At 42.4% G+C, this 72,089-nt stretch overlaps 1 protein-coding gene across 3 annotated transcripts; it reads left to right on the top strand.

Annotated features, from left to right (window-relative positions):
- The first annotated feature begins 22,048 nt into the window (after nucleotides 1-22,048).
- LOC128783021 (5'-AMP-activated protein kinase catalytic subunit alpha-1-like) lies at nucleotides 22,049-69,731 on the top strand. Of its 3 annotated transcripts, XM_053933594.1 has the most exons (10): nucleotides 28,052-28,069; nucleotides 45,921-46,056; nucleotides 46,261-46,402; nucleotides 49,904-49,997; nucleotides 50,824-50,968; nucleotides 55,084-55,171; nucleotides 56,074-56,298; nucleotides 60,428-60,914; nucleotides 61,321-61,447; nucleotides 64,211-69,731. In XM_053933594.1, the coding sequence occupies exons 1-10, from the start codon at nucleotides 28,067-28,069 to the stop codon at nucleotides 64,453-64,455; spliced, it is 1,692 nt and encodes a 563-aa protein (XP_053789569.1). In that variant the 5' UTR covers nucleotides 28,052-28,066; the 3' UTR covers nucleotides 64,456-69,731. The 3 variants fall into 3 exon arrangements, with proteins under 3 accessions (XP_053789571.1, XP_053789569.1, XP_053789570.1); XM_053933596.1 differs by lacking the exons at nucleotides 28,052-28,069; nucleotides 45,921-46,056 and adding an exon at nucleotides 22,049-22,199; XM_053933595.1 differs by lacking the exon at nucleotides 28,052-28,069 and having other exon boundaries at nucleotides 45,884-46,056.
- Nucleotides 69,732-72,089: the final 2,358 nt, after the last annotated feature.

Genomic DNA, 72,089 nt, shown 5'->3' with positions numbered 1-72,089 from the left:
TTAATACCAGTCACGTCATTGCTGGGGGGAGTAGTTCCGGTAGCGAAAAATGCCACAGCCGGAAACAAATGTGGCAATTTTTGACTGGCTCACTTCAGCTAAGAGGCCTGTGGACCCCGGCACCCTGCACCCTGCCGTTTCTCCCCTCTCTTCCCGTCCTTCCAGGATGTTTTTGCAGGATAAGGGGCTGAGGAGAGACAGCAGCGCCGATATCAGCTGAGTCTAGCCGAGCCGAAAAAGGAGTCCAGCGGGGTATTAGGAAGAGGCAGCGAAGCGGCAGAACTGACCCACATACACCCCCAGCACAGTGGACCAGCGGTAGAGGTGGTGCAGGAACCTGGTGCCGAACTGAACAGTGGAAGGAGAGTCAAACCGGTTTGGACAACCAAGCTTCTGGGGGGTTTGTTTAGTCATTGTATTTTTGGTTCATTTGTTATTTTTGTTTGTTTGTTTGAGGTTTTTTTTTGTTTTCTTTGGTGGAGGAGGGGGGTGTTTGGTTACTTTTTTTATTTTGGGATTGGTTTGGTTTTTTCTGGCAGCGGTGGGGGGGAGGGTGTTAAACCGCAGAACTCTTGGCCATATTGCCTTTGTTCTCAGGGCCTACCTGGTGGTCTAGTGCAGGAACAGCAGCTATCTTGTTTTTTCCTGGAGGGTCAGGCTTCAAATCGCCTTTGTTGGTTATACCATTTTCTTTTTGTACAATTGTTTATTATTATTGCTGTGTTTATTGCAAGCCTCTTTAGTAAATTGCGACTCCAATTTCAGTCTTCTTTAGTATTTACTTCAACATTATAGAAAAGGAGGCGGCTCGAGTGGCCTTAATTTCCCCAATGAGTTTTTAAAACCAGGACAAGGGGCAGGATGTGCTCCAGCTGCTGGAGCTGAGATTCCCCTGCAGCCCATGGTGAAGCAGCTGTGCCCCTGCAGCCCACGAAGGTCCACAGGGATGCAGAGATCCACCTGCAGCTGGTGGAGGAGCCCCACGCTGGAGAGTAGCTCATGCTGGAGCAGGTTTCCTGGTAGGACTTGTGACCCCATGGGGGACCCATGCTGGAGCACGCTGTGCCTGAAGGACTGCATCCCATGGAGAGGGACCCACGTGGGAGCAATCTGGGGAGGATTGTTGCCTGTGGAAAGGACTCATGCTAGAGAAGTTTGTGGAGAACTGTCTCCTGTAGGAAGGACCCACCGGGAGGGACCCAGGAGGGACCCACCCCACATTAGACCAGGGGAAGGACTCCTCTCCCTGAGCAGCAGCAGGAACCACGTGTGATGAACTAGTCATAACCCCTATTACCCATATCCATGTGGTTTTAAAGTCGTATTTTACTTCTCATTATCCTGCTCTGATTTTGTTAATAATAAATTAAATTAATTTCTCTAATTTTAGTCTGTTTTGCCCATGATGGTATTTGGTGGGTGATCTCTCTGTCCTTATCTCAACCCATGAATCCTTTGTTATATTTTCTCTCCCATGTCCAGCTGTGGACGGGAGTGATTGAGAGGCTTTGATGGGTGTCTGGCATCCAGCCATGGTCAACCCACTACAGTCTTTTTGGTGCCATCACTCGGATCATGAGGATTTTGAGATAAGGATAGTAATTGGGAGAGGTAATGGACAAAACAAGTACTGAACAATGTTAGAGAGTAGAATGATCATGGGGAATTCCTGTAATTGTGGCAAAGGGAAAAGGGGTGGATTTTGTGTAAGTTGTTCATTTTTGTTCTGTGTTATGATTATGCTATTTTGGTTTTTGTGGGGGGAATTTTTGTCCATGGTCTTCACCATGGGCTGCAAGGAAATCTCAGCTCCAACACCTGGAGCACCTCCTGTCCCTCCTTCTCCACTGACCTTGGTGTCTGCAGGGCTGTTACTCTCACATTCTCACTCTACTCTTCTCTGGCCACAGTTATATCTGCACAAGAACTTTTTTTTTTCTTCTTAAATATGTTATCACAGAGGTGTTACCACCATTTCTAATTGGCCCAGCCTTGGCCAGCTGCCCATTCATCCTGGAGCCAGCTGGCATTGTCTCTGATGGACATGGAGGAAGCTTCCAGCAGCTTCTCACAGAAACCACCCCTGTAGCCCCCCTGCTACCAAAACCTAGCCATGCAAACCCACTACACATTGGGATTCCTGAAAACGCATGTATTTACACATACAAATTCTTGACGGTATGCACTGAAGCAATTAATTAAAAATAATCCCTTAATTGACTTTTCATTGGATAGCACCTCCACCTTGAAAAGGGCCATCATCTCTGTGCTGAATTTAAAAAGAGGGTTGTATGTTACTCACCTTGCCTGCAAGAGAAATGGAATATTGGCACTATGGACTGTGTTTCGTTGTGTCCTAGCACTTAGAGTCAGAATTTATCACAAAGATGGTCACTTGAATAATGGCTCTAAGTGCTGTTCTGGGAGGGAATAGTTTAAGAAGGATTCCCAGGCTGAGACATTGTTCACTGTTTTGTGGCTCTGAAAGGCCTGCAAAAGTATTGCCTATTCAGTGGGTCATTGCTTGTGTAAAAAGAAATTGTCAAGTCTGGAGCACACATACTGCCATACATGAAGGGACTGGAGATTTGTTATTGTTGAGACAGAAGTTACTCAAATGGTCTGGGAAGGTCCATGTGGAAAGCTGACACACAAATAGATCAGAGTTAATTAGTGAAAGGACTGGAGCACAAGTCTTATGAGGAGCAGTTAAGGGAACTGGGGTTGTTTAGCCTGGAGAAAAGGAGGCTCTTTGGGACCTTATAGCTCTCTACAACTACCTGAAAGGAAGTTATAGCTGAGTGGGGGGTTGGGCTCTTCTCCCAGGTAGCAAGTGACAGGATGAGAGAAAATGGGCTCAAGATCCATCAGGGTAGGTTTAGGTTGGATATTAGGGAAAATTTCTTCACTGAAAGGGTGGTCAGGCATTGAAACAAGCTGTCCAGGGCAGTGGTAGAGTCACCATCACTGGAAGTGTTCAAAAAATATGTGAATGTGGTACTTGGGGACATGGTTTAGTGGTGGACTTGGTAGTGCTGGGTTAAGTGTGACTCGATCTTAAAAGTCTTTTCCAAGCTAAATGATTCTAGGATTTTATGCTGGGTGAAAACATTAAATGGTAGGTAGTATGATACAGAAGTCCGTGACTTGGGGGTTGTCCTGGTTTAGGGCAAATTAGGGAGAAAACCTCCAAAAGGGGGCCCCCCCAGAAAGCCAACCCACATGGCCCCTCGCCCCAACCAGTTCGGGAAAAATTTCCTCAGAGAGAAGTGGAAAAACCTGTTTATTTAAACAGGTAAAGCACTCCCCAGCACAAAAAATGAACAATACCAGATGACAAAACTCATTCACCGCTCTGAAGAGATGACAAATTCAGAAAATCTCTCCGGTGGGTGGTCACTCTGTTATCAGTCCCTCCGGCGCTGGGAAAGGCTGCTGCCCAGAGTAGGCCCTGGTAGGCCACAAAGTGTGAGCTCTTGGTGTTTCCCCGGGTCCCAGTCCAGAGCAGGTTTGAACAGTTCCAAGAAAAGGGAAAGAAAACCAGTCCAGGGAAAACTTGGACTGCCTCAGCTCGCTAAATTAAGGAGCATGGTGTTCTGCCCCATCCGTGCCCAGACAACACAGTGGAGTTCTGTGTTCCAGCAGACTGTGGAGGAGTGAGTGCAGGCTGATAACAAAACTCCATGTTTCTTCTTCGCCCCGCCTGAAGCGATATGTGTAATAAATAAATAGACTCCACAACCTGGGGTAGTTATGAAGTGGGTATGTATGTCAGCGCCTGGCACAAGTGAGATAGCTCTCCAAAACTTGTGCCCTGAGCCTCAGTCTGACTCACACCTTTATTCCCAAAGGTGTTCCATATGCAATACATTGCACAACTTTTCCATGCATATACAACTCCTGGCTCCGCCTGTCCTCGCCTCTCACACTAAATAGGTCCACGTCCTTCTGGGCACGCGTGGTTTGCTGTGGTGGTCATATGGGGGGGTCTCTCGGTGGTCCTGAGGCTGAAGATTGTGGTCTTCCTCATGATTGAACTTTTGAACTTTTCTCCTCTGCGCGTGCACTTTCGGTCCTTTGGTGCTTATCTGAGCATGTCTGTCAGTCTTGATAGGCTTGGAGACAGAGGAGCTTCTTTATCTGGGTTCTTTGCCTCCTCTGGTATTGTTCTTTATGCAAGAAGCTTCAGAAATTTGCATTTTCTTATGCTCTTTGTACCAGGCAGAGGTTTCTTAAGTAAAAGGTTAAAATTCAGTACATAACTCTACAAGCTGAAATATAAATGCTTCATTCATTTTGTTAACTTAAGTAAACTCCAAAAATCTCAATTTCACGCCTTTGCTCTCAGAGCCAGTCTTGAAGGCACAGAATATAATATCCAGCATAAACAGAACACACGATTGGGGATAAAAGCATCATAACGTCACCCTAGGACAGGGGTACATTTGAATTATGGATTGGTACCTGATAAACTTGCACCCTACATGGTGTGTTAATGGATCATTCAGCTAGCTTTCAAACTCAGCTTTAAAAAACTGATTGTAAGGTAAAAATTTTAGAAATTTAGAAGGTGGTAATCCCTGCAAGGCTTTAGAGGATTTCAGATGCTTTGGAGAGAAAATACATAACACACACACCCCTCTATTCCTGCCCCCCCCCCAAAAAAAAAACCAAACAACCAACAAACCACCAAAAACTTCTAATTTTTTAAGCTTTGGAGTCTGTTCTATTATTCCTTTGGTTTCATCATGAATTTATAGAAGTAGCATACTGCTTTGTCAATACTGAAGTATTATCAGTCAACAAATGTATCAGCTTGTGCAGATCACTGAAGAAATTTTCAGCCAGGTTTGAAATTGGAGTGCCCTTGACTGCACTTTCTTATATTTTAAATGAAGTATAATTAGTACTTTTGGATAATTGAGTGTATCTACTTAGGCTTTTTCTAAACAAAAAGAAAAATCTTGCCCTGCTGTTCTCTTAGCATGTAACAAATATATTGTACTCACTCTGCTTTTAATTGGTCCTGAGAGTTTGAAAGTAAGTGGTGTCAAAGCTGTTAACTTAAAAATACATTTTGTACATATTGCACATCTATGTATTCACAGGGCTCAGGAGTGCATCTAAAATGTGTTTTTTGATTATATACTGGGAAACAAATGTAAGAGGAAGTAATAATAAATGTCTTTTTGTTACTCTCAGAGTGAGAATAACCCCTCAGAGCACCTTAGAACAGGTCAGCAAGGCACTAAAGGCTTTTTGAACAATAGTACTGTTGGATGGCAGGTGTTCTGACTATGGGTGAGAATGAAAACCTTTGCTTTGCAAAGTCTTATATGATGTTCTTTGTGTAACATGAGATTTTTGTTTTGAGCAGCCTGTGTTGCATTAAGAGTAAGAAATTTGGCAGAAAATAACTCCACTTGCGTTCTAGCTGGTCACAGAGATCAGAGGGGCTGGGTGCAGCTGGGCTTAATTTCTGATTAGAACCAATTTGGTTCTATAGGTCTGGTCCTGTTCAATAGGAACTTCCACAAGCACAGATTTATAAATAGTGCAGTTTACCAGTCTGATGCTATAGGTCTGGTTGCATTCAATAAGAATCTTGTGATTGATCACAGATTCACAAATAGTGGAGTTTATTGAAGCAACAGAAATACAGATTTGGAATAATAATATTGTGTATTGTGTTAACCTGAGTAATAATAATCGTACACAAAATCTTATCAAGAAGGCGTCCCTGCTTGGGAGGAAGGAGGACAGAGGAGAGTAGCCCATCGACTATCTTCAAAGTCTTTTTGGGTCTTCCTCACTAGGTGAAATTTCTACCCTCCTTATATATAGCCCTATCTTATCTTCCTCCTCCTATGTAATGTATAGCATGATCAAAGTTGACAGTTGAGTAGTATTGTCATATATGTGGTACCATGTACTTCATTAAGCTTATTAACATATGCAGGGATGTGTATTTTAATATTTTAATGACCCTTAATCAGGCAAAAGTTACTTTTTTGGCCATGGTGTCAAGTTCCAGTCATATGACTTTGTTCTGTCCTGTGCTGTTAGTTGGAGCCAAAACAGGAGCATCCTATCTCCACAGGACCTTCTTGAGCCAACTCATCCTTTCTTGATGTCAGCTATACAGATATCCATCCACAAAGATAACATATAGGGAATGCAGTGTGGGCTGTAGATAGTACGTCTTATCCCTTGCCTGGATTCTTGGTCATCATCCTACAGCCTGTTATGCTGACCCACAAACATAATATTGCAAAGGCGAGTGATTAATGATTTGCTGCTGCTATGTTAGCTCTTCAGACTAAATTATATTATGCTGTACCACACTGCTGAAAAATGAGCATTTATATAATATACAACATATCAAGGTAATAGTGATTGAAACTTGCAATGGCTTGCAGTCACTTTGAAAACTTACAAACTTCCTTTCAGGGGGAATTTTACCTATACCAAGAATGAATTTTATTAACAGTTTGACAGCTGCTGCATTTTCATCTCCTTTAAAATTCTTGGTGAGGGGCAGGAGATCCGTTAATTTGGGTTACATTAAACCTATTCAAAAGAGCTTAGGTAGCTCACTATTACATGCCAGTCATTGTTGGACTAAAAGCTTTACTAGATACAGATTCTGAAGTGCTTCAGTTCTTTGTAGTATTTTGTTAAATGTTGAAAACTTAACTGCCTCAATGATTTTTCAGTATATAAATGATCTTTTGAGATCTTGTTATAATAATCTTAACTTGAGGATTATGAGTTAGAATTTAACCTCTGCATAGTGTTCACTGGTACTTTAGATCAGCCCCGTTTATGTCCAGGGTCCTATACCTGGGTCACGGCAATCCCAGGCACACCTACAGGTTGGGGGGAAAAGTGATTAAGAGCATCCCTGCAGAGAAGGACTTGGGGGTGATGGGTGATGAAAAACCATGAGCCAGCAGAGTGCTCGCAGCCCAGAAACCAACAGAATCCTGGGCTGGATCCAAAGGAGCATGGCCAGCAGAATGAAGGAGGTGATTCCACCCCTCTGTTCTGCTCCTGTGACACCCCATCTGGAGTACTGAGTACAGTTCTGGTGCCCCTAACATAAGAAGGACATGGAACTGTTGGAGCAAGTCCAGAGATTGACCAACAATGTTGATAAGGGGACTGGAGCACCTCCCTTACAAAGACAGGCTAAGAAAGTTGGAGCTGTTCAGTCTGGAGAAGAAAAGGTTCTGTGGAGACCTCACAGCAACTTCCAGTAGCTAAAAGGGGCTGCAGGGAACTGGAGAGGGACTCTTCATCAGGAACTGCAGTGATAGGACAAGGAGTAATGGGTACAAATTGAAAGAGGGGAATTTGAGTTAGGTATTAGGAAAAAAAATTTTAATGTGTGGCTGGTGAGGCACTGGAACAGGTTGCCCAGAGAAGCTGTGGATGCCCCATCCCTGGAAGTGTTCAAGGCCAGGTTGAATGGGGCTTGCAGCAACCTGGTCCAAGGGAAGGTATCCCTGCCCATGGCAGGGGGATGGAAGTAGATGATCTTTAAGGTCCATTCCAACCCCTTAAAATTCTGTGATTCTGTACAGAACTATTACCACACACAATCTGTAATATGTTTTATGAAATGTTTTTTCATACCATATTTCTTATTAAAGCTTTCATATTTTTTCTTCCATAGTAATGAACAGATGGGTTTTAATTTTTTGTCCCATTAGGTTAGGGAGATGCTTTAACACAAAGACTTTTCAGGTATCCGAATTTGTTTTCCAACTTTCTGTTAAATTCATGACTGTAACAACTAATACTGAATGTTCTCTGAATCATATTTAAGACTATTACTAGAAAAAAATGCTTTTTCAACCATATGCAACACACTGCATTATTAGTGCCTTGAAACCCTGTCTGTATGTGGGTGTTCAGCCATGTCGTGTTTTGACACTGGTCCAATGCCAGGCACCCACAAGAATCGCTCGCTCACCCTCTGTCTAGGTTTGAAAGACAGGTGTCTGCTAGGGACCCCAGGAACCTCACTTGGAATGGAAAATGTAAACCTCCTCCCTCCGAATTATTATAATTTTGAAATTAAGGGGCTCTCAGAAAAAGATATGGGAATAGGAATAACAGTTCTTTATTAGTATGTATAACAAGGCAAATCAACAACAACTATGGCATTAACAACAACCAGGAACCACAAACCCAGTAACAGCCTTCTCGGCCACAGGCATTTTCCCCTTTGGTGCAGTTACTGTCACAGACGGCAGGGGCGCTGGTAACTCCCGGTGGGCAGTCGATCCCGATGCCCCAGCAGGACTGAGGAGCACCAAGCTGGAACGGCAGGAATGAGCAAAAATGTCGGGGTGGTGGACGAGATGTATCAGAAGCTCCGCAGCGGTAGCTGGAACTGCGGGACGTCCCGGCAGGGGAGGAGGTGCGGGGCTACAGCGTGGAGAAACCCAGAGCAGTGCCGAAGAAGCGGCGGGCGGGGCAGCGGCAGCAGGGCAGGGAGAGGCGAGCTCAGGATTCCCGGGCACCCGAGCAGATGGTGATAGGTCCTGTGATAAGTTAGAGAAGACTCTTTGTTCATCAAGACAGAAAGGAGAAGCCTTGTGTAGATAACAGAAAATCAAAGGAGAAGCCTTGTGTAAGATAACAGAGAGCCAAAGGAGAAGCCCTGTGTAGATAACAGAAAACTGCCAGACAGAAACTAGCTAGTATGTTGATTACTTAAGCTGGTTGTGTAATTAGAACTTAGGTGCATATAACATATAACCTTATATGGAAAAGACCATTACAGGGCCGTGGACTTTCGCCGGGGAAGAAGAGAGGAGCTTCCCTTGGGCGACCACCAGAGAGTAGAAGACGACCCCCTAGCAACAGAGGGCGCAAGCGCAGAGTACACACAGAGATACAGCAGACACGGAAGAAAGAGAGTATAAAAAGACTGCGGGAAGGGGGAAACGGGGTGAGCGGTAGGCGGAGCAGGGACTCCCCAGCTGCACCCAGCGCTGTTTCCTTGCCATCGCTTGCTGTAATCAATAAATTTCTGACTGACTCTTGAAAGGCTGAACAAATTATTCGCCTCTATTTATAACAATCTGGTGCCGTGACTCAGATAAGGGCTATCCGTTGGAAGCTCCTCACGGGGAGGCGCCCTCGCTGCCTTGGCAGCGAGCCCCGTTCAGGAGACCTCCTCCTGGGACCCTTACCGACGAACCCAAATTCGGTGGCAAGCAAAGAATAGCCGGCAACCCCTTAATCTTTGTGCACAAAGTCCCGGGCGAAGACACAGGACTGTGTAAGTACCTTTCAGTGGTCCTTCGGGGCTACTGAGGTTGCCCCGTTCGGAGGCAGCGGGGCCCGCTCGGTCAGGGTTGGGATCCCGGAGTGTGATGAGTGAGACGTCTCTGTGAGACGACGTGAGTGTGGACCTCATAGTAGTGCGTTTCCCACACCCGGCGACGGGCTGGGCCACGAATTGAGGGAAGCGTAGAGGTGTGTGTGTAAGAAGGCGCTCCGGAAGATGGGACAGAGGTAAAGCAAGCCCTCTGGTCCCATGGGTAGGGGAAACCCTGTAAAGCTTCCCCAAATTCCTCCAGATAGTCCATAAGGACTAATGATTAAAAATTAGGATGTCTTCCCCTCCAGGAAAGGACGAGGTAAGATACAGACCTACCCGATTCCACCCCTCCACCCTACATACCTCCTCCCCCTCCACCCCTACTTCCACATTCACCACAACATCCCTCTGCCCCGGTTCGGAGGGGGATGAGGTGAGAATGAGGTGAATGTTGAGCTCCAGGGGAATAACCAGCGGGTAACTAGAAGCCAGACTAGGAAAAGGCGGGAGGACCTCCCCAGCTGATAGCGCGGCTCGGGGAGGGAGAAATCGCGATTTCAGTGTGTTGTGTGTTGTGTCCCAGTTGCAGTGTGGTGTGTCCCAGTTTCAGTGTGGTGTGTCTGTTACATCCGGACGTGCGTGCTTGTGTGTGTGTGTGAAGCGCGGTGCGGCTTTACTAAGATACGGAGACGCGTCGCGGCGGTGCCGGAGAACGCATGCGCGGGGCAGTTCAGCTACACTAGCTGATGGAGCGGGTGGTGCGCATGCGCAGCACGGGCTGTCTCTTGCGAGCGGGGGCAGCGCGGCGCGGGGCTTAAGTCGGGGCTTGCAAAGGTGCTTTAGGCGCGACCTAGCTGATAGCGCAGCGGGCGCGCGGGCACAAGCCGCGGTTTGAGGAGCTGCTTTGAATGCCGCTAGCTGATAGCGCAGCTAGTGGGAGCGTGGTACAAGCTAGGAGTTACAAGCACCGCTTACAAGCATCGCTAGTTGGTAAAAAGCTTGCAAAAGTAGCCAGCGAGCCCGGCTGGGCTAAGAGTTAAGTGTTTGTTATACAATAGCACTGCCCTTCAGTGTTAAAAGCTGTCACTGGGAGATCCTTTGCATTACAGGGCAGATAAAGGGGGGATGAATGTGTGTGAATGAGAGGCGGGCTGGTTACCCCAGACCTGCTAAGCGAGAGCGGTAGTCTCCCATGCTGCGTTTCCGTCTTTTTCGCGAGAAAAGCGGCCAGTAAAGAGATGAAGCGAGTGATAAAAAGAGTGAGAGAACCCGCCCTGGGTCTGAGTCTCAGAGAAAGAGTGGGACCCCTTAGTGGGGGGGGGGCGAATAAAAGGTAATTAATTAAAAAAAATTAATTAAAAGGTAAAAAGAGAGTTTTCTTGGCATAATCTATTGGGGAAAAATAAAAGGTAAAATGTGTAGGAGGGGCCCTTACAATTCTGCTGGATTGAGGGATTTATATTCCAAGAGCATCCAGGGTTGATTCAAACCTGCTGGATTGAGGGATTAATGTTCCAAGAGCATCCAGGGTTGATTCAAACCTGCTGGATTGAGGGATTAATGTTCCAAGAGCATCCAGGGTTGATTCAAACCTGCTGGATTGAGGGATTAATGTTCCAAGAACATCCAGGGTTGATTCAAACCTGCTGGATTGAGGGATTAATGTTCCAAGAGCATCCAGGGTTGATTCAAACCTGCTGGATTGAGGGATTAATGTTCCAAGAGCATCCAGGGTTGATTCAAACCTGCTGGATTGAGGGATTGTCATGGTTTGACACTGGCGCAATGCCAGCGCCCCCATGAAAATGCATCTTCCCCAAATAAATGCTGTGAGATGTTATCAGGAATAGAGCAGAGCAGGCCCAAGCTTAATAACAAAAGGAAAAAAAACTTTATTGAACTACTACTACTACAGAAAACACATAAACTAAATCCAGGATGAAGACCTCTTAAAACACCCCTCCTCCTCCCAATTCCTAAAACACTCACCATGAAACATCACCCGAGATTCCTGATCAAATTACCACCCTTCAGATAATCAATACACAAGCTATCAAGGGAGAGAGAAGTCTCTCTTGCACCACAGACACCCCAGGAAACACAGTTGCCACCTCCTGTGTTTCCCTGTCACACATGGCAACCGCCCGGAGAAAATCTGCCAGTGTGACACTCTCCATTCCATGTCACAGTGCTCTCACTACCGTGCATGGACAGACTGCTCATAGGGCTCCTTTAAGGATGCTTTGCCACGGACCCAAAGATACAACAGTTCAGCTTCTCATCCTCATCCTGGGACTACAGTCCCCCCCATTTTCCCCTGGGGCCAAGGGTCCAAGAACAGAAATCATCTTCTTTCCCGAAGACAGAGGGCATCACCATTCCCTCCTCAGCTTTCTTCTGTTCTTGCCATTCCTGTGCTGTTAGAAGCTGAAGCAGGCCTCCTTGGGTCACCACTGCATCCCCCTAAAATGCAGTCTCTGTTGCAGGAGATTTTGGTTCAGTCCATGGCTAACAAGAAAAGTCCAGCCAAAAGCTACTTCATCATCTCCTCCCACCTAAATATTGCTTCTTCTAACATGTCAGGTCCCGGACTGTCTGTCTTCCACTACAAATCAAGGAGGAGTAATATTTTACAAAGTCCTCATTTCCTGGAAAGGGTTAAAAGTTCAGACTCCCTGGACGACTGATATCTCGGGCCAGCATTCCGTCTCCCACGCTGGGCACCATCCCCCCCCCTTCTCCTTCTCCTCTGCCAGCAAATTTCCAGGTGCCGCCAGGCTCTCTGTCACTTTCCGTCTGTGGGGGGGGGGGAACAAAGGCATCTCCGCTTCTCTCCACCCTTCCGTCCAGGAGCTGGCTCGGTTCCAGACCTTCAGCCCCTCGGCCTACCTGGACAAGGCCATGTGGCTTCCCCTCCCCCACCCAGCCCATGGCTGGGCAGGGGAGAGTCTGCACTCTCTGACGACCGAAACCAAAGAGACAGTTCCCCTGGGAGTTCTTGCTTTTAACCCCCTGTGTTCTCAGAGGCGTGCCCATACTTTCAGTGGTCACTCCAGGTGCCAATATCCAAACCTGACCACTGATTGGTTTGACCCAACTTCCTGGAAAAAAATTCACTTCCATGTCAAACCACGACAGGGATTAATGTTCCAAGAGCATCCAGGGTTAATTCAAACCTGCTGGGTTGAGGGATTAACATTCCGAGAGCACCCAGAATTAAGTTTGCTGGGTTGAGATATTAATATTCGAAAGCACCCAGAACTGAATAAAAATTTTGCCGGTTTGAAGATAAATCTGAGAGGATCTGGAGTTAGGAACAACACAGCTAGATTGAGGGGTATCCAAGAACACTGGGACTGGCCAGGGAAACCTAAAAGTGTAATAAGTGTGTTGAAAAATAAAAGGTACCTTGTTGTTGTGATTGTTTTGTTGTGCGTGAGAGTAAGTGAAAAATAAAGTTAAGTGAATGTGGACGAATAAAAGTATATGTATGCATCCTGCCCTGTTAGGCAGCCTCACTGTACTCCCCTAGTGTGACCCACAGACACAGGTTACGATCCGATAGACAAAAGGACTACAGCTGACCATTGGAGAGTAACAAGCCAACCCAGAAACCTGAAGGTCACCTTGAAGAAAAACTGACGGACTCAGTGTGGGTAATCCAGATAGACCAAGAAGGGGAACAGAAAGGATACACTTACCCCTTGGCTGATGATTATGGAGTAGTGTGTAAAGAAATACATTGTGATTGTAATCCTTTTGTGTGCTTTGTTTGTAAAACTTGCCAAGAACGGTGGTGGGTCCATTGCCGCAAAGGAAAGCCACCTACTGGGATTTGCTCCAGCTGCTACAAGCTAGAGCGAGGATTAACAAGAATCATATTAGAGTTAGGGGAATTGGAGAATAAGTGGGTAAGGTTCAAATCAGAAGAGTAGTGGGAAGTTTACAGAAAAGGGGTTAACCCTGAGAATTTTTGTTTCCACCTGAATGAACCTGTCCCCCTTGTTGCCCATATTGTAAACTGGTGTTGTCACAAAGAGCTGAAAGAAATCCCGTGTGACTCATCCCCAGTCAAATATAAGAACTGGGAGCAGTATAAGGCTAGAAGGGGAAAAGGGAATGGATGCGCTGGAGAGTACCGCTGCTGCCAAGAAGATAGTAATCCCCGCGGCTCGAAGCACCCGAGTTAGCGGGCGAGGCAGAGGGGAAAGAACCAGGCTCTTCCCAATCCCAAGTGGAATAATGCAGAGATACTCCAAATATTACCGACTGGGTATTGATAATCTCCCAAAAGGTACCGACTCAACCACCCCGGGTAAACAAAAAGGGCAACAAGCTAAAAGGGAAATGGTAGGAAATTATGAGTTAAGTACAAAACCAGGACTCCATCCTCCTTGGCAAGTTATCATTGTAATTCTGATTATGTTATTACCAGGAATATATTCTCAATTTTCACATCAACCCTTTAAATAGCTATTAACCCGAGTAGACAGGAAGAAAATTCAAACTCAGATATTGTCCAGATCTCCTAGTTTTACATTGTCATTATGTACATTGGCCCCCATCGATGTGTCCAGCATTAAATCCAGGAAAGGGATATTGCAATTACCCCGGGGAATACTTCTGCGGGTATTGGGGCTGTGAAACAATAGCATCAGATTGGTCAGTAGAAGGAGATCAATGGCTTACTGTTTCTTAAAGACCCCACGGCTGTAAAGCTCTGCAGAAGGACTGGTCGGGCAGCATAGTCAATCAGGGGAATTGTCAATTTGTGTATCTGAATGTAACTAAACCATCAGATCCAAGATAGACAGTAAGACGAACATGGGGTTTTCAGTACATAGAACCCAGTAAGAAGGAGCCTATCCCACCAGATACCTGGCCAGTAGGCCCTAACCTGGTAATAGCCAAAGATAGAGAGACAGGTTATGTTGAAATAATCAGTAGTCAAAGTAAATCCGGAATAGAAAAAGTCAACTAGTGATAACCAGACAATAACACCCACTAGCGAAGATTCTCGATTTAACACCCTTTAGAAGCTAGTAGAGGGAGCATACCTAACCCCCAGATTACAGAACATTGTTAGCTTTGTTTTGATGTTAAACCCCCATTTTATAACACTGTTAAAATAACCAAAAAAAGTTTGATGAACAAAATAAAGAAAAAGAAAAGGGGGAATTGTGATAAGTTAGAGAAGACTCTTTGTTCATCAAGACAGAAAGGAGAAGCCTTGTGTAGATAACAGAAAATCAAAGGAGAAGCCTTGTGTAGATAACAGAGAATCAAAGGAGAAGCCTTGTGTAGATAACAGAAAACCGCCAGACAGAAACTAGCTAGTATGTTAAGCTGGTTGTGTAATTAGAACTTAGGTGCATATGGAAAAGACCATTGCAGGGCCGTGGACTTTCGCTGGGGAAGAAGAGAGGAGCTTCCCTCGGGCGACCACCAGAGAGTAGAAGACTACCCCCTAGCAACAGAAGGCGCAAGCGCAGAGTACACCCAGAGATACCGCAGCCACGGAAAAAAAAAAAGTATAAAAAGACTGTGGGAAGGGGGAAATCGGTGTGTGAGCCGTAGGCGGAGCGGGGACTCCCCGGCTGCACCCAGCGCTGTTTGCTTGCCATCGCTTGCTGTAATCAATAAATTTCTGATTGACTCTTGAAAGGCTGAACAAATTATTCGCCTCTATTTATAATACTGTAATGGTCTTTTCCATATAAGGTTATATGTTATATGCGCCTAAGTTCTAATTACAAAACCAGCTTTAGTAATCAACATACTAGCTAGTTTCTGTCTGGCGGTTTTCTGTTATCTACACAAGGCTTCTCCTTTGGTTTTCTGTTATCTTACACAAGGCTTCTCCTTTCGTTTTCTGTTATCTACACAAGGCTTCTCCTTTCTGTCTTGATGAACAAAGAGTCTTTTCTAACTTATCACAACCTTAAAAGCAATAGCTTGTTGCATATTCATAGATCTCATACATGATGCATAAATTCCTTGCAAATTAAGAGCTTTTCTGGTTTTTGTCAACTTCTCCTTAATCCTGGTGGTTTCATAAAGACGGAGAGAAGGTGGAAGAATGTTTGTCTTTTCCGATAAGGAGGCGGTAACTCTTTATGGGCCCTGCCACTGCCATCTCTGTGCGAAGAATTTCTTGATTATCTCATCTCTTTCTTGAGCTGGTTAAAAAGTATCTTACATAGTATAGTTTCTATTTTAACATTGTGTTATAACCTAAAAATACATTTAACACACTACTTGAGAGAATTAATATAGCATAACTTTCCAACATTACACATGAAGCGATACGCGGAATAAATAAATAGACTCCATAACTTGGGGTAGTTATGAAGTGGGTATGTATGTCAGCGCCCGGCACAAGTGAGATAGCTCTCCAAAACTTGTGCCGCGAGCCTCAGTCTGACCCACACTTTTATTCTCAAAGGCGTTCCATATGCAATACATTGCACAACTTTTTCATGCATATTCAACCTCTGGCTCCGCCTGTCCTCGCCTCTCATGCTAAATATGTCCACGCCCTTCTGGGCTTGCGTGGTTTGCTGTGGTGGTCGTATGGGGGTCTCTCGGTGGTCCTGAGGCTGAAGATTGTGGTCTTCTTCATGATTGAACTTTTGAACTTTTCTTCTCTGTGCGTGCGCTTTTGGTCCTTTGGTGCTTATCTGAATACGTCTGTCAGTCTTGATAGGCTTGGAGACAGAGGAGCTTCTTTATCTGGGTTCTTTGCCTCTTCTGGTATTGTTCTTTATGCAAGAAGCTTCAGAAATTTGCATTTTCCTATGCCCTTTGTACCAGGCAGAGGTTTCTTAAGTAAAAGGATAAAATTCAACACATAACTCTACAAGCTAAATTATAAATGCTTAATTCATTTTGTTAACCTAACTCTAAAAATCTCTGTTTCAGTCCCCCCTTTTCTTAAAATATAGTAAATTCTTTTACTGCAGGGGTCTTGATTTAAATTCTGATCTACTATCATGACAGTTCTCTTTCAGTAAGATTCTATGAGTTCTAGAGAGTGAGGTCAGAATGGCTATGCGTTTTAACATCTTCCAATTCTACATGAGTGTTAAAATAGTCATCATTAAACTTACAGTAACTAAAATTAATAGAATTATAATGGGGTGACATAAAGTGTTCTAAACAGTGTATTTTACTATTTATGACTTGTATTTATTAGCTAGTGATTGGTGCTGGATACACAGAGTTAAGAGACTTAACATATAGGAGGTTAGTGACATATCTTGGGTAGACATTCTCTTCCGCACCCCATATGGTTTTTCATAAAGCAATTCAAAGTGGCTTAGCTTTTCTTTAGTCTTGGGTTTGGTTCGGATCCGCAGTAGTGCTAATGGGAGGGATTGAAGCCATGGCAAATTAGCCTCTTGTCCTAATTGTACAATTTGTTGTTTGATCAAATGATTCATTTTCTTTACCTGACCACTTGATTGTGGGTTATATGGGGTGTGAAGTTCTCAGTCTATGCTCAAGTACTGGCTAACTTGTTGCACTAATTTTGTGATAAAATGTGGTCCTCTATCTGAGGAGATTGTGGTCAGGACTCCAAAGCGTGGTGTGATTTCTTGTACTAATACCTTAGTTACTTCCTGAGCTTTAGAAGTCCTGGTGGGGAATGCTTCTGGCCATCCTGAAAAGGTATCTGTTAGCACCAGTAAAAACTTATACCCCCCTTTTCTTGGTAATTCTGTGAAATCAATCTGCCATTGCTGCCCCGGCCCATGACCCTTCCCAATCTGGCCAAGTTTTGGTTTGGGAGTATTTTTGGGGTTGGTCTGGAGGCAAAGGTCACATTGTCGAGTCACTTGGGTAATAGTTGCTCATAAATGTCTAGCTATGATCCTTTCACTTAGATATTTATATAGAGCATCAATACCCCAATGGGTTTTCTGGTGTTCTTCCCTTATTAGGGACCATAATAAATAGGAGGGTATAACTAATTTTCCTTTTATGGTGGCCCATCTCTCTTGGTTATAGTCTCCTTTTTGCTCATAGATCAATTTTTTTTCTAGTTTGTTGTATCTTGGTTTAGCTTCGGGGGAAATTTGCCCGTCTGGAATCAGGGCTGCCTCATTTATTACCTCAATTCTTGCTGCTTCTTTTGCTTCCCTATCCGCCAGCTCATTTCCTTCTTCCAATTCTGAGTTTATCTTCTGATGTGCCTTAATGTGTATGATCACTACTTTCTCTGGCAGCTGGACTGCTTCTAGAAGTCGCAGTACTTCTGATGCATTTAATATTTTTCCCTTGAGAGTTCAGCAGTCCTCTCTCTTCTATCTGTAAAGTAGACTTCTGCATTGTCAAGGGGGGGTGTCCTTCAAGTCAGGGCAGCTGGAGTAGGTGGCTTCGATGGTCTCCAGGTAGTCATGTTCTAATGGTTCCCCTTGGTTTTTACTGAGGAAGGAGGCTGGATTGACAGTGTTTATCTCAGGAACTGTTGTGGGGAAAGCCAGTGTCCGCCTTTTTACCTCCAGCACTGCAGACACCGTGTGAGACACTAGCACAGTCATTTTCTGGCCCAGGGTGAATTTGCATACCTCTTGGATGTTCAGTAGGACTGCTGCAACAGCTCTGAGGCATCCAGGCCACCCTTTAGCTGCTGTATCTAATTGCTTAGGGAAGTAAGCCACTGCTCTCTGGTATGGGCTGAGGTCTTGTGCTAGTATTCCCAGGGCGATTCGTAGTTCCTTTACAATCTGAGGTTTTGGGGTCTGGCATATTGCCTCTTTCTGCCTTTGGCCTAAGGTACGTTGTCCAGCACTGACTTCGTAATCCAGATAAGTTACTTTCTGTTTTACTACTTGGGCTTTTTTTTTTTTTTTTTTTTTGATACTCAGTACCCTTGGAGCCCCAAAAAGTTCAAGAGGCTTACCGTCCAGGCCACGCATGCTTCCCTTGTCCGTGTGGCTATCAGGATGTCATCTACGTACTGTAGCAACTTCCCTTCCTCTGCAGGGGCTTCCCAGGTCTCTAATTCCTTTGCAAGTTGTTCTCCAAACAAAGTGGGTGAGTTTTTGAATCCTTCTGGGAGTCTGGTCCATGTCAGTTGAGTTCTTCGCCCGCTTTTAGGATTTTCCCATTCAAATGCAAAAATTTTCTGGCTGGCTTTGTGGATAGGAAGGCAAAAGAAGGCGTCTTTTAAATCTAAAACAGTAAACTAAGTTAGCTCGGGTGTTAACCAAGTTAATAACGTGTAGGGATTGGCCACCACAGGATACAGATCCTCAGTTACTTTGTTTACGGCTCGCAGATCCTGTACTAACCGGTATGACCCATCAGGTTTGCAAACTGGTAGGATAGGGGTATTAAAATCAGATTGACATTCTTTTAATAATCTAAGACGCAAAAAGTTCTCAATTACTGGGCTAATCCCTTCCTTATCCTCCTTCCTCAAGGGATACTGTTTAACCTTGACAGGTTGCTTCCTCTCTTTTAGCCTGATCTGTATAGGGGGAGTGTTTTTTGCTCTCCCTGGTATATCAGAGGCCCATACCCCAGGAAATACTTGATTCATTATCTCTTCATCAATTTCAGTTTCTCTCATGACTTCACTGGTGGTTAATATCAAACTCAATACTTCTACATACTTTTGATCATTTACCTCCAGAGTCATCTCCCCATTTTTAAATGTAATAGTTGCTTGTAATTGTCCCAGCAAATCTCTGCCCAAAAGTGGCTCAGGGGAATTGGGCATATATAGAAATTTGTGGATCCCCCACTGCTTTCCCAGTTTGTATTTTAGCGGCCTAAAGAAAAATGCCTTTTCAGTTTGGCCAGTCGCTCTTGTAACTATAGCATAATCATCCCCTATGGGCATCAAAGCTGTATTTAGAACTGAGTACGTTGCTCTAGTGCCAACTGGGAATTTTACTTCTTTCTTCACTTCTCTCAGCTTTAGAATTACAACTAGAAGGACTGCTGGGGTAGTTTCTTCTGGTCTCACTTAAATAACATAAGTTGTAACAAGGTATTATATTCCAATGTACTTGTAGGAGGCTATCTTGCCTCCTCCTTTAGACAATATCATGGTCATCAATGGAAGCAATATTTGATTGAACTTCTTTAATTCTGAGTGTTCTAATATAAGTCACAGATAAAAGGAAAACAGGGCAGGATGCATACCTATACTTTCATTCGTCCACATTCACTTAACTTTATTTTTCACTTACTCTCACACAAAAAAAAACAACCACAAAAACAAGGTACCTTTTATTTTTCAACACACTTATTACACTTTTAGGTGTCCCTGGTTAGTCCTGGTGTTCTTGGATACCCCTCAATCTAGCTGTGTTGTTCCCAACTCTAGATCCTCTCAGATTTATCTTCAAACTGGTAAAATTTTTATTCAGTTCTGGGTGCTCTCAAATATTAATATCTCAACCCAGCAAAACTTAATTCTGGGTGCTCTTGGAATGTTAATCCCTTAACCCAGCAGGTTTGAATCAACCCTGCATGCTCTTGGAATATTAATCCTTCAACCTAGCAGGTTTAATCCTGGATGTTCTTGGGCATTCTTATCCTTCAATCCAGCAGAATTTTTAGGGGCTCCTCCCACACATTTTACCTTTTATTCTTCCCCAACAGATTATGTCAAGAAAACCTTCTTTTTACTTTTTATTATATTTTTTTTTCTTCTCAATTAATTACTTTTTATTTCCCCCCCCCCCCTCCAAGGGGTCTCACTCTTTCTCTGAGACCCAGTCTCAGGGGGGGTTCTCTCACTCTTTTATCACTCGCTTCGTCTCTTTACTGGCCGGTTTTCTCGCGAAAAAGACGGAAACGCAGCATGGGAGACTGCCGCTCTCGCTTAGCAGGTCTGGGATAACTAGCCCGCTTCTCATTCACACACATTCATTCCCCCTTTATCTGCCCCGTCCCAACAAATACTTACCTATCCTTTGTCCTTGGGTCTTTGTTCTTTGTGTACACTTTCATCTTAGGGGCTAATTACCGGGGTTTTAGGGAATCCCTTCCTTTTTCTTTGTTTTATTGTCTCCCTTTTGGCCATCGGATAGTAACCTGCGTCTGTCAGTCACACCAGGGGAGCACAGTGAGGCTGCCTAACAGGGCAGGACACGTCTCCCTCACTCTGACTCTCCTAAGGCACCGGCAGAGAGGTGTTAGAAACCATCCTCTGCTACCATAATTGTGAAAAACGCCAATCACTTGGTTTTTAAAATTTTTAAAGTTTAATAATAATAAAATGGTTATAAAAATAGTAATACAATTAGAGTAATAAAAAGTCAGAGTTAGGACAATTACAAGACAATAAAAAGCAAAGAATTACGGACGTTCAGATGCTCTCGGGCACTTAAGCCCGATAAGCATGCCTTGTGAACAAAGGAATAACCTTAAAAGCAATAGCCTGTTGCATATTCATAGATCTCATACATGATGCATAAATTCCTTGCAAATTAAGAGCTTTTCTGGTTTTTGTCAACTTCTTCTCCTTAATCCTGGTGATTCCATAAAGACAGAGAGAAGGTGGAAGAATGTTTGTCTTTTCCGATAAGGAGGCGGTAACTCTTTATGGGCCCTGCCACTGCCATCTCTGTGCGAAGAATTTCTTGATTATTTCATCTCTTTCTTGAGCTGGTTAAAAAGTATCTTACATAGTATAGTTTCTATTTTAACATTGTGTTATAACCTAAAAATACATTTAACACACTACTTGAGAGAATTAATATAGCATGACTTTCCAACATTACACATATAATATTCATTGTAACATTTGCGAAAAGCCAATCATAAAATATGCATTTTTCACATTCTTAAATATGTCATCACAGAGTTACAGAGGCATTACCAGCCTCTCTCATTGGCCCAGCTTTGGCCAGTAGCATGTCCATCTTCAGAGCAATCAGCCATTGGCTCTGTTGGACATGGTGGGAAGCTTCCAGCAGCTTTTCACGGGAGGCATCTTTGTGGTCCCCCGCTACCAAAAACCAGGCCGTGCAAATCAATACAAGCCACCACCCCAGCGAGACCTGCTGTATGCTCTCCACAGGTAGGCCTTGAAGTGTGCAGCAGCACATGGCACAGCACCCCGTGGCTGTGACAATGCAGACAGTCTAGCAATCTCATTGTGCTGTCACAGTTTCTCAATTCAAAGTATGTCTATGTTCGACACATCTCACTTTAGCATCAGGAAGGACAACCCGTATTGTGGGGAGCGCTTAGCCCTAACTTCCTGCTGCCTGCAGGCACAGGCCTCTCGGGCGATTGCGGTGCTAGTCAGCAACACGAGGGAGCTTAAGCTTCCAGGCGGTTCCACTTCTGATGCCGGTGGGCCCAGGTCAGCTCCTCGCACCACGCCAGCGCTGAGGGGAACCGCCACCGCCGCTGAGAAGCACTCTGCGCCCGCCTTCCCTCCCGGTCCCGAAATCTGTGCGAATTTCCAGTATTTCCCAGGGAAGGTGGCATAAAAACACCCCGGCCCTCTCACTCCGTCCCACAGTTTCCGGGGGCTGTTCTTTCCATCCCGCTGTAATGCCCTACCGGCAGGGCCCACCCGCAGAAGCCTCGCCCCTTAGGGTCACTGAGCCGATCCAGCCCTCCCCCACCCAACAGCAAGGATTTGTCCCCGGGGAGGGCAGGAAAGTAATAAGTGCTGAGATCACTTCGAGATTGGGTTGATGAGTGTTATTTCTTTGCTCCTCCCCCGCTAGTACTGCGTCACGGGCGCGGTCTATGAGCAGGCTCAGCCCTAGGCTCAAGATGGCGGCGGCAGCGGCGGCGGATAAACAGAAGCACGAGCACGGCCGGGTGAAGATTGGGCACTATATCCTGGGCGACACGCTCGGCGTCGGTACCTTCGGCAAAGTCAAAGGTGAGTGGCAGGGAGTGGGGCTCTCGCCTGCTCCACGGAGTGGCATGGTCCAGTCGGGCTGCGGGGGGTAGTGCGCTGGGCGGGTATGTTGGGCTGAGCAACGGAGTCTCCATTGCCGGCTGAGGGACACGGCCGCCTACAGTCGACTGACGGTGGCCGGTCCTCTTGGGCTGGAGTCAGGTGACCGTTGAGGCCTGATCGGGCCTATGGGGCGGTTTGGGGCTGGACTGCCGCCTTAGTTCGGGCTTGGTCCCGCTCTGTTTCCTGCTCAGAGTGTTGGGGATGGGGTCTGAGTTTCGTCGAGGGCAGTGCCCAGCCATACCTGCCAAGCCTGGTGTGTCACTGAAATGTGGCCGCCCTAGCACCGGGGGCCAACGGGGATGGTGGGAAAGGGGTTGGGGAGAGCGATGTAGAGCTGACGTGTTTTCGGGGCGACCGCGAGAAAACGTTTCACGGGCTGTAAACTGGAGCCTCGCCCCCAGATGCGGTGGCTACAGGGTGGTGGCCGGGTCTACGTTCTGAATGATGTCGACTGGGTGTGGTGGTGTGGAAATATCGTCTGGTATGCTGTGAACGTCTTTCAGGAAAGGGGAGTTGTATTAGCTAACTTCTCAGGGGTAGGGACTTTTAATGGGAAGTAATCGTAGGTTTTGTCTGGGGGTATTCTTGGGGTTAGTCTGGAGGCAAGAATCACACTGTCAGTTCACTTGAGTGATAGTGCTATATAAATTTTTGGTAATGTTTTTTTAAATTAGATATGTGTTATAAAAAGCCTGTGGAAACTACTACTTAGAAGTCAACACTTCATTTTGATGCACTTTGTAACACTGGTAGCCTTGGTTATTCTGGGAAAGGAGCTATGCTTTATAAAAGCTTTTAAGTAGTTAGGCTTCAGTGTATTTTCTGGTGTTCTTTCCTTACTAGTGACTACACAAATGGGGAGGGATTACTAGCTCCCCTTCAATGGTAGCCCACTCTTCTTGGTTATATGTCTCTTTTGATTAGTATTTTTATTATATTCTGGCTTACTTTTAAGGGAAAATTGTCTATAATTACCTCACTTTTTGCTGGGTTTTTTTGTCTTTTTATCTACTAGCTAATTTCTTTTTCTTAATTCTGAGCTCACTCTCTGGTGTGCTTTAATATGTATACTTCTAGTAGCTGGATTATCTCTTGTGCATGTTTGATGTTCTTTCCTTGTGAGGTCAGCAGTCTCTTTTCTCTTTCTAGACAGTTCTATGTGCATGCACAACTCTGAATGCATATCTAGAGTCTGTATAAATGTTTATTCTTTTTCTTTTTGCCATTTCTAAGGCATGGGGCGGTGCAATAATTTTGGCCTTCTGCGCAGAGGTGCCTGTTGGTAAGGCTGCAGATTTTATTACCTCTTTGCAGGTAGTGACTGTATATCTAGCATGTCACTTTCTACTGGTAACGTAGCTACTTTTGTCAGTGAACTATGTCTCTGCATTGTCTAAAGGAGTGTCCTTTAAGTTTGGATGGCTGGAGTAAGTAGCTTTAGTAGTCTCTAGGCAATTGTGGTGTACTGCTTCTCTTTGATTTTCACTGAGAAAAGAAGCTGGATTGACAATGTTAGTTACTACTCTCTCTATATTATCTTGTATCATGATGGCTTGGTACTTTAGGAACCTTTGTGGTGAGAGTTAGTGGCTGCCTTTTACTTCCAGTACTGGGGACACAGTGTGGGACACTAGTACAGTTAATTTCTGTTCTAGGGTAAACTTGTGTGCTTCTTGTATATTCAGCACGACTGCTGATACAGCTCTGAGGCAACCTGGCTATCTCTTGGTCGTTGCATCTAGTTGCTTGGAAAAATAAGCAACTGCTTTCTGGTAGGGACCTAAGTTCTGAGCTAATATCTCTAGGGTAATTCCTTGTTTTTTTGTGGGAAAATAGAAAGAGTGGTTTACTTACGTCTGGAAGTCCTAAAGCTGGAGCTGACATGAGGGTACTCTTTAGCTGGTGAAAGGCTCGTGTGGTTTCTTTTGTCTACTGGAGTTCTCTATTTCTATTGGCAATAAGAGCATAGAGAGGTCTGACAAGTAGTCCATAATTATAAATCTACAGCTGTCACTACTTTGCTATGCTTAAGAAGGTTCGGAGTTCCTTTATTGTCTGAGGTGTTGGGGTTTGGCATATTGCTTCTTTGCGAGCCTGCCTTAAAGTCTATTGCTCAGCACTGACTTCATACTCTAGGTAGATTACGGCCTGTTTTACTACTTGTGCTTTTTTCTTTGATACTCTGTATCTTTGGAGCCTTAGGAAATTTAAAAGGCTTACCATCTAGGCTACACATGTTTCTCTTGTCCGAGTGGCTACTAGAAGATCATCCACATATTGCAGTAGCCTTCTTTCTTCTTGTGGAGCTTCTCAGGACTCTAGATCTTTTGCAAGTTGTTCCTCAATCAGAGTGGGGGAATTTTTGAAGCCTTGGTGTAACATTGACCATGTGAGCTGGGTTTTACGTCTGCTTTTAGGGCTTTCCCATTCAAATGCAAAAAATTCTGGCTGGCTTTGTGGATAGGGAGGTAAAAGAAGCCATCTTTCAGATCTAAAACAGTAAACTAGGTTAGTTCAGGTGTTAAACAAGTTAGTAGAGTGTATGGATTTGCTACTACAGGGTATAAATCTTCTGTTATCTTATTGACAGCCCTCAAATCTTGTACTATCTGATATGACCTATTAGGTTTCTGAACAGGTAGAGTGGGAGTATTGAAATCAGATTGGTATTCCTTTAATAACCCTAAGTGCAGAAAATTTTCAATTATTGGTCTGATTCTTTCCCTGTCTTCTTTTTTCAGGGAATACTACTTAATTCTTACTGGTTATGCTCCTTCTTTAAGCTTAATTACTATGGGGGAGGCATTTTTCACCTTCCTTGGTACATCAGAGGCCCATATTCCAGAGAATACTTGACTTAATATCTCTTCGCTAATTTTTCTTTATTCTCAATGGCTGTTAATGTTAAACTTAACACCTCTATGTACCTTTGATCATTTACTTCTAGAGTAACTTCCTCATTTTAGAATGTTTAGTGAGTTGGGTATATACAAAAACTTGTAAATACCCCATTGTTACTTTAAAGGTTTGCAAAAGTATGCCTTCTTAGACTGGTCAGTTGTTCTCTATACTACAACATAATTATTCTCTACAGGTACTAAGTCTTTATTTAAAACTGAATATATGGTCCCTGTATCAACTAAAATTCTATTTTCTTTTCTCCTGGTCTTACCGCTTCTCGCAGAGGGGTTTGTTACTTCTTAGTTCTGGATGACATTTGACTGCCAGGAGGGGGATGGGTTTGAGTGGGTATACTTGTGGAGCCTGAGTCCTCTTTCTTTTTGGGGAGGTCCTCTTTATCTTCCGTTACTTTAGGAGGAGCCTTTTACAAATCATGTATGTTATTGTGTTTCAGGATGATAAGCTTTGTTTGATTTCATACATCACTGCCTTATATGGCATACTGAATAACACATTTGATTTGTTTTCTCTTTGTTCTATTTTCTTTTTCAAGAGCTAACACTAGTGGGTCAGAGGGAACTCTGAACCCACAGTTACTCTGCTATTTTGGGTAATTCTTTAAGGTGAAAAACATATTAGCATACAAGACTTCACCTTATTTGCTTTCCCATCTTAAAACAGCATTGATTGCAATAAGGTATTATAAGTATTTTTATTTTCTGAGCTGCTCCTACTGGTGGCTTTCTCTCAGTGAGCTCCCCGCCAGAGGGGTTAGTTCGGGAACCTCTTTGCTTTGGTTAGTTCTCATTCCTTATACTATTTCATTTTCACTTAAGCCTCACAGTCTTTTCTTAGTTTTTTTCAGACACAGGCTTCTAGGTGGTAGGTATCAGATGCGATCTTCCACACATAAGCTTTAAGATCTCGGGTTCTGAATCTGCTTGATCAGGAACCTTCAATTTACACTTGGGGCATAGAACAGCAATACCAGCCCCTCTCACAAACTCTGCATTGCAATATTACTCATGAAAGGTGCTAGCTTCTCAGTGCACTAAAAACATCTGGGAATTGCCTGCAGGCTATTCTGTCTATCACTTTGGCCTTTCTCCCTTATTTAAACTCTCTTTCACAAAATCTCAGTCTTTTCTAGTTCTCTTCTTGCACAATCTAATTAAAGATATGCCTACAGACACAGAACCCCCTTCCTTATCTCAAATTCACGAGAGTCAAGGCTTAAGTTGTTGTGGGGGGGAGGAATTCCTGGAATTCCTCTAATTTGTTTTACCACAGTTAAACATAAATCACTATACTGTAGCTCTTCTGCATAAAATGCTACACTTGTTGTAAACAAAATCTTAAAATCTCTACAAACACAACCATACAATTCTGAGAATCAAATTACCACAATGTGGGGGAAGAACTACACAAACTCACTCGGAAAGGTGGTATCTGCGGGGACTACTGGGCTCCAGGACGGTTTGGATGTGTGGTGATGAGGGATCTCTGAAGCCCGGTCTTTAGAGCATATGGTTTATTGTAAAGGATGAAGGGCCCTGCTTGGAGTTGCTAGCCGCAACTCGTGGCAGGCCCAGGGAGAGCGGGGGGAGAGAGGGAGAGAGAGAGAGAGGGTGCCAGGTGGGCGTCCCAGAAGGAAGGTCCAAGAGAGAGCGTCCAGTCCCTCGGCCACACCTTATCAGGGGGCTTCAAGGTGGGCTGGGACAGGACTTGGGCCAATGGGGTTACAGATACCTGATACTTCAGGGGAGGGTTACAGGTATGGGATGAACCATACATTGGGGGGTGATACAGAACATTCCATTTGACCTTTTAGATCATCAGAACGGGGGATTGCTTTCAGCTTGGCTATATTATTGTTTTCGAGATGCTCAGTGATTAAGGTTTGGTATTTCAAACCTTGTTTTCATCTCGATATCTGTATTCTCTGATTCTTTTGCCAGGCCATCATATTTATAGGGCCTTGCTATTTCATCTTCCCCAACAGGTATCTTTTAAAGTGCCCACTTTTCTCAACACAACACAGCATACAGCACTTCAGCACCTATCTACATCAGCTTCTTCTGGTCCCTACACACTCTGGACACAATCAGAATAACAGCACACAGTAAAATTCTAGGAATCAAGTCCGAACTACTGGGGCAGAGGAACTCTCCCCCCAGTTTGTCTAGCTACGGTTAAAATGTGCAGAGTCTACACAAATCACCACTTTTAAACACAGCAAACATCTTCACCTATGTTTCTCTACTTGTTCCACTTCTCCGCAGGGCACTCTCTGCCCCCACAGCTTATCTCAGCCGGTGCCTCAGGCCTCACTCGGTAGCTTCAGATGTGAGTAGAACTTCTTTCCTCCCCCGCGCTGCGGGTACACTCACTCGTTCGCTTGTTCACTCCCTTTATACACTACGCACTCACACAATTACAAACACATTAACTACACAATGTCCGGACACTACAAGCACACAAACTTCGGGTTCACTCGCCTCACCCCTAGAGTTGCTAGCGGCTGCTCTATTGGAACAGTGAACCCGTCTCTAGACCAGCTGCCCTATCGGCTGGGCTGCCTGCAGGCACAGGAACAAGGCTGTGTACTCAGACGTCTCTGAGTGACTGACCAGCAGTCCTGTCTCTCTTTCCTCCCAGGGCTCTTTCGATACATACTGTTTATCTGCACACTAGCAGGTCTTTGTTTCTGCAGGTGGCAAGCTGAGCTAGAGCGGAGCTCCCTCTAGGGAAATTCCCCGGGGTGTGCCAAGGAAGTCCGTTCTCCCCTCTGCCCCTGCGAGGACAGAAACTCTCCTCCCTGGCTCGCCATAATGAATTGTGGTGACAAATCAAGACCTTACAATTCTAATAAAGATTTGTAGGGAATGGTATGTTTTTTATTATAGCGCTGGGCGCACGCAGGAATTTCTCTTTAAAGGGCACGCGTGCTCCTGAGAACTCTCGATCCTTTTTTATTACTTTTACTAATTTACATATTCATAGAATTTTACAATAGGTTCATACATATTCATTCTGTTAATTTCGTGTTACACTTACAGCTAGTTACACTTGTACTGAGTTTTTGTTAGAAAGTACAAAAAGAACTCCTGGGTCGTTCTGTGCTGTCTGTTTCAAAGTCTGAGGAGTCTTTCTTATATTTTATTTCTTTAGCTTAGAAATTTACATTCTTTTTCCTTAGCTGGAGCAGTTTTGCTAGTGCTGCAGTTACTGGACAAAACAACATATTTTACTTATGTTAGCAAGCTCAAAGTGGCACATTTCACTTAAATCCAAATGGATTTCTACCCTGTCAAATTTTCACTCTATCTCAGTTCCTTCGAGGGGATTGAAAATATCATCATCATCATATATGGCAGTTCGGTTATGGGCCACTGGAGCTGCTTCCCTTTTGGTGAAAGTTCCTCTCGGAGTCTTGCATTCCTTCATTTCGCCAAAGGGGTTCCTCTAAAAGGCTGATTCAATTGGCCCCTCCCCCCAGCCGGTTCGGGAAAAAATACCTCCTTGGAGAAAAGTGGAAAAAACTGTTTATTAAGCAAGAAAACCTAAACAATATTAAACAATAAAACTTCTTGCTGCTCCAAAAGAGATACAACCTAAGGAAAAGTCCCCTCCCCTGGGCTGCAGCTTGGCTCACTCAGTCTCTTATTAGTCCCTCCTGCGCTGGAAATGCCGCAGCCCAGGCCCGGCCTGCTGGGCCACAGGTGCAAGCTGCCGCTGCTCTTTTGGGTGTTCAGTCCAGAGCAGGTTTGAGCAGGTCCAAAGAAAAGGAAAAGCCACAGTCCAGGGAACTTCTTTGCCTCAGCTAGCTAAAACTAGCTAAAAAGCAAAGGAGAGCTCTGTCTCGCTGTCTGTCCATCCGCAGACAACACAGTCCAGGAGAAGGAATGTGGAGGAGTGAGTGCAGTTTCTGAAAACAAACTCCGTGCTTCTTCTCACCCCCTTCACTCCTGGAACAAGTCTTAAAGGTGCAAAACTTATTCAGCATAAACAGAACAGACGATTGGGGATAAAAGCATCATACAGTCAACCTAGGACAAAGAGCTGGAGGCCATGGTGCAACAGCAGAACTATGATGTAGTCACCATCACAGAAACGTGGTGGGATGACTCACATAGTTGGAGCACTGCACTGGATGGCTACAAGCTCTTCAGAAGAGACAGGAAAGGGAGAAGAGGTGGAGGGGTGACCTTTTATATTAAGGAGGCTTTGATGCCATAGATATTGAAACTTGAAGATGGAGTTGAATGCCTATGGGTAAGAATTAAGGGGAAGGCCAACGAGGCTGATATCCTGCTGGGAGTCTGTTATCGTCCACCCAAACAGGAAGAAGAGGTAGACAACTTATTCTACAAGCAGCTAGATACTGTTTCAGGATTATCAGCCCTTGTTCTTGTAGGTGACTTCAACCTGCCAGACATCTGCTGGGAACTTAATACAGCAGAAAAGAGGCAGCCCAGGAAATTTTTAGAGTGTATGGAGGACAACTTTTTGTCGCAGCTGGTTGGTGGGCCCACCAGGGGAGGGACTATGTTAGACCTGCTGTTTTCAGATAGAGATGGGCTGGTGGGAGATGTAGTGGTTGGAGGCCACTTGGGGCAGAGTGATCATGAAATTATAGAGTTCTCGATATTTGGTGAAACGAGGAGGAACACCAATAAGACTCTTACATTGGACTTCCGGTGGGCAGACTTTGGCCTACTTAGGAAACTTATTCAGAGACTTCCTTGGGAAGCAGCCCTTAAAAACAAAGGAGTTTAGGAAAGGTTGGCATGCTTCAAAACAGAGATCGTGAGGGCACAGGAACAGACTGTCCCTGTGTGCCGAAAGACAAGTCAATGAGGTAAATGTCCAGCTTGAATGGGCAAGGAGGTTTTGAAGGAACTTAAGAATAAAAGGAGGATGTATCATCTTTGGAAGGAGGGTCAGGCCTCTCAGGAACTATTTAAGGGGGATGCTAGAGCATGTAGGAAAAAAATTAGGGAGGCCAAAGCTCAGTTTGACCTTAAAATGACAACTTCTGTAAAGGATAATAAAAATGTTTTTACAAATATATTAATGGTAAAAGGAAGAGTAGGACCAACCTTTGCTCTTTACTGGATGAGGGAGGGAACTTAGTAACTACAGATGAGGAGAAGGCAGAAGTGCTTAATGCCTTCTTTGCCTCAGTCTTTAGTGGGAAGACAGCTTGTCCCCAGGACAAGTGTTCTCTTGGGTTGGTTGATGGTGCCAAAGAGCAGAATGGTCCCCCCATTATCCAAGAGGAGGCAGTTAGAGAACTTCTGAGATGCTTGGATATTCATAAATCTATGGGACCAGATGGGATCCATCCCAGGGTGATGAGAGAGCTGGCAGATGAGCTTGTGAAGCCACTCTCCCATCATTTACCAACAGTCTTGGCAGGGTTCCAGATGACTGGAAGCTGGCCAATGTGACACCCATTCACAAAAACGGTAGGAAGGAGGATCCTGGAAATTATAGACCAGTCAACCTGACCTCAGTACCTGGCAAGATAATGGAGCAATTTATACTGAGTGTCATCATGCAGCATCTACAGGATGGCCAGGGTATCAGACCCAGCCAGCATGGGTTTAGGAGGGGTAGGTTGTGTTTGACCAACCTGGTCTCCTTTTGTGACCAGGTGACCCACCTGGTGGATGCAGGAAAGGCTGTGGATGATATCTATTTGGACTTCAGCAAGGCCTTTGACACTGTCTCCCACAGCATACTCCTGGAAAAGCTGGCAGCCCATGGCTTGGACAGGAGCACTCTTTGCTGGGTTAAGAACTGGCTGGATGGCCAGGCCCAGAGAGTGGTGCTGAATGGTGCTGCATCCAGCTGGCAGCCAGTCACCAGTGGTGTCCCTCAGGGGTCTGTGCTGGGGCCAGTTCTGTTCAATATTTTTATTGATGACATGGATGAGGTTACTGAGTCTTTCATTAGTAAATTTGCAGACAACACTAAGCTGGGAGCATGTGTCAATCTGTTGGAAGGTAGGATGGCTCTGCAGAGAGACCTGCAATGGTTGGATGGATGGGCAGAGTCTAACAAGATGAAGTTTATTAAGTCCAAGTGCCGAGTCCTGCATTTTGGCCACAATAATCCCCTGCAGCATTATAGGCTGAGGATGGTGTGGCTGGACAGTGCCCAGGCAGAAAGGGACCTGGGAGTACTGGTCAACAGCTGGCTGAACATGAGCCAGCAGTGTGCCCTGGTGGCCAAGAAGGCCAATGGCATCCTGGCCTGTATCAGGAGTGGTGTGGCCAGCAGGAGTAGGGAGGTCATTCTCCCCCTATACTCAGCACTGGTGAGGCCACACCTTGAGTGCTGTGTCCAGTTCTGGGCCCCTCAGTTTAGGAAGGACATTGAGATGCTTGAGCGCGTCCAGAGGAGGGCAATGAGGCTGGTGAGGGGCTTGGAGCACAAGTCCTGTGAGGAACAGCTGAGGGAGCTGGGGTTGTTTAGTCTGGAGAAAAGGAGACTCAGAGGTGACCTTATCACTCTCTACAACTTCCTGAAGGGTGGTTGTAGTCAGGTGGGGGTTGGTCTCTTTCTCCAGGCAGCAACTGACAGAACGAGAGGTCACAGTCTCAAGCTGCATCAAGGGAAATATAGGTTAGATATTGGGGAAAAAGTTTTTCATGCAAAGGGTGATCAAGTACTGGAATGGTCTGCCTGGGGAGGTGGTGGACTCACCATCCCTGGATGTGTTTAAAAAAAGACTGGATGTGGCACTCGGTGCCATGGTTTAGTTGTGGTGTTAGGGAAGGGGTTGGACTTGATGATCTTGAAGGTCTCTTCCAACCTTGTCATTCTGTGTGAAAGCCTGATTTAGTAAGATGCGAACACCACTGTTGTAAAGTTTTAGTACTGGTTAGCTTTTAAAAATTATTTCCTCAACATTCCATTTGTTCTTTCAATCAATCTTTGCATTTGGTGAGGAGGTCCGTACTGAAGAACGAGTTGTTTTAGTGCTTTAATTCTTTTATGTTCATTAGCATATTTAGTCAGTTTAGCAAAAACATTGTCCTGATGCTGTATCCACCGCAGAGAATATATATCACCACCTTCTTGACAAGGGCAGGGGGCCAATGTAATTGACCTGCCACATATTTAAGGCCCACCAACCCTATTTTATCTTTGCCCATAGCCTATATAATGTCCTTAAATGTACCTGAGTACAAACAGTACATTTACATACACGTGGTTATAAATGTGTAATGGCAACGGAACAGAAAGCATTAGCAAGATCTCTTACCGCCTTCCAGGGTTGTAAAATTTTTGCTTGTTTTTTTTTTTTTTTTTTTTCTTTCCATGAGAGTAACCATGTCTGGCAGTGTAACTGCAAGGGAGGGGGGCGACTTTATTCAATTCTCTATTATCTACAGTCATTCTCCGAGTGCCATCTGTTTTTTTAACAGGCTGCCAAATAGGATTGTTAAAAGCAGTCATGGTTTCCTTAACAATTCCCACTTGTTGAAGTGCCTGAATGGATGGAGTAATTTTCTCTTTTCCCCAGGCATATGATATTGTTTTGCAGTTACTACCTTGTCAGGCACAGGCAGCACAACAGGATCTCACTTTGCCAGTCTGCCCAAGACTCGTAAATTCCAGTTGAGAAGTCCTGAAGCAGAGCCGGCTGTTTAAAGTTTCAACTGTTTTTCCTGCCAACATATCAATACCCACAATAGATTTTTTTTAAACTGGGGCAGTTAACACAGTTGTGGTAAATGGAGTGGCTTTTCCTATTAAGGTAAACTTAGCTCAGAGGGCTGGGGTTAAATTCCCCTAAATCCACAGGTCTGTGATGCGGCTTCTTTATTAGTGATATCATTATGTAATACAGTAACCTCAGCTACAGTATTCACCAGAGCTATCACATGTAAAATCTCCCCAGACCACCACTTTATAGTTAAAGGAGCATAGGGGCATTGGTTCCCCCTCACAGTAAGAGACTACAGTGATGGCAATTTTGGGGGACCTGCCAAACCTTAATTTCTGGCATTTGGGCATTTTCCAAGTAGCGCTTTGCCTTGAGATGGCAGTTGGGAGTGGGGCTGGAGTGGTTGACTTTTTTGCATAGGTGCGGACTTTTGCTGTTGGTGGAACATTTCTGATGTCATAATCCCATTTATTTCTTGGCTTGGTAGGGGTACCTTTTTACAGACAGGTTTCTCTGACTTGAAGACAGGTTTGTTGCTTTCTATGCAAATTAGTTCTCACATGCAGTCTTTCTGGAAATGGGTCGGTTTTAGGGGTCTTGGGTGGTCTTGGTCCCCCCCTACAGTCCATGCTCACTACTCAGCCTCATTTCTGTGCTTGTGATGTGCTGTGTTGTGCTTATCTCCAGGAGCTACAAGAATGTTTGTCCCAGAAAAGTGCTGCCCTACCTCTGCATGGCTCCTTCTCCAGCCACATCCTGTTCTTTCCCACAGATTGCCAACAGTCCTTGGTTGGCTCCACCGCCATCTGTCTATTGGCGTTTGAGACATACATATTAGCCCCTTATCTTCTGGGATTCTACATCCTGTCTGGATTGAAACCTGTACTCACTGCACAAGACACGACTGTTATCAGAATGCTCCCAGGCACAGCAGAGTAAGGTGATGAGCAGCACAGCACTACAGCAGCAATTAAAGCAAAAAGTGGTCACTAACAAGCACTAGATTCTAATAGGCAAGCAAACACCATGGCAAGCACAGGAGCCTGCCCGTTATAAGCTAAACTGCAATAACAGCCACAAATTCGATCTAGCACATCCCCAACAAACCTGTTGTTATCTCGACCCCCTCATGGCCTACATTGGATGTCAAAAAAGGACTGTTGTGGTGGAGCTACTGTTATAATTTTAACATGTTCTTGAATGTCACTCCTGTTAATATTTCATCAAATAAAATTAACTTGAAGGGCTAATAATCTGCCTTATTGACACACTTAAAAACACCCCAAACTTGCCAGTTTTGTTATTGCTCTATTTTCATAATACCCCTCTGTCTACTTTATTTGGTTTAAGTTGGGTTTTCTTTTAGGCTGCTTTGTAGTTACTAATCGTGTGAAGAGTACACACATACATGTATGAACATCACTTTTTAAGAGTAGAGGGAGAAATCACTTTGTGGTAAAATGCAGCATCATTCTGCATACTGACTTGCCTGCCATAAGTGGTCTGGGAATTTACTTAGGAACTGAAAGCAAAAAATTGTGTTATCTTGTCCCTAAATAATGTGCTATGTTGTTTTCTTCTTGCTCTAGCTGTACTTCATAAAAAAGGCATATTTTATTTGTGATACACTAGTTTTCTTCTTGAGCACACATTCATTTAACACCATATCTGTGATTGTTTTCCTGTAATCTTCAGCATCTTCCTTTTCTGGTGATTGATATGGTTTCATCAATTGACAATAAAAGGATAAACTAACAATTTAATTTTTTTTATTTAGTTAGGATTTTATTGAGACCTCATGTAATGTAGCATATGGCTTCTTGAAAGTGGGTTTTTAGTTTTAACAGTGGTGTCAGCCCCAAAAGATGAGTGGGAAAACCAGTGCTTAATAATTCTTAAAGGGCTCCTGCTGTTAAGATAGCTGTCATTTGAATTCACTCTGCTATTTACCCTTTTACCCTCCCACATAACTGGGAAAACATCACATCAGTACCAGTTCAGCTTTTCATCTGGCTGTGCTAGCCTGAGTTAACTAATGACAGGATTAGCTCATTTGACTGTCCCTCAGATGGGCAGTCATGGAGAAGAAAGCTGTTTGTAGCCAATATCCAGGCAAAGCTAAAACACCACAGAAGTAAAAAGCTGTGGCATAAAAGAGTACTGGACCAAAATCAGTTATGTGTTAAAAAAACTGATGATTCCTGCTGCAGGCAAATGCAAACTTTCAGATTTTTTTAAATAGTTAGACTTTCAGTGATTTGTACTGAGAAAATGAGGGTACAAATTAACTTTGTAAATATTCAGAATTTGTTTGAGGCTGTAGGTTCAAACCCCTGGTCTGTATTGCCTGCAAAACATGTAAATTGGTCTTCCTGATTAAGGCAGTGATAAGAGATGTGAGAATGGACAATGAAGATCAGTTTGCTATCTAATGATGTTGTGCAGCAATAGGCCTTTGCACAGCATCACAGCATTAACTATTTTTTTGGTAAATATTAATGAAAATGTTTAGCTCATATTTCTAATGACTACCTTCCTCTAAGCCTTGGGGTGGCCATTTGGCATATGACAGAAATGCCTCATTAAACACAGCATATGCTTGTTCAGCTTTTTTTCTACAGCCTTCATGACTAGTACCTGCATTTCATAACAATGTCATATTTACTCTGAATGTCCTCGTGATCTGTTTTCTATTCCAGTTGAAGGCCAGGTGAATTAAGTTTAGACACTTTTGCTCCTGCACTTGAACAGTTCAAACGAGTCATTGCTGCTTTGAGACTGTCTTGGAAATCTTCATGTTATGCATAGCCATGGTGAAGCATGAGGGCAATTGGCATTATCAAAGAATAAAGAAATAGAAGGAAATGTTAGATCTGTAAAGGGAGCTTTTTACAGTGATTCTTTTGAAGGACTGATAGCTCAGTGAGGCTTAGGGTGACTAATATAAATATATTTTGATTGCTTCTTATTTCTGAGGCTTCTTAGGTAATTTCTGTCAAGAGGTTATACAAAGTAGCTTTCATAAATATAACACTGGCTTCTTTTCTACATGATGTTATCTGAGGTCTTGCTTTCAGTTGTCTTTAGGCCAAATTCAAAAGTAGTCAGCAGTCTGTTGCCAGTTAGTGTCTGCTGTTTTGGTGATACCAGATATTTTGAAGTACTTCATCTGTCTTAGGTTGCAAATGCAAGATGTGGTGGGGGCTGTGTATTCTATTGCCATCTGTTAGAGGTGGGACAGTTATCTTCTGTTAATTGGCTCACTCTTAAAACCAAGTGGGGCAGTTTTCTTTATCTCTTCCACAACCAACCATCCCTCCAGGGAGATATGTTCTGTTAATGGGCCATTGAGTCTCACTGCATGACTAATAAAATTACATCATCCCATTGTGAGATTCTCCGCCCAGGGGGAGGAGCCAAGCACTCCTACCTGAATATAATCTGAGATTTGGAACACCAGACACAGCCTTTTTCCACTGGATTCCCAGAGGAGCAGCTTTCTTTTCCACTGGATTCCCAGAGGAAGACCAGGCCCATCTACACCACCATTAGACCTTCAGAGGAAAACTGCACCCTTCTACAGGATCACTGCAGCCACCATTTATTCAGACTGCTACCAACACCCTGACCAACAGGGTGTCTGTAGCAGGCAGAGGCCCTGCAAGGCCTCCCTAGCAGTCACTCGCCTAAGATAAGAAATGCATAGTCATGATGACTGGACCAAAGTAGCCCCTCTTCTGCCCTCGGACCCTTGTTATCTCTCTGTAAGGCTATAGGTTGTATTCTCCTCAACCCTGGCTATTGGACAATTTCCAACACCCCAGTACCCTATATTAACCCCCATCTCTGCCCAGTTAGGTAGGAGAGCTGTCCCTGCATCCCTTCACAGGAGCTGAAATTAAAGGACACCGCTGTGGAACTGCATACAGCCTTCTCTCTCTCTCTATCCCTGCGTCTGCCAAAGGTACTTGCGAGCACAGAGCGAAATCACTAAGAGCTGAACTCACAGAGCTGAAATTACTCCAGAGTTGCTCACTAAGTTGCCTGTGGCTGGGAGCTGAGCCGAGGGACCCAGACAGGCTGAGCCTATTCAGCACAGCACTATCCGGGACACCTACGGCAGTGGCAGCCGGGGTCGGATGGACCCCGAGCCCAGGCCGCATTAGGTGTCAGGTCATATTTTGTCTCTGTCAGTGTTGTTTTGTATTACTGCATTTTTATTTTTATTTTTATTTTTATTTTTATTTTTATTTTTATTTCCTAGTAAAGAACTGTTATTTCTATTCCCATATCTTTGCCTGAGAGACCTTTAATTTAAAAATTATAATAATTCAGAGGGAAGGGGTTTACATTTTCCATTTCAAGAGAGGTTCCTGCCTTCCTTAACAAACACCTGTCTTTTCAAAATGAGACAGATTTTGCCACCCAACGTGGGGCACAAGGGCATCTAGAGAAAAAGGGTGAAAAAGGAATAACAGTTCTTGAGTAACCTAATTTTTGTGTGCTGGATATAGAAATCTCATTAGGTGTCGCCATGTGGTCTAGTTTACCCTGGTTTGGGTGGCACGTGGTCATGGCTATATTTCTCCCATTTGCAGGCCCTTATCTAAACATGGGTACTATAACCAAGGCTACTGTGGCTGTTATCTGGTTTGTTTTATGGGTGAATAAGGTGAGGAATTCATGGATCTTTAACTTCCTCTGGAAAGCAGGCACATGGATTCAGAGCTATTATACACTAACTGTATGTTTTTGGGGTTACTTTAATAATGGTACCTACTGCAAAGAAATGACACCAGGGGAAATTTTTTCCCAACCCTTTAACCATCTCTTTGGGTCTGCCCCATCAGTTTTTGAAGGGTTCAGATCCACTCTCAATGCCAATGTTATCATACTGATTTGTTAAAGAAATATGGATATTGATCTAGTACCGATATCCAACTGTGACGGACAAAAACTCTTTAACAGTTTAAAGTTAGAAAGTGTATGTTTATTGTGACGCCGGGCAGCGTGCGGGATAACTCCCAAATACACACTGCACCTTTCAGATGATTACAGAGTCCTTTTATCTAAGTATTGAATACCCAAAATGCAAATACATATTCATAATTTTGGTACAGCCCATTCTTCGCTTCGTATGCTAATCATTTCAAAAGCTATTAAGCATGTGTAGTTTGTTCCTTGAAATGGGTTGGTGGTCCCTTTCATGGGGAGGGGTCCCAAAATAAGGAAGTAAATGAAGTCTTCCTCATTCTGACCTTTCTACCTTTTCAATGCAAATATGACAAATGAACTCTTGGTAGAACTCCCATTCCCTGTCTTCAATTGGTTTCAGAACAGAGGAGGCCCACAATTGTCTTATGTTCTTAAAAGCTATTTGTCAGTTTCTATATTCTTCATTATAAACCCAGCTAACTAAACATTGTGTTGACAAGCAATCAATTATTAATTAACTACTAACTCTCAACTTCATCAAGGCCTACTCATTTATTTTAATTAACTCTAGTAAGGCTTATCTCTAACTAAAAGCTTAACTCCTCTAAACTCTCTAAATTCCTTAAAGTTTATGTTTCAGTACAATGGTTCTTGTTGCCTGTTAAGCCTGTTCATTTTAGCATTCAGAGATAAGGGAAAATTGACTTGGATAACCACCCTGATACCTACCCCAGAGAATAGGGATGCTGCCCCTGAACCTGACATGGCCCTAGAAACCAGGGATGCTGCCACAGAGCCTGACACTGCCCCAGAGACTAGGAATGCTGCCCCACTGCCTGACCCTGCCCTGCAGCTCACCTCAGAAATAAACCACCCAGACTGGGGCTCTGGTGAAGGAGATAAGCAAGATGGGCCAAAAGCTGAAGAAGTACATTTCCCCAGCTGGTGAGAAACCCTCCCCCTGCCTTGAAGAGGGAGAGCCTAATGGTGCAGCAGTGGAACCCACAGACATTACAACTGTCCAGGTTCCAGCTAAACTGCAAGGGCAGTCACAGCCAGCAGCAGTCGCCCCCTGTGGAAATAAGGAAGTCTAAGATGAAATCAGAGCACCCAGATAATAAGGATAAGAAAGGAGGGCCCTCACAAACCGCAGGGGAGCCAACGGTTGAGATCATCACTGAGTCCCTGACATATGAAAGTCTCCGTAATCTGCACAAGACATTGTATGATGGGGGCATGAGGCTTATACAACCTGGTACAGGCATGCAAGTGGATGGTGGTGAGGCAAGGAATTTGGCACCCTTGACCCAGGCCTCAGATATGAATCAGGTTTTCATAAGAGACCCAGGGCCCCTTTCCCTCTGAAAGTGGCTTTTAATGACTGCAAGAGAGAAGTTTGTCCACAGAGAGAGAATGCAGGAGTACCATCATAGAATGCACTGGAAGAGCCTTGAGGAAGGGACCCAACAGCTGAAAGAAGTGGCAGTATTGGAAGTACTCTTTGAGAGGCATCAATGACATGATGACCCCAACAAGGTCAGGTGCACAGGGCAAATGTTGTGGAATCTGGCAAATCTAGGGCCATCTCAATACACCACCTTGATTGCAATGATTAATGCCGATACCAACCGAGAGTCAGTGGGTTCTGTCGCCAACAAGCTTAGAAATTACAAGAGTATGATCAATAGCCTGATGTAGGCACATGTGTCTGCTGTGATTAAGGACCTCAAAGAGATGAGGGAGGTGGTGAAGGAGGAGGTGAGGAGGAACAGTTCCCATATCACACTAATGTGAGTCACAGGCCCCAAAGTCAGAGCCCAATGTCCCCCATCTAGACAGAGAGGGTACACCCCACGAGCTGACCTGTGGTTCTTCCTGCATGACCATGAGGAAGACATGGAAAGGTGGGATGGGAAACTCACTTCTGTCCTGGCAGCACGGGTGCTTCAACTCAAGGAGAGAAACACTAACCAAGTGAGTTCCACTAAAGTGAAGGTAGCCTCATCCTCCCATGACTGAGCTGCTGGGTATGATCTGTCAGATCCCCTTGAAGGAACCTCTAGTATGCATGCTCAGGAAGAAAATTATAACCAGGGCTAGAGGGGCCCTGCCTCTAGCCAGGAAGAGGCACAGGAAAACCATGTATTTTAGGTGGTGAGGATCTGATGGCCTAGCACATCAGAGCCACAAAAATATGAAGCGTTAGTTGATACTGGTTCACAGTGTACCCTAATGTCATCAGGACATGTAGGGGCAGAACCTGTTTCCATTGCTGGGGTAATGGAGCGATCGCAGCAACTGACCCTGTTGGAAGCCGAGGTGAGCCTGACTGGGAAGGAGTAGCAGAAAGATCCTATTGTGACCGGCCCAGAGGCCACATGCATTCTAGGCATAGACTTCCTCCGGAACGGCTATTACAAAGACCCAAAGGAACTCAGGTGGGCTTTTGGAATAGCTGCTGTAGAGGCAGAAGACATTATGCAATTAAACACCTTGCCTGGACTATCAGAAAACCCATCTGCAGTAGGACTCCTGAAGGCGGAAGTGCAACGAGTACCAAATGCCACCTTGACGGTGCCACCACTGGCAGTATTGAACGAATTGAGATGCCGTGATCCCCATCCACAGAATGATCCGTGAGCTGGAGAGCCAAGGGGTGGTTAGTAAGATCCACTCACCCTTCAACAGTCCCATTTGGCCTGTGCACAATTCTGACAGTGAATGGAGATGAACTGTGGACTATCGTGGCTTGAATGAAGTGACTCCACCACTGAGCGCTGCTGTGCTGGACATGCTGAAACTCCAGTACGAGCTGGAGTCCAAGGCAGCAAAGTGTTATGCCACTATTAATGTTGCTAATGCATTTTTCTCCATTCCTCTGGCAGCAGAATGCAGGCCTCAGTTTGCCTTTGCCTGGAGGGGAGTGCAGTACACCTGGAACCAACTGCCCCAGGGATGGAAGCACAGCCCCACTATCTGCCATGGACTGATCCAGGCTGCACTGGAAAAGGGTGAAGCTCCAGAATATCTGCAGTATATCAGTGACATAATTGTGTAGGGGAACACGGCAATGGAAGCATTTGAGAAAGGAGAAAGAATCATCCAGATTCTGCTGGAAACCGGCTTTGCCATCAAGAACAGCAAAGTCAAGGGACCTGCCAGAAAGATCCAGTTCCTGGGAGTAAAGTGGCAAGATGGATGGCATCAGATTCCCACTGAAGTCATCAATAAGATCACTGTGATGTCTCCACCAACCAGCAAGGAGGAAACACAAGCTTTCCTAGGCACCATACGTTTTTGGAGAATGCACATTCCTGAGTACAGCCAGATCGTGAGCCCTCTCTACTTGGTTACCTGCAAGAACGATTTCCATTGGGGCCCTGAACAGCAACAAGCCTTCACCCAGATCAAGCAGGAGATTGCTCATGTGGTAGCCCTTGGCCCAGTCAGGATGGGACCAGAGGTGAAGAATGTGCTCTACTCTGCAGCTGGGAATAATGGCTTGTCCTGGAACCTGTGGCAGAAGGTGCCTGGGGAGACTCGAGGCTGACCACTGGGATTCTGGAGCCGAAGTTACAGAAGATCTGAAGCCAACTACACTCCCAGAGAGAAGGAAATCTTGGCTGCCTATGAAAGAGCCCGAGCCGCCTCAGAGGTGATTGGCATGGAAGCACAACTCCTGGCACCCCAACTACTGGTGCTGGGGTGGTTGTTTAAAGGAAAGGTTCCCTCTACCCACCACGCCACTGACGCCACATGGAGCAAATGAGTCGCCCTCATCACACAGCATGACTGTATTGGAAACCTGAACCGCTCAGGGATTTTGGAAATAATTACAAACTGGCCGGAAGGTGAAAACTTTGGTCTCACTGACGAAGACGAGCAGGAACAAGTAGGATGGGCTGAAAAAGCTCCCCCGTACAACCAACTACCAGAAGAAGAAACACGATACGCTCTTTTCACTGATGGTTCCTGTCGCATCGCATCGTAGGGATGAAAAGAAACTGAAAAGGTGCCATATGGAGCCCTACACGACAGGTTGTACAAGCTACTGAAGGAGAAGGTGGATCAAGTCAACTTGCTGAACCCAGGGCTGTTCAGCTGGCCCTGGACATTGCTGAAAGAGAGAAGTAGCCAAAGCTCTACCTTTATACCGATTCGTGGATGGTAGCCAATGCTCTGTGGGGCTGGCTGGAAAGGTGGAAAAAGGCCAACTGGCACCGTAGAGGAAAACCAGTTTGGGCTGCTGAAGAGTGGAAAGACATTGCCACTCGGGTAGAAAGCTATCTGTGAAAGTCCGTCATGTAAATCCCCATGCCCCCGAGTTGGGCTAATGAGGAGCACCGAAACAATAAGCAGGTAGATCAGGCTGCAAAGATAGAGGTGTCACAGATAGATTGGCAACATAAGGGGAAGTTGTTCCTAGCTCAATGGGCCCATGATGCCTCAAGTCATCAGAGCAGAGATGCTACCTATAAGTGGGCATGAGACCAAGGGGTAGATCTAACCATGGACAGTATTTCTCAGGTTATCCATGACTGTGAGATGTGTGCTGTGATCAAGCAGGCCAAGCGGGTGAAGCCCCTATGGTATGGTGGGCGATGGTCCGAATATAAGTATGCAGAAGCCTGGCAGATTGACTACATCACCCTTCCCCAAACCTGCCAAGGCAAGCGCTATGTGCTGACCATGGTGGAAGCCACCACTGGATGGTTGGAGACCTACCCTGTGCCTCATGCTACTGCCCGGAACACCATCTTGGGCCTGGAAAACCAAGTCCTGTGGAGACATGGCACCCCTAAGAGAATCGAGTTGGTCAACGGGACCCATGTCAAGAATGGCCTTATAAACACCTGTGCCAGAGAACATGGTATTGAATGGATATATAATATATCCCTTATCATGCACCAGCTGCCAGGAAAGTTAAACAGTGAAACGGACTACTTAAGACTACCTTGAAGGCACTTGGCAGGGGATCCTTCAGAATTTGGGAAATGAACTTAGCAAAAGCCTCCTGGATGGCCAAAACTCGAGGGTCCATCAATCTAGCTGGTCCTGCCCAGTCTAAACCTAATCTTAGGTGAGAACTGTGTGTAAGGTGTCATTGTGTAGAGTTTATTGATTTGGGTATGATGCACATGGTAATAGAATAAGGGGTGGATAATGTCTTGGGTTTCAAATGCAAGATGTGGTGGGGGGTGAGTGTTCTATTGCCATCTGTTAGAGGTGGGACAGTTATCTTCTGTTAATTGGCCCACTCTTAAAACCAAGTGGGGCAGTTTTCTTTATCCCTTCCACGACCAGTCCTCCCTCAGGGAGATATCTTCTGTTATTGGGCCATTGAGTCTTACTTCATGACTGATAATATTACATCATCCCATTGTGAGATGGTCCGCCCAGGGGGAGGAGCCAAGCAGTCCTACCTGGGTATAGTTTGAACTTTGGAGCACCACAGGCAGCCTTTTCCCACTGGATTCCCAGAGGAGCTGCTTTCTTCTCCACTGGATTCCCAGAGGAAGATCAGGCCCATCTACACCACCACTAGACCTTCAGAGGAAAACTACACCCTTCTACAGCATCACTGCTTCAACAGAACTACATCTGTCACTTCAGGAGGACTGCAGCCACCATTTAATTGGACTGCTACCAACACCCTGACCCACAGGATGTCAGATCGTATTCTGACTCTGTCAGTGTTGTTTTGTATTGCTACATTTGTATTTTTATTTTTCCTAATAAAGAATTGTTATTCCTACTCCCATATTTTTGCCTGAGAGCCCCTTAATTTCAAAATTATATTAATTCAGAGGGAGGGGATTTATATTTTCCATTTCAAGAGAGGCTCCTACTTTCCTTAGCATGTCTTTTCAAACTGAGACATCATCATAGAATAAATAAGTTGTTATGGCATGTGGATAAAGGCTTAATTTAAAAGCACAGTTTCAGTTCAGTATGTTTTCTCATTGGGATTAACAGTTTAGTTCTAATGTGATAGCATACACATAATAATAAAGCTGCAAAGCTGCTTTACAGTAGAGAAAATAGAAATATTTTGTCTTGATTAAATGCATGTGGAAAAACTTGTATTTGCTTTTACATTATGTAGCAACATGAAGATTACTTTTGTAATCTTTGTAATTAATTTTGAGTTCAGCAGAGGTCTGTTACTAATGTCCATTCAAGTGGACAAGGATGAACCATGTAGGTGTGTGTCTGGAATCTGGCTTGTCTTCAGATGGTAGGATTTAGGGTAGTGGATGAAAGTGATGTAGGTATTATAGTATTAGTGCTATATCACTGCATGCAGAAACTAATGCAGATAGTGAAGCCTTCTAGTGGAAGAGATACCTGTAACCGCGCTGCGGTCACAAGGAAGATGTTCTCCAGCCAGCACACTCCCCGAGACCCCCGGATCTCTACTGAGATCCCCTGGGTGGCGGTGCTTGCAGGGGCTTGCAGCTCCCTGCAGCAGACGGCTGTGGCGTGGGTAACACAGCAACAGCCCAGTACAAGAAACCAAGGTGAAGGAATAGAGAGGGATCACTTGTTTGAGTTCCAAGGAAGTTTTATTCCCCAGAGGATTCAGGGACAAGTGACCATAACTGAGGGCAAAAAGCTGCTTTTAAGGAGAGGCGGGAATAAGGGGAGGACACAACCTTTTACCAATAGGAAGGCATTAGAGGAGGAGTGCAGGGTAAGGGCTATCCAATAGAAGCCACCAAGGGGAAGGAGCAAACCTTGCACCCCAGTCTTGCTTTGAGGAAGGGATGAAGGACAGGGAACATTCCAGAAGGGAACAAAGGAGGTACAAGGAGACTGACAGACACTTGGCAGGAGAACCTTGGGGTAAACAACTCAGGACTGAACCATTAGGGAAGCCAAATGGGGTACATGGAATGAACCATTACAAACTTATAACAAAGAATATTTAAAACCTACTACAGAAGAACAAACTGTGAAACAACAGACTACCACAGATACCTTTTGTGGTTTATCTGTAATACGATGTTGAGTTTAAGAAAAATATTCTTAGCAACTCTATTGTACCTAGTTTCAATAGCACCTGCAAAATTAAGGAATTTAAGGGGATTGCCTGTCTAGGAAATGTTTTACATTTTCAAGTTCCCCTGCTGAAAGAAAAATGAAACTCCCTCAGAAGTAGGAAAGAAACTGAGGAATGTAAGAAGTTGCATGTTTGCATTACTTCTCATAGTTACTACTGGATTTTATTTTGTGCATTTCATATAACTTTTGTCACTTATATATTAAATCCCTGGTGTTTGCTGCACAGAATGTGGAGCTTATTTAGGGTTAGAGTGCTCCAAAGACAGATAAATAATTATTAAGTAAACCAATTAGATACTTTTAGCTGTAATTCAGAGTAATTGCTGAAACAGGCTTCTTGAGGAAAGAATAGTGATGATGTCCTTAGTAAGAGTATCCTTGCAGATAAAGTAGAAGAGTGTGTTTGAGCAGGTTGCCAAGTGAACCAAAAGCTTGGAGTGACTTGTACAGGGAAAGAAAATGGTCTCCCTAATTAGAAAGGATGGCAGTGTTTTGGGATGCAAAATGCTTTGTTTACAGTAGTGCAAAAACATAGTCATGCTACAAGACTTCTGAGCATTAAGGTTCATTCCTACATATCCAGTTCATCTTCTAATGATAGAATTCTGGGAGAAATTGGAGTAGGGCAGAAGAAACGATGTGCCATCTGGTTTTCAACCTCCCCAAAGATAATGGGGATAATGTGGAATGCTTACATCTTAACTGTGTGTCCTAGGGTGACGTTATGGTGCTTGTATCCCCAATCATGTGTTCTGTTTATGCCTGATATTATGTTCTGTGCCTTCAGGACTGACTCTGAAAGTGACGGTTTGTTTTGTCTTGTTATCAGCCGGCTCACCTCCCCCCATGGGTCTGTGTCTAGGAGAGGCTAGGCTTGATTGCTTGCTTGCTTGCTTGCTGGCTTGCTTGCTTTCACTTTGCCCTTGCTTTTGTTTTTGCTTATTAGTTTGTTTAGCTAGGCAGTCCAATTTTTACCCTGGACTGTTTTTTTTTCTTCCCTTTCCCTTTCCTGAATATCATCTGAACCTGCTCTGGACCTGGACCTGGGAAATACCAAGAAACACAGAGAGCCTGCATTTTGTGACCTGCAGCAGCCATCCCCAGCGCTGGAGACCGAGAACTGGGCGACCACTCCCAGGAAAGACTTTCTGAATTTGTCATCTCTTCAGAGCGGTGAAAGAGTTTTGTCATCTGGTGTTGTTTTTTTTTTGTATTGGGGAGTGTTTTGCTTGTTGAATAAACAGTTTTTTTTCCACGTCTCTCCAAGGAAATTCTTCCTGAACCAGGTGGGGGAGGGGCTGTGGGGGGTTTGCTTTCTGGGGGCTCCTCCTGGAGGTTTTCTCCCAAATTTGCCCTAAACTAGGACACTGTGATATTTCTTGGCCTTGTTTCTTGCAGTTGGTAAACATGAATTAACTGGGCATAAAGTCGCAGTGAAGATCCTAAATCGACAGAAGATTCGCAGCCTTGATGTTGTAGGAAAAATCCGCAGGGAGATCCAGAACCTCAAACTGTTCAGACATCCTCATATAATTAAACTGTAAGTATTATTTGCTATAATCCTATCTATTTAAACAGTAGTCCCTTGCTCTCACTGGTCTGAAACATGTTTAAAGGGCAATACTATTCATGGCATACTTTTAGGAAAGTAGCCAGTTTTCAACTATGTAACCATTTTTGGTGTACTTTGTAATGCATTTCCACAAAACTGATTATTCTGCAGGGCAGAGGGCTTCCATTAGTTCTTTACTTACAAATTCTTTGGGCAGGTATAGAGAAGGTAGTGGCATGATGGATGCTTATAGTAACATCCATCTCAGTTGTTTTAGCTGCTGCTTCTGTTTTCTTTTTTCTGGTTATGTTTGAGCTTTGTTTCTGCTTGGAAACTGAGTTCAGAACAAGATTGTAAAGGGTACTTCTATAGTAAATTTGTTGTGTTTTCTTTACTCAAAATATTTTTTAGGGTTGTGTTGGTCAGTGCCCTGGTTTTTCCTGTGTAGGTGGTGCTCTAAAAGATTTTTCTGAAAGATGTGCAGTCTGTTAAATGGGATCTCATATTTCAGAGTTCTTCAATATAGCTGTTACCACTTAACTAAATAAATGTGATATTTACAGTGTGCCTGTTTACATTTTTTTGATCAGTAGCTCATCAACAGAGTTCGGAATGTGGTTATGTCCCAGAGTAGATACCTTGTACCTGGTCTGAGGAAATAAATTATAAATACTATTGACTTTTTTACTTTTCCTATAAAGTCAACCTGTACATCTAGCAGGGCAAATTTAGAATGTGGGTGACTTTGACTGTTAATTGTGGTGTTGGAGTTAAGGTTTTCTTTATTGGCAGAGTCTTTTCTTTAGATCATGTTTTCACTGATATCCCTATACACTCATTTGGCAACAGCACTTATACTGGAGCTAAATTTGATTGTGTCAGATCACACTGACTTCTTCAGTGGGTCAGTTTTCAGAAGACTATTGAGCTGATTAGTTTGGCTGCAGAGCTGCTAGTGCTGCCAGTTGGAATTCATTAATGAGTCCAAAGTACATAACTGTAGCTAAAACAAAATAGGAAGTGTAAGTGTGCCAATTGAGATATTTGGGCTGGAACAAGAATGTGTACTTCTGGTGCTGCCAAACTTTTAATTCATCTTAACAGGTTTCAGGTTGCAATTTCTTTCTTGGGGAATTATGGGGAGAATTTTCTGCATGTTGAGAGAAAGGACAAGATGAAGGAGATGATGGAAAAATTGATGGGTCCCAAGCTTTTCAGTTGGTCATCCTGTATTTACAAAACAGAAGGGTTATTAACCTGAATGCAAATAGCATTTGAGCTATAACTGATACTGTTGTGTAGATAGACTTGCTGGTGACTTTGGATCATGCTGCTTCTGCTATTAGCTGTATTAGGGAACTGCTAGGTTGTTATGAAGCAGAGTGACGCAGACTCCCCAGGCAGGTGCAAAAGAGAGCTCCTTTATTGCAAAAACCAGGCCTTTTTAAGCAGTTGAGCTTTTATCAGTTACATGCTTTTAAAATACAACAAACATAATCCAACCAACCACCATACACCACAATGTGAACACACAATGGTTATATAACTTTTTTTTCTACCTCTAATTCAGCTGAGTCACTCCCATAGTCCTTTTCTACTTAGCCGAAGTAACAGGAGTTAGTCATGATTTTGCAAGGCCTTCATTTTGTAAGGTTTTACCTATCTGCAACACTAGGTAGCAGCTCAAGATACTTGGCATAAAGGTAATGAGATTATTTCAGCTGAATATTACAAATTAGACAAAATTTTTTCATACAATGCTTTACCAATATATGCAGTTGCAAAGCTGCCTCACAAAGATTTTCTTTTTATACCATGCTTTAAATAAAAACCTTTGGAGCATCTCCTTTTGTGGTTTTTGACCTCTAGCAATAGAATGCATCTTGTTTTCCTATGTAAATTGCCTCTTTGTGCATTCTGGTCATCCATGCTGTGTAGTTTGATAACTTTACTTATAGGTATGTAACTATTTCACAACATCATTTTCCATAGTTACAAAAATGAACTGACTGTAGAGAAGCATGACTGAATCTTCCAAGAGGCTGAAAATGTGAGGTGCAGAATGGCTCATTCTTTTCAGTGATGCTAAGAGGTTTTTCTTCCATCACTGTTCACTATCTTACTATCTAGAGGATGGAAAATAACCATGAAGATATAAAATATAAGCTTGCTCATGTTTGCCTGAAGCATAGAGCTTGGTAATTTCACAACTATGAAAAAGGTCATTAACAGTAGGGGTGTTAGAAATGAGGTTGCACTGTAGCTTTTGGATTAAAAGGATTACAATGTTATTTCTGTAGAGTGTCTTAGTGATAACTTCAGAATGTCCAAGTACATTACACTTTCAACCAAGGTATTTGAGAGAAAATTAGTAAAGGTAAAACATCTTGGACTATAAGATGTTAGGTAAGTTAACTTTGAAGATAACTCCTTCAGAATAGTATTCAGATTATTGGAATGTTACACTACAGTGCTGAGCTGTTAAAATAGATACATGCGCACATATATATGTGCACACATACATTCACCTGGATAGTCTGAACTCATTGCTGTCAAGAAAAATTTCTCTGTTAGCTGGAGCCTGTCTGTTTTCCCCCCTTGTCTTAGAATCAGCATTTGGAAGAACACTTCAGTTCTGTAGTGTATGGGTGAATTCAATTATTTTTTTACAATTGGGATATTTGTATGCTTAAGTGTAGTACCTTGAAGCATGCATTTTCATCCAATTGCTATCTCCTGTCTTCTTAATATAGTATCTGAATTTTTTGACTGAAGGTTTATTGGTGTGCATTTTCTTGCTATGTTAAAAATTGGTCACTTCTGACTGCTGTAAGGAGAAAAAAAATTAAACAACCTTTAGGTAAGGATATGTAGAAAACATATCAATATCCTAAGTGGAGAATTTGACCATAAACTAGTTTTTTCAAAACCTCAAAGCTAACTTTAAAGTATAGTGATAAAAATATAATAACCAAGGTGTTAATACTCTTAAGTACTAATGAGAAATTTAGGTCTCTTTGTAAAAGATAATTGCTCTCAATCATCATGAATATTTTTTCAAGTCTTGATGTATACTTTATTTATGACAAGGCAAGGGTTTTTTGCCTGTTAAAGTTGAAGGGTGTGTGCTTTTTGAGACACTAGCAAAGTCCTTTTGAATCCCTTCCTCATTACACTAAAATGTCTGTGCGACAGCACTGTATATGGCTTCACAGAAAACATTTGGACTCAGAGTAGTCCTCTGAAAGTACAAAGACTGATCTTCCTCGTGGGAAATACAAATTCCCTGGTAATCTTGGTGATGATGGTATCACATAGTGTAAGGAGAGGAAATAGCTTCTGAAAAATATCATTCCAGTAGCTGTAAATTGGCTGTTATTTTTTTTCAAGTATACTTTTATCTGACTCTTTACACAACTTTGGTTTTAACTAAATATAACTAGCTGCTTTTACGGAGTGCATAGACTAACAGATACTTATTCTTATCAGCTACCAGGTCATCAGTACACCAACTGACATTTTCATGGTGATGGAATATGTTTCAGGAGGAGAACTGTTTGATTATATCTGTAAAAATGGAAGGGTAAGAAGTAGTCCAACTCTACAAATCAATTACTTGCATTCTGTTATTGCTTTTGCAACCTTCCTGTTAAATGAAGGTTTGTTTCTTATGTAATCAGCATTAATTTTGCGGTTAGCAATTAAAATATACCTTATGACTATATCTTGTTTTGAAAATAAAAATGGTTATATATTAACATGTTTCAGATCTTTATGTGTGACTCTGTAGCATTTTTCCACTCTACTGAAGAATAAATTATACTGATATATTCATTTACAATTACTGTGTACAAACTGGATGGATATGTTACCCAGTTGGAGTAGCTGTAAACTTTCTTCAGTATAAACTATTATTGAAAAGCTACTGTTGTGCCCTTATTACCCTCTTCTACTATTAGACTGGTTTCTGTGAAAGTCCTAAAGTCACTTTTGACAAACCATCTAGATAGCCGGGATACTTTTAGCTAGTTGTTAGACTGAGCAAACTTTGACATGGATTAGGGTGTGTTTATAGGAAATATCCAGTTAAGTCTGCTGTTTAGGGCTAGCTGCTAATAGGAGCATAAGTAGAATCTGAAATTTATCACTTATATACTGTCGTCAGCTTTTGTCAACTTTAATCTTATACCATGCTTAAGTATCTAAGTTCATTGATATTCTAATTAGACAAAGTTAATGTTTGGGTGCTAATATTTCTAATTACTGAGTATATAACATCTACTGTATAAAATATCAAAACTATAAATGATAGCTTTTGGTCGTTGGAAAGTTTCCTTCAATTCATATAGAGGAAAATCAAGTTATCCTTCCACTGTCTCAAAATTGTTTAAAACCTTTGTTTGTCTTAGCTTGATGAAAAGGAAAGTAGACGTCTGTTCCGGCAAATCCTTTCTGGTGTGGATTACTGTCACAGGCATATGGTAGTACATAGAGATCTGAAGCCTGAAAATGTGCTGCTTGATGCACACATGAATGCCAAGATAGCTGATTTTGGTAAGCATTGCTATTTTATATCTGATCACATTTTTGGTGTTATTTAGATCCTGTTAATTTAGATCCTGGCCCGACCCCAGGACCTCACTCGCTTTTCTCACTGCTTGTAGTTTGCAAAGTTCAGGTCGAAACAGTTTCTAATTGCTAAATATAGTCTTTACGAGTGGCTACAGTTGCAAATCCAAAACAACCACCTTCGAAGCAGAGCTCCTGCCTTTCTCTCTTTCGTCACAGCTTTTGCTAGTCTCCACTTCCATAGTTTTTTCTCCTTGGCCGGGCGCTGCTGATGAGTCACCTTCGACTTGGACTGAGTCACCCTCGACTTGGACCGGGGAAGTCGGTGCAATGCCCTGGCTTCGGACAGGCAGCTGCGGAATTCACCCTAAGGCAGTTCAAAACCACCAACTGCAGTGTCTCTGAGACAAGGAAAAACAAATGAAAAGAGAACCTAAAAAAAACTCCACTTAAACAAAGCCCAAACAGCCAGCAAAGCAAAAAACATGCAGCAAAAGGGGGCAAGCTGCTCATTCCAACAGACTTTAAAAGCTCCCTCAAAACACACCCCTCCCCCCCCTTCTGTTCCTGGCTGCACTGCTGGTTCTTAAAGACACAGCTTAATATTTTCTCTGATAATGCTAAGTAGACTTAGTTCCCCACCTTGCCACTTCAAAACTGACTCTCTTGTTGTCTGTTTCTTTATCTGTAAAATGCAGATGCTTAGCTCTCTTTTAAGTACAGTGCAGGGAAAGTTCATCATATTTAAGAACTACAATGCTCTAGTAAAATTTACTACTTCTAAGAAACTGCTCTAATTTCACTTTAAAAGCTCTACAGATGCGACTGAAAAATGTAATTAAAGCATAAAAGGTAAAATAAGAACAGTTTTGCAAATTTCTGTGCTTTTAGCTATATAACTGCTGTGAGAAACAGAGCTTACTCTTTGAAATTTTTAAAAGTTTAATAAGGGATAAAAGGGACAATATCCAGCGCTGGGGTGTTTGGCAATATGCCAAAACTACACTTGGCTTAAAATAATGTACTCATATACTGTTGCATTACATGCATTATATGCATATTCATGAGCGTTTATACATTATTCAAACATTCCTGTGAGTTTACATGTTTCAGGAATTCTTTTGCTTGGTTTTAACCTTTGACTTGTCTGCATGCCATCCTGTAGATTAAACCAATAGATTTTATTTTTTTCTCATGGTTCCATCTTGTTGTTTTTACATTCTCTGATAACAAAGAGTCAGTAAATTCTTCTCTTGGTGCTCTGGTTTTTGTCACTGTTATCTTATGATTCGGATAAGATAGTCCACAAATGTGAGAAACAATATAATTATTTTACACCATTCTCTGAGTTAGTTACATGAATAAAAGCATTTTAACATTACATAGTCTCTATTTTAATATTATGCTAAGGCCTAAGATATATTTATCATGCTACTATTTATATAAGCTATACAGTGCATACATAAACTGACAGATTATACTATACCAAAAAGCAGTTAAAAGAAATTATAAATTGTACCATATCAAAATCTTTGTGATTAATAATAACATGCAAAAGCTAACACATAAATGCGAAAGCCAATACTATATTGTCATTTATAACAGCTGCCTAAGTAATCAGAAGCTTAATTATTTATATTAGCTGTTTAACACAGCTGCTGTGAGGACTGGTAGCTAGTTCTTGGAACTGTCTGTGAGAAACAAGCCACACTCTTTAAAGTTTTTAAAAGTTTTATAAGGGATAAAAGGGACAGTAAACAGCGCTGGGTGCGTAGTCGTAGCCAGAGGCATGCCGGTTAATCGTAACAACTCTTCTTATATACTTTTTCCATTGCATTGGTTAAATACATATTCATAAAAATTATGCATATTCAAACATTTCTTTGAATTAATTTACATGTTCTGGGAATTCTTTAGCTTGGTTCAACCCCTGACCCGCCTTTTTAGAGTACATGCAGTAATGTGTATTGTGTTTTTGAGAGTCGTGTGTCACTTCCTCACAATGGCCCCCCTGCTCCGTGGTTTCACAGCAGGCGACAGTTATCAATAGTTGAAGGGTCAATGGCGGTTTTTATCACATCCGTTCCTTAAATGTTATCTGACCATGCAGAAGGTTTTAGTTATTTCCAAAAGTACTTTAAATCAACATTAGCTATTTCACAAATATATTTGAGTTATTCTCATTATTGTCAGTTAGTTACAAAAATAAAAGCATTAGTTATTATTTCACAGCTACAGCTACTGTGAAAAATGCCAATCACTTGTTTTTTAAAATTTTAAAAGTTTATTAGTAATAAAATAGTTATAAAAAAAGTAATAAAATTAGAGTAATAAAAATTTGGACAATTAGGATTAGGACAATACAAGACAATAAAAAGCAAAGAATTACAGACATCTGGATGTTTTTTGGCACTAAGCTGCCAAAAACATGCCTTGTGAACAAAGGAATAACCCTTAAAAGCAATAGCCTGTTGCATATTCATATATCTCATACATGATGCATAAATTCCTTGCAAATTAAGAATTTGTCTGTTTTTAGTCAACTTCTTCCCCTTAATCCTGGTGGTTCCATAAAGATGGAGAGAAGGTGGAAGAATGTTTGTCTTTTCTGATAAGGAGGCAGTAACTCCTTAGATGTCCTGTCGCTGTTATCTCTGTGCGAAGAGTTTCTTGATTATCTTATCCCTTTCTTGAGCTAGTAAAAAAAATCTTACATTGCATAGTTTCTATTTTAACATTATGTTATAACCTAAAACTATATTTAACACACTACTTAAAAAGGATTAATACAGTATTACAAAATAATCCTCCATAACACATATAGTATTCAATTTAATATTTGCAAAGAGCCAATCATTTAATCTGCATTTTTCACAGCTACTTCTGTAAAAGTTAACATTTTGCGAAAGCCAAAACTATAATATATGTTTATAACACTGTTTATAAACTAAAATATCATCTATACATGATGTTCTGAGAATACAAGCTACACAGGGGCCAGGGCAATGGCCACAAAAAGCTGACAAATTATACTATATCAAAAGCAGTTAAAAGTGATTACAAACTGTACTATATCAAAATAATTTGCAAAAGCCAATACATAATAGTGAAAGCCAACAACTACATAGTTATTTATAACATGTCTTATTGGGAAATCTGACCATATAAGCATAGTAAGGTATTCAAAGTCTTGTAGGTGTACTAGAAAATACTTGCCCTTGTAAAACACTTGGAGGTCTCTGAAAGATGCTTGGTAATGCTGAGTATTCTAACTTAAAAGCATGGTGTTCAAGTATGTGGGTGCAAGTATGAAAACTAGCCTAGCTGTGTTCTTTCATATTCTTCCCCCCAAGTAAGGGCATAATTTCTGGCTGAGTTTGCTGGCCTGTACTGATTTTGATTATGCACCCCACACTGAAGAAACTAGAAGATATTTTACACAGATATTCTAGAAGTGGTAATTCTTTACTGATTATAGGATATGCCAGAGTGGTGAATGAGGATGGCTTAGTTCTAAAGTACACTTTAATCACTAACAGTGTTTAGTATCGCTTGATTTTTAAATTGCAGTGTTTCAGAAACCAGTTGAAGCAGTGTCGGTGTCTAAATTGTGGCAAGGCTGTGTGCACTCCTCAGTTCCCTTATTCTATATAACCTCTTAAAGAATTTTGGGCAATTATGTGGTAGCATCTTCCACTTTGCCATTTAGAAGAGAATATGTTTTTTAAGATACTTTTGTGTTAATGACCAAAATCCTATATTACTATGTTGCTCTCTCCTTTAGAGAAGCTTTGTTCTCTATCATGCTTGTGTAATCCAGAATGGATTAGTTTTTGTCTTGGAATTAATATGTTTTTGAACATTCCTAGGTTGTGTGCAATAATGGATTGATGTTACTCAAGTTTCTGGTAAGCTAAATGCAGGATCATGTATCATTCTCATATAAAAATTTCAATCACTCCAAACAATTTTGCCTCCTTACTGAGATAAATTAGTTAACTTTCTAGTTTGAATTACCAGTGATCTTTTCTAGGTGGTATATGCAGTATGAAATCACTCTGCTCTGTGAATCTTGAGTAGTTACTCTTATATACTTTCAGGTCTATCAAATATGATGTCAGATGGCGAATTTTTAAGAACAAGCTGTGGTTCCCCTAACTATGCTGCACCAGAAGTAATTTCAGGAAGGTAGTTTCTTTTCTACTGGATGCATGTATGAGCTTCTTTTCTCTTGGATGCATGTGTGCATGTACTTCAGTCATTTTGCTGCTTAATTCTAAAGGCTACAAAATAGTGTAATTCACAAGCTTTATGCTAAGAAATTGTGGGCTGAACTCTTAATTGCCTTGATAATTTTTCGCAAATATTTAAGACTTTGACCTATCTTTGAATAGTTTTTGTAAGGTGGAGGTGATGTCTGATGTCCCAAATATAGTGTGTACGGTGTTCCTGAATTGGTTTAAAAATCTCATTTGCAGCTCACATCTTGGAAGTAGATGTACAGATAGAAATACAGGCAAAGTCTACTGTGAAGTTGAGTAGTAGTGAAATATCTGCTGTAGAATCTATATTCAGTCTGAATTTACTCAGTGATTGTCAAATATGCTGCTTTCAGCTCCCTACCCTAATATCTTTTGCTGATTGGGAGGCTAAATGTATGTTTTATTCATGCAGTAGCATAGAAGATATGTCAAGTTCTGCTATATGGACTTGTCTTAAGTTTCTTAGCCTCTAAGACTTGGAGGCTAGATGACTACATAGATTGCACTCAAACAGTGATAGCAATGTATAACATGGGTTTTCTTGGTAGTAGCTGCAAGTTTCTTTCAGTTTGCCATTATCTTAAATTGTATCTGTGGATTATTTTTATACAATAGAGAGGAAAGCTAAGTACTTTTCTAGTTTCTGTTGCATATGTAAAAAGGAAAGACACTACAGTTTGAGGCATAGTACTGAATGCTATAGTAAGTGCAGATTAGTTGTCCAAAGTTCATATACTCTTGATTAGCATGATACAATTTAAGAATGTAGAAAAAATATCTATTTAAATGTATTAAGCACAAATTGCTAATATTTAACTTTTTTCCCAGATTATACGCAGGTCCAGAAGTAGATATTTGGAGCAGTGGAGTTATTCTCTATGCTTTGTTATGTGGAACACTTCCATTTGATGATGATCACGTGCCAACCCTTTTTAAGAAGATATGTGATGGTATCTTTTATACCCCTCAATACCTGAATCCATCTGTATCTAGTCTTCTGAAACACATGCTGCAAGTAGATCCAATGAAGAGAGCAACAATCAGAAACATTAGGTAAAATGTTAACTGATATCTGATCAGAGGAGGCTGGAATGTTAATTTTAATGAAAATATGCAGAACAAAGAAATAATTTATATGGCTTGTCCCTGTTTTATAGTCTGAGATGAACAATTCAACTTCTGTTTTTTTGGCTTTAGCTCTGGCTCTGATCTCCTGTGGCCAATGAAGTATCTACTGGCAGTCAGAGTAAAACAAATATATATGTTGCATATAAAAAATCAGAGAAATTCTACATTTAAGAGTGCTAAAGCAAGCCTGTTTACCTGCAGAATGGTTTGCAAAAACTGTACGGTATTGACTTCTCTGGGCAAGAAAAATATTTGCTGATATGAACTGCTGTTTTGTATTGTAAATGTCTGAGGGGAAGTTATGACTTTTTAACCTGATAACTATTGCTTTTATTCATATATCTGCAGACTCAGCAAAATCATCTATTGAGGTTGAATATTCCGTGTGTAAGATGGCACTCACTATTTTAGCTTGAAAACCCTGACATGAACCTGTGTATGAGTGACAATTGCTACATAGAATACTGATAAGTTTAAGATTGCAGGTAGATATAGCCATCATGGACTCCAAATTTCAAGACAGAATTATGGAGAGGGTGACCACTGACAAGTGAACAGTAGGTAGAATTAAAAATAAGGTAGCTTCATGCAATAGCCTAGTTAGGTATTCCTGTTTTATTTGTAAGAAGCTCTAAGGAGAGAGCTCTGAAATACTACCTTACTGAAGATGCTTCCTCATTTAGGAATGGAGGTTATCAAGTTAGCAATGTTCTTGTTCTTTCAGTAAAACAAAAAATGTGTTACATATATCCCTTACAACTTCATTAAAATAGAAAGTACTTTCATAGAATCATAGAATGTTAAAGGGTTGGAAGGGACCCTAAAGATCATCTAATTTCATCCCCCCTGCCATGGGCTGGGATACCTTCCACTAGACCAGGTTGCTTAATATCGGTGATGGAGAGATGGGGACGGACATCTGAGCTTGGATCAGAAGCCGATTTTTATTGAGAATACAAAGTGCTTATGTAGGGTTTACTTGTATGACACTTATATAGGGTTCTATTTTTGGTAACAATTTCCCATTGGTTACACATTCTTCATGACATCAGTTACCTGGTAATCATTATCTTATCACAAAGTTTCACAACATGTCTCTTGGTCACTTCTACCCCAGGGAGCAGTTATCTGTGTCTGTCTCTCCCATGGTTTCTGCTCGATCACACCTAAGATATCAGGCTCCTTTATCAGTTCCACTGTACTCTCTGTCTTACTCTCCATAGCTCAAAGCCTTATCCAACCTGGCCTTGAACACTTCCAGGGATGGGGCATCCACAACCTCCCTGGGCAACCTGTCCCAGTGCCTGACCACCCACACAATAAAGAATTTCTTCCTAATATCTAACCTAAGTTTCCCCTCTTTCAATTTGTACCCATTACTCCTTGTCCTATCACTACAGTTTTTAATGAAGAGTCCCTCTCTGGCTTCCCTGTAGGCTCCTTCAGATACTGAAAGGTGCTGTGAGTTCTCCAGGGTGAACAGCCCCAACTTTCTCAGCCTGTCTTCATAGAGAAGGTGCTCCAATCCTCTTATCAAGTTAGTCTCCCTCCTCTGGACTTGCTCCAACAAATCCATGTCCTTCTTATGTTGAGGACACCAGACCTGAATGCAGTACTCCAGGTAGGGTCTCACAAGAGCAGAACAGAGGGAGAGAATCACCTCCCTCACCCTGCTGGCCACTATCCTTTGGATGCAGCCCAGGATTCCATTGGCTTTCTGGGCTGTGAGCACTCACTGCCAGCTCATGGTGAGTTTTTCATTACTTATCACCCCCAAGTCCTTCTCTGCAGAGCTGCTCTCAATCACTTCTCTGCCCAACCTGTAGGTGTGCCTGGGATTTCTTTGACCCAGGTGTAGGACTTTGCACTTTGTTTTGTTGAACTAGATGAAGTTTACGCAGGCCCACTTCTCAAGTGTGTCAAGGTCCCTCTAGATGGCATCCTTTCCCTCCATTGTGTCAACTGCACCACACAGCTCAGTGTTGTCACCAAATTTGCTGAGGGTGCCCTTGATCCCGCTGTCCATGTTGTCGTCAAAGATGTTGAACAGTATTGGCCCCAGTACCCACCCCTGAGGGACACCACTCATCACTGGTCTCCATGTGGACAATGAGCTGTTGACCCCAACTCTTTGTATGCGACCAGCCAGCCAGTTCTTTATCCACTGAGTGGTCCATCCATCAAATCCATGTCTCTCCAATTTGGAGACAAAGATGTCATGCGGGACAGTGTCAAATACTTTGCACAAGTCCAGGCAGATGATGTCAGTTGCTCTGCTCCATCTACCAATGCTGTAGCCCCGTCACAGAAGGTCATCAAATTTTTCAGGCATGATTTCCCTTTTATAAAGCCATGTTGGCTGTTAACAATCACCTCTGTTTTCCATGTGCCGTAGCATAATTTCCAGGAGAATCTGCTTCATGATCTTGCCAGGCACAGAGGTGAGACTGACTGGGCTGTAGTACCCTGGGTCTTCTGCTTTCCCCTTTTTAAAAATGGGAATTATATTTCCTTTTTTCCAGTCCTTGGGAAGTTCACCTGACTGCCACAATTTAAAAAAAATTATGGGTAGTGGCTTAGCAACTTTCTCTGCCAGCTCCCTCAGGACCCATGAATGAATCTCATTGGGTCCCATGGACTTGTGCACATTCCGGTTCTTTACATGGTCTCGAACCTGATATTTTTCTACAGTGGGCTTAGGGTCTTCATTCTCCCAGTCCCTTTCTTAACTTGAGGAGTGTGGCTGGAGCACTTGCTGTTGAAGACTAAGGCATAGAAGTCATTGAGAAGACTTGGAGAAATCAAAGCACTGAGAACTAAACATTGTAAAACTTAAGCTAAGTTCCTATCCATTCATCTAAGTCATGTTAAATAAGTCCAAAAGAGAAGTGATATGAAAAAAGATGTTGAAAAATGTTGACTACAGAGCATGGATGGATTTTTGAATCCTAAACAATTTTGTCCTGTTAGCTATGAGACATCATCTCAGTTTAAAGGATAAACTTTTGAGTTTAATTGACTCCCTTAATTTTTATAGTGGTATGTGCATGCAAAGAAAGAGGCCCACTGTAACAAATAATAACAAAATATTCAGTTATTCAGCTAGAGCTGTGCTTTATAATCATATAGGAAAAACTTTTTCTACTTCTAAGTTAATTGCTTTCATATGATGAAAGTACATTTTGCTCAATTCAGTTGTGCTGAGGCATGTTCTCAGGCTCATACTGACTAGAGCTTGATCAATATAACTGCTCTTAAATCTGTAGCAATTCTTTATGCTATAGAATAGGATATTTATAAAATTAGCATCATGCCGTATCCTTCGACTAGTTAAACAGCTTACTCTAGGCACACAAAATTATTTATTTCCATATGATTGGGCAACCTAAGTATTTGGTTCCTTCTATATATTTCCTTTTCACTCTTAGCCTATGGATACACTAGTAAAGAGGTACAGATCAACTCTTCTGTAGCCTTCCCTCAACTCTTTAAGGCTTGAAGAGACAGCAAGGGGGTTTTCTGAATGGAAAACTCATAGGCAGCTTGTTGGGGGTGGGGAGCATGTGACTTCAGTGTTCAAACATTTACTAAAAAAAAACTATTCAGTATCAAGATTTCTTTAATTTGTGAAGTATTCTTATGTATATACTTGGGGAGGGACAGCTTTGATTGGGTAGCATACATATTTCAGTTGAAAATATCTCAAAACTAAAATTGTTTTTCTTTTTACTGCCACTAACTACAAACCCAATGCCAAAACCACAACTATTTCTATAAAAAGCTGGTTGACTTATACAAAGATATTATTCATGATCAGGTAGTTGAAACCCTTAGAGGAAAGGCATTTTTCAGTCTCCTGCAAAATGTCTAGCAAAATCTTGTGAAGGAGATGATTACTTTTCACTATGTACTGTTGTGTTGCACAGAAGGGGACTTGTACTGACAACTGTTGATCTTTTTTGTATAGACTAAGAATAATTTTATTTTTAAAATAATTTAATAATAAAAAGATTTGCTTTGCATATATATACTCAGATTTTATTTTTAAATCTAGAGAACATGAATGGTTTAAGCAGGACCTTCCCAAATACCTGTTTCCTGAAGACCCGTCATATAGTTCTACCATGATTGATGATGAAGCCTTAAAAGAAGTGTGTGAGAAGTTTGAATGCACTGAAGAAGAAGTGCTAAGTTGTCTGTACAGCCAAAATCATCAGGACCCTTTAGTGGTTGCGTATCACCTCATTATAGATAATAGAAGAATAATGAATGAGACCAAAGACTTCTACTTGGCTACAAGCCCACCGGATTCTTTTCTTGATGATCACAATCTATCTCGACCTCATCCTGAAAGAGTGCCATTCTTAGTAGCTGAAGCACCACGTCCCCGTCATACTCTTGATGAGCTGAATCCACAGAAGTCAAAACACCAAGGTGTAAGAAGAGCGAAGTGGCACTTGGGAATACGGAGTCAGAGTAGACCAAATGATATCATGTCTGAAGTTTGTCGAGCAATTAAACAACTGGATTATGAATGGAAGGTAAAGAATAAAGGGTCCTTACAGCAGACAACAGTAAATTTTTGTTTGAGCTGTGTAATTACATAGCCTTGAAGTATGAAATTGTGTTCTCCTGTGCTGTGGAAAATAGTCTTGTGTGCCTGTACTGACTACTTGTGTTTGCTGTGCAGGAAGGGTTTGGGGAGGAAGGCTATTTATGCTGGCAGGAATAATCTTGCTAATGTGTTTAATCTTTCTACTGGGACTCTGGGAATATGCTGAGTAGGGTGTTTTGTTTGAGGTTTTTTGGTGTGTTTTTGTTGGTAATAAAAACTCTGACAAGCAAACCTGAAATCACTTAATAACATCAGTGACTTGAAATAAGAAAAACAATGTGCAGTGCTTCTAAAACAGTTCTAGTTACTAAGTCAAATCTCTTGTGTACTAGGTTGTAAATCCATACTATCTGCGTGTTCGAAGCAAGAATCCAGTGACAAGTGCATATTCCAAAATGAGTCTACAGTTGTATCAGGTGGATAGCAGGACGTACTTACTGGACTTCCGTAGCATTGATGGTATGTAAAGACTTAAGTCAATGGACTTGTAAGGAGAATAATTTTAAATGCAAACATGTCTTAACTTACTTGTTTATAAGTGATGTAAGTGTTGCCCTTTATTAGTTTAAGTCAAGCTAGATCTGCATTAATGTTTCTTTATTCCTTCCTTGTCTAGTGTTCCTATGATCAGATGGTTAGCTGTTTCATTCCTTAAATAATCACTTTTTATCTATATCAACTCTCAAACTGCTCCATTTTGTGTCTGCACCAGCACTAATATTGCTGGTGCAAAAGGGGAAGGATTGTTGGAGGTGAGTTTTGAATCAACCTAAACTGGTTTTGTGGCCTCACCCCCAAATTTAAACTTTAATTTAGATCTGAAGTAAGCATGGGAACATATTTTCCTAGTGAAGATAAAGCTTGGCATTTAGGCATGCAAATTTGACTTTAGCTGTACATTGCTGTACTGCATCTGGCTGAGATGGAGTTAACTTTCTTCATTGTAGCTGGTATGGTGCTGTGTTTTTGATCTGTGACTAAAACAGTGTTCTGGCTATTGCTGAACAGTACTTGCATAGTATCTAGTCTTTCTGTTTTCTCACTGTGGTGCACCCAATGAGTAGGCTGGGGGTGAATAAGAAGTTTTATGGGGACATAACCTGAAATGCTGACCTGGCTTGATCAAAGTGATATCATGCTATATGATGTCATGCTTAGCAAAAAATCTGAGTGGATGGGAGTTTGGGGAAGGTAACCATTGTTCGGAGACTGGCTGCGTGTTAGCATGCTTATAGGAGGTGGCACGTGGTTGCCTTTGCATCACTTTTCTTTCTTTCTTCCTTCATCTAAGTAAGCTGTTTATCTCAGTCTATGAGTTTTCTTGCTTTTGTCTTTCCAATTCTCTTCCTCCGTTGCACTAAGGGTAGTGTGGAGTGAATGAAGGGCTGGCTGGGGATTTAGCTGTCAGCAAAGTCCAACCCAACAATGCTAGGAGTAGACAAAATTTAAGATGGGCATATGCTTGCAGTAAGTGAAGTCTTGAAAGTAGTTGGACAGATCTGTAGGAAAAACTTTTATAGAGCGACAATATCACAGCATACAACTCTGTTGTGGTTTAAGCACAGCTGGGAACTAAGCCTCACACAGCTGCTCCTTCACTTGCCCCTGGTAGAATGGGGGAGACAATCAAAAGGGTAAAACTGAGAAAACTCATGGGTTTAGATAGAGACAGTTTAATACAGAAAGCAAAAGCCACATGTGCAAGCAAAGCAAAACAAGAAATTTGGTCACTCCTTTCCATGGGCAGGCAGGTGTTCAGCCATTTCCATCATGCATAACAGTTATTTGGGATGACAAATGCCATCACTCCAAACATCCCCCACTTCCTTCTTCCCTCAGCTTTATATGCTGAGCATGATGTCATATGGTCTGGAATATTCCTTTGGTCAGTTGGGGTCAGCTATCCCAGCTGTGTTCCCTCCCAACTTCTTGTGCATCCCCAGCCTACTTACTGGCGGGGTGGTATGAGAAGCAGAAAAGTCCTTGATGCTGTGCAAGCTCTGCTCAGCAATAACAAAAACATCCCTGTATTTTCACACTGTTTTAGCACAAATCCAAACCATAGCCCCGTGCTAGCTACTAGGAAGAAAATTAACTATTCCAGTGAAAACCAGCACAAACTGCAAGTCATACCTTCCTGAAAATGGAGGAGCAAATATAGACTGGCCATAATGCTTGTTTAAAAGCATAGTAGTCTAAAGCAAATTATTTATAGCCAATAGTGTACATGATATGCCTAGGAAAACGTGTCATGGAAAAAGAATTTACTGGAATATGGCTGGACTACAGTACAGGATGGCTAAGGCTGAGTCTCATGACAGTTTAACCTGATCTGACTTGGCAATGCAATTCTTGCCTTGTCCCTTCTAACCATACAAGTGTTTGCTGAGGCTGGGGCAGCTGCAGTCCTGGCCTCAGCTCTTGAGGAAATACAAGCCTAGGGCATGGATTTGGCATCTCTCTTCCAGCAGTGAAGCTGATCTGACTTGCCCTCCACCACAGCTAGCCATTCTTTATCCCTCTTGCAAACTGTAGTTTAAAGTAGCTTTGATGTGAAGACCCAATCTCTTCTGTGTTCACTAACTTCTCTTAGAAATAACTTTGTCTGGTAACAGGTGCAAGTCAAAACTAATGTTGAGTATTTAAAGTAAGAATAGAGATACTTCAGCAGAAAATTACCTTCAGTATGAGGTAGAAATGCTTCCATCTTAGAAGTAAACTTAAACTGTTGCAGCCCAAATGCATATTAAAGAGAAAAACTTCCAAAAACAAAGGATGTAGATGTATCAATGAATTATAAGGAAATACAAAGTATGAATAACCAAATAGAAAGAAAGCAAATAAAATACTATCAAAAAGCATCTACACAATGTTCAAAATGTTATTTGATTTAACCTTATGATGCTGTCATGTTTCTGTTTTAAGTTTAAGCTAAATCTATTTAGCTATTAGCTGCTGAAACTACATGAAAAATTCAGTGAGTGCTGGTCTAAACTAGATCCGATAGTCCTGGAGCACAGTTCAAAGCACAAGAATAATTTGCATAAGGACATTTAATTCTGTTGCTATATGTATAAGCTTTTATTTTGTATCAACTACATACAGTTGTAAAAGCTGTTTATGTATTAATCAACATTTAAAAAAATCAAGATTGGAAGTGTGAAAAAGGGAAGTTTGCTGTTCCTATGATTAATTTTCCTCTTCTCTCTAATTATCCCCCAGATGAAATTACTGAAGCAAAATCTGGGACTGCAACTCCACAGAGATCAGGTTCTGTGAGCAACTGTAGATCCTGTCAAAAAGATTCAGATGGTGATGCACAGGGAAAATCTGCAGATATATCCCTTACACCATCAGTAGCCTCTTTGATTGATTCTTCTAAGGCTGAATTAACTCCAAGACCAGGGAGTCATACAATAGAATTCTTTGAGATGTGTGCAAATCTTATTAAAATACTTGCACAATAAGTTTGAAAGTGGGCTTATTTCTTTTACAGCAATAACCTTGCCTAAATCATAGTCAGATGCTTCCAGTTATAATTAAGTTAAATGAACTAAGGTGCTGAAAAAACTAGCCACAGAATGCAATTTTCAGGGGGATTGGAATGATTATATGCCATTATGTATATTATTTTGAAGCTGGAGTGAATTCTGATTGTCCGCTGTCCAATAGCATTATACAGGTATAAGAAGTCACGTGCCCTTGGCAGTGTTCATAACACTTTACACTGATTGCACATTAGAATTCAAATATTTAAGTTATGCTGGCCTTCTCGCTTTTTTTCACTGATAATACATACATCTAATGCACTGTAAGTAAATGTAGTTCAATGACTTAAATATGACTTGATCAGCATCTATAGTTGTGCCTTAGTTGATCAGAATTGTCAACATCTAACAGTAATATATTAAAACTGCTTTTTCTTCCCTCTTCTTTGACAGTAAATGATAAAGAATAGTTTGATGCATTATAATATACTACTTTTAATAACAGATAAATATGATTAAATGCATGCAAATCCAACCAGGTGAAAATATGTGTAGGGGCTTTGTAATGCACTAAGGGTGAAATTCTGTGGGCTGTAAGTAGAACAATTCAGGCCACAGCAGTGGTGAGAGGCTTAATGCTGAGAAGACTTGGCACCCTGTGTGCTGAAACAAAATGTGGTTCTGTGAAGAACTGTCAGCAGGTTCCTGATCTGTGCAGATTTAGTAGCTCATATCTTAGTGTGGTAGAAGCACAGCAGTTCCCCATTGCTACTGCAGGCTGAGAATCCTGTTCCTTATAAACACATGCATGTAGTTAAAAGCACAGCTCTATGGCCTCTTGCATGCTATTCTAGAATCTAAAATTTTCACATTTAAAAATATGTTCATACTTTGATACAGCTGTTTATATCATATGCTACCTTGCCATATATTTTATAGAATTCACATTGCAGTTGAAAATACATATATAGGTTTAGGTTTTTCAAAGCAGCTTTTATAGTGAACTCTGCCATTTAAATTGTGGCATTAGTAGTCCAACTTTTCAGTTGAACATTTAAAACTGATCATGACAGCTTATCATATAATCGTAGAATGGTTTGGGTTGGGAGAGACCTTAAAGATTACCTGCTTCTAACTCTCTGCCATGGGCAGGGACACCTTCCACTAGACCAGGTTACTTGTAAACCCATCCAACCTGGCCTTGAACACTTCCAGGGACGGGGTGTCCACAGCCTCTCTGGGCAACCTGTGCTGGGGCCTCACCACACTCATAGTAAAGAACTTCTTCCTAATATCTAACCTAAACTTGCTCTTCTTTAGCTTAAGGCCATTCCCCCTTCTCCTGTCACTGCATGCCCTTGTGAAAAGTCCCTCTCCATGTACCTTGTAGGCCCCCTTTAGGTACTGTAAGGCTGCAATAAGGTCACCCCAGACCCTTCTCCAGGCTGAACAGCCCTAAGTCTCTCAGCCTGTCTTCATAGAGAGGTGTTCCTGCCCTCCGATCCTCCTTGTGGCCTCCTTTGGAGTTGTTCTAAAAGGTCAATACCTTTTCTTGTGTTGGGGGCCCCAGAGCTGGATGCAGGACTCCAGGTGGGATCTCACAAGAAGAGAATAGAGGGGCAGAATCACCTCCCTCAACCAGCTGGGTATACAGTGATAGGATAAGGAGTGTTGGAACCCAGGGCACAGGGAATATTTCTATGCCTGTCCTGGGAAGTTCTGATCCCCAGGAGAGCACTGCTTTTAACCTTTCTCCATGGAGAAAGCTTCCAAGACCTTGGGAAGAATTGGAATCTACGAGTGTGTGAAATAGATAGCAGTACAGTTTATCACAGGGTGAAAAAGAGTTTTGGGATTTTCGTATGGAGGTAGATAGGAGACAAGATGGAGGATTTTGGGCATTGTCAGATCTCCTTCTTGTTCTTCATCTACTCAGTTTTCTGCAGTGTTGGGAGCACAGGGTGACTGGTTAGAAAGAACCACAATGCAGATGTTGGGTAGACAGAAAAATAATTAGTTATTGGTAGAAAGGTAGAAATAAAGTATGTTCTAAGAGTTAATTGGACAAAATAGCTTTAAAAGACCTTGAACCTGTGTGTCTTGTGGCTTTTGGTGCCTTCTCCTTGTACACTAAGTCTGAGATGTAGATGGTGTGCAGAACTTCTGATAAGAGAAAAATAAACAACAACCCGAAGACTGAAAAAACCAAGAGTCCCATCCGTCTCTCGTTCCTGACACAGAACTTTTTAGGGGTCTCCTGTCATGGGTTGACACTGGAGCAATGTTAGTGCCCTTATGAAAATACTCTTTCTTAAATAATTGTTGTGAGATGTTATCAGGAACAGAGTAGAGCAGGCTTAAGCTTAATAACAAAGGAAAAAAAAAACTTTATTAAACTACTACTACTACTATAAAAGACACACACACTAAATCCAGGATGAAGACCCTCTAAAACACTCTTCCTCCCCCCACTTAATTTTTAAAACAACTACTGTGAAACATTACTTGGGATTCTTGATCAAGTTGCTACTCTTCAGATAATCAATACTCAGTGTATTAAGGGAGAGAGGAGTCTCTCTTGTACTATAGACTCTCAGGAAACACAGTTGCCACTTCCTGTGTTTCCATGTTATACATGGTAACCGCTCAGAGAAAATCTGCCAGTGTGACACTCTCCTTTCTATGTCACAGTGCTTTTACTACTATGTATGGACAGACTGCCTATAGGGTTCTTTTAAGGATGCTTTGCTACAGACTTAAAGAGACAACAGTTCAGCTTCTCATTTTGGGACTACAGTCCCCCCCAGTTTTCTTCCTCCCCTGGGGTTGAGGGTCTAAGAACAGAGATCATCTTCTTGAAGACAGAGGGCATCACTACACTTTCTTCAGCTTTTTTTTTTTGTTCTCTCCATTCCTGTGTTGGCAGTTGCTGAAGCAGGTCTCTTTGGTTCACGATTGTATCTTCTTAAAAATGCAGTCTCTATTGTAGGAGAATTTGGTTCAGTCTATGGCTAACAAGAAAAGTCTAGTTAAAAGCTACTCCATCATCTCTTCCTACTTAAAAATTTCTTCTTTTAACATCTTAGGTCCTGGACTGTCTCTTATCTACTTTAAATTGAGGAGGAGTAATATTTTACAAAGCCTTCATTTCTTAGGATAGGGTTAAAAGTTCAGACTTCCTGGATGGCTGAAATCTCTGTTCAGAACTAACTCTAACTCCCACGCTGGGCATCTTCCCCCCCCTTCTCTTTATCTTCTGCTGGCAAATTTTTAGGTGCTGTCAAGCTCTCTGTCTCTTTCCCTCGGCGGGGGGGGGGGAGAGGGGGGGCGGAACAAAGGTATTTCTGTCTCTCTCTACCTTTCCGTCCACAAGAACTAGCTCAGTTCTAGTCCTTTAGCCCCCTCGGCCTACCTGGACAAGGCCGCGTGGCTTCCCCTCTCCCACCCAGCCTGTGGCTGGGTAGGGGAGAGTTTGTACTTTCTGACAACTAAAACTAAAGAGACAGTTCCCCTGAGAGTTCTTACTTTTAACCCCCTGTGTTCTCAGAAGCGTGTCTATACCTTCAGTGGTCAGTCTAAATGCTAATATCTAAACCTGACCACTGATTAGTTTAACTACCAACTTCTTAAAAAAATTCACTTCTATGTCAAACCACAACAGATGGTCCCATCAGGGCGACCCACAAGGGAGGTTTTGACAAGGAGGAATGGCCTTAAGCTGAAGGAGAGAAGGTTTCGATTATATATTAGGAAGAAATTCTTTATTATAAGGGTGGTGAAGCACTGGCACAGGTTGCCCACAGGTTGTGGATTCTCCATCCCTGGAAGTGTTCAAGGCCAGATTGGATGGGGCTTGGAGCAATCTGGTCTAGTGGAAGGTGTCCCTGCCCATGGCAAGGGGGTTGGAAGTAGATTATCTTTAAGGTCCCTTCTGACCCTAGCCATTCTGTGATTCTTTATCAAGCTTCTCATCCACAACCATCCTCAGTCCTCCCAGGGCTAATTCTTGATTCATTTTACACCCAGCTTTTAATTGTGCTTGGGACTCAAAAAGTTTTTAACAGTAGATTTCTATTACCAATGTCATACATCCTACCACAGTTATGGTTTTTGCAATGTTTTCAGAACAAAATTGAACCTTAAATGTTAAAATCTTAGCTAATACTTGCACAAAAACATTTACTCTCTTGTAAACTGGATATAATTATCCACAGTTCCATTTTAATCTAGCACTAATAGATGTAAACATTGCACAATAAACTATGTCATAAAACATTTGCATTCAACAATGAGCATTCTCTTCAAAGTCAACTTCATTACCTACTTTCTTTCAAAGATTGCTCTTCTGATTAGAGACTGGAAACAAAGCATTATTTTGATCAGTAAAGTCTTGACCCTGAAAATGAATGTGAGTTATTGTCATTGTCTAGCTGAAAAATGCTAGCTACACCTATAAGAATAGTCTAATCCAGGCCAACTGGTTCCAGTTATGAATATGCACAACACAGAATTTGAACAAACTTAAAGCTGCTTAAGCCCTGGAGCTGCCGTAACTGTGTTCTGAACTGGGAAATGGTGTAGTCTGCTTAATATGTAGGTTCATGTTACAGCTCCAGTTCTTTATCCTCAAGTGTCACACACTGTCCCCATAATGCATGGTTGTATTACTGTATCTCAAAGTGGAAGATTTCTCTTAATGCTTTGGGTTTAAATTCCTGAGATTGAGATGTCAACATGAGACAAGTTGCCCATCCTACTTAAGTGGGGGTTTGTGTTATGTGGGGTCTTTTTAAGCCTTGTAAGAAATTATTCTGATGTACTAAATAAATCAGTGTACTCATTTTTGTTACCCTTTTATTTTGAAGTTGGTAAATGTTGTACAATATAACAAATGAAGAGGGTTTTTTGTTTTTTTAATTGCAGTAATTTCTCATCTGGAATTGGTTTGGAATCACTGAAAGGGTCTCTTTGTGTATGTTAAGCTAAATATTTGCAAATGGTATCTGGTCCTGTTTTGCAAATTTTTAATGCTGACCACAAGTGCAAGGTGTCAAGGTACAAATATATTTTAATTTTTATATACTTTTTGGCACTCATGCATTAAGGCAACCTTAGTTATTTAGTCTCAGTATCTGATAGCGGAAGAGAGTTTCTGGCAGAAGTGTACAGTATGTATAGCTTTATTTAAAGTAAATTTTATTGGTATGATAAATCGGTTTTGATGGACAAAAGTTTCCTGATGGAACAGAGTTGAGGTGGGGTTTGGGGTCTTTTTGTTTGTTGTGGGGGCTAGCTTATACAGTGGGAGGGAGGGGAAATAATGCACTGGAGAGTCCAGAAGAAGTGAGGCCCACTGGTTGAGATACCCGTGCAGGGAGGGTAATACCTGAGAAAGAGACAGCAAATAATTTCTCACTATTCCCTCCCCTTCTAAGTGCATTTGGTCAGTTTGATTTCCTGGCAGGATATGGTTTTCCATATAATACTTTGAAGGGACTTTCTCCCTCTCTAACCCATAGAGTTATCTTGATTCTCATCAATAAAACAGATAAAACCTCCACCCATTTAGGACGTGTTTCCTGACATAATTTTGTGATTTGCCTCTTGAGAGTCTGTAGGAATAAGGCCTACAGCCATGAGATATACCATAAAATATGTGTTGAAGGAATTAATGTGAGCGTGATAGCCTACTGATGGGGCTGATAGTTTGTCGGGCAGATGCTGGATGACCCTTATCCCTGCAATTGGCCAGGTGAAAGAGGAAGTGATACTAAGGCATCACAGTTCTGTTCCACCCTTGCACAAGATCCAGAGCCTTTGTAACATCTCTCTTTGTTACTCTTGATATCCCTAATTTACATATAAAGTGGCTTCCCTTCCCCATTTATGATGGCAGTAACGGGATATTTGACTGCAGTGTCATCTCCACTTCTCCCAAGAATGAGAATATGACCACCTTGCAGACAGGTTGATGGTCTTTCTCTCCTCTCCTCCTCAAAGCAGGGACACCTCTTTGGTAAGATTTGTGCATCTGACTATGTTGGAGTATACCTGGAAACACTTGATTATAGTGCTATACACTTATATTTTGTAGATCTAGTGAATTTTTCACCATTAATCTAAGAAGAATCTATAATCTGTTGCTTCAATAAACCACACTACTTGTGAATCTATGATTGTAGAAGTTCTTATTGAACACAACCAAATTTGTAGTGTTAAACTGGTATACTGCACTACTGGTGAATCTGTGAGCGAGAATGAGACCAGACTTACAGTGTAACCCACACTATTTGTTTGTTTAGGATCTTATTGAATGTGACCAGACTTATAGTGCTGTATTGGTTCTAATCAGAAATTAAACCCAGCTGCACCCATCCCCTCTGACCTATGAGGACCAGCTGGAAAACAACAGGGTATATTTTCTGCAAAATTTCTATCCCCTTAGTTCAAAAGAGTCTTATTAATTCTATTTTTCCACTTGACTGCAGTCTCCAGGGAGTGGGCAAATCCCATTTCATTCCCTGAAAATTTTATACATGCTGAACTACCTCTGAAATAAAATGGGGACCATTATCTAAGGACAGATCTTCGGGGATCCCAAACCTAGGAATTATTTCCTTTAGCAGAATTGCAGCAACCTCTCTAGCTTGACTGTTACGACATGGGAAAGCCTCTTGGCCATTCTGAGAAGGTACCTGTCATGGTTTGACACTGGCGCAATGCCAGCACCCCCATGAAAATGCACCTTCCCTAAATAAATGCTGTGAGATGTTATCAGGGACAGAGCAGAGCAGGCCCAAGCTTAATAACAAAGGAAAAAAAAACTTTATTAAACTACTACTAATACAGAAAACACATAAACTAAATCCAGGATGAAGACCTTTTAAAACCACCCCTCCTCCTCCCAATTCCAAACACACCCAGCCATGAAACATTACCCGGGATTCTTGATCAAATTACCACCCTTCAGGTAATCTATGCTTAAACTATCAAGGGAGAGAGAAGTCTCTCTTGCACCACAGGCCCCCCAGGAAACACAGCTGCCCCCCTGTGTTTCCCTGTCACACATGGCAACCGCCCGGAAGAAAAATCTGCCAGTGTGACACTCTCCTTTCCATGTCACAGTGCTCTCACCACCGTGCATGGACAGACTGCTCATAGGGCTCCTTTAAGGATGCTTTGCCACGGACCCAAAGATATAACAGTTCAGTTTCTCATCCTGGGACTACAGTCCCCCCCATTTTCCCCTGGGGCCGAGGGGTCCAAAAACAGGACTCATCTTCTTCCCGAAGACAGAGGGTATCACCATTCCCTCTTCAGCTCTCTTCGTTTCTCGCCATTCTTGTGCTGTTTGAAGCTGAAACAGGTCTCCCTGGGTCACCACTGCATCCCCCTAAAATGCAGTCTCTATTGCAGGAGATTTTGGTTCAGTCCATGGCTAACAAGAAAAGTCCAGCTAAAAAGCTACTTCATCATCTCCTCCCACCTAAATATTTCTTCTTCTAACATCTCAGGTCCCGGACTATCTCTCTTCCACTACAAATCAAGGAGGAGTAATACCTTTAAAAAAGCCCTCATTCCCTCGAAAGGGTTAAAAGTTCAGACTCCCCGGA

The sequence above is a fragment of the Vidua chalybeata genome (assembly GCF_026979565.1).
Source record: "Vidua chalybeata isolate OUT-0048 chromosome W unlocalized genomic scaffold, bVidCha1 merged haplotype SUPER_W_unloc_8, whole genome shotgun sequence".
In the NCBI taxonomy this organism is placed as follows: domain Eukaryota; kingdom Metazoa; phylum Chordata; class Aves; order Passeriformes; family Viduidae; genus Vidua; species Vidua chalybeata.
Note: the sequence above shows the minus strand (reverse complement) of the source record. Positions and strands in the feature narration are given on the sequence as shown.

Coding starts and splice junctions, on each gene's coding strand:
- LOC128783021 (XM_053933596.1), top strand. CDS start 22,061: ATGAGCAGGCTCAGCCCTAGGCTCAAGATGGCGGCGGCAGCGGCGGCG. Junction 22,200..46,260: donor TACCTTCGGCAAAGTCAAAG/GTGAGTGGCAGG, acceptor TGTTTCTTGCAG/TTGGTAAACATGAATTAACT. Junction 56,299..60,427: donor GCAACAATCAGAAACATTAG/GTAAAATGTTAA, acceptor TTTTAAATCTAG/AGAACATGAATGGTTTAAGC.